The sequence below is a fragment of the Leuciscus leuciscus genome (genome assembly GCF_965113295.1).
Source record: "Leuciscus leuciscus genome assembly, chromosome: 21".
Taxonomy (NCBI): domain Eukaryota; kingdom Metazoa; phylum Chordata; class Actinopteri; order Cypriniformes; family Leuciscidae; genus Leuciscus; species Leuciscus leuciscus.
Genome location: NC_138745.1, coordinates 25,158,728 through 25,219,675, shown reverse-complemented (window position 1 = coordinate 25,219,675; position 60,948 = coordinate 25,158,728). Strand labels below are relative to the sequence as shown.

General features: G+C 37.7%; 2 protein-coding genes across 10 annotated transcripts in view; both read right to left on the bottom strand.

Moving 5' to 3' along the window:
* Positions 1-1,970: 1,970 nt before the first annotated feature.
* uts2r (urotensin 2 receptor) lies at positions 1,971-33,699 on the bottom strand. 2 transcript variants are annotated; one of them, XM_082151261.1, is made up of 3 exons: positions 33,213-33,697; positions 31,485-32,576; positions 1,971-4,169 (listed from the first exon to the last, which is right to left on the bottom strand). In XM_082151261.1, the coding sequence occupies exons 1-2, from the start codon at positions 33,262-33,264 to the stop codon at positions 31,486-31,488; spliced, it is 1,143 nt and encodes a 380-aa protein (XP_082007387.1). In that variant the 5' UTR covers positions 33,265-33,697; the 3' UTR covers positions 1,971-4,169; position 31,485. The 2 variants fall into 2 exon arrangements, with proteins under 2 accessions (XP_082007387.1, XP_082007388.1); XM_082151262.1 differs by lacking the exon at positions 1,971-4,169 and having other exon boundaries at positions 31,365-32,576; positions 33,213-33,699.
* A 23,235-nt stretch (positions 33,700-56,934) lies between these two features.
* The window catches only part of cacna1g (calcium channel, voltage-dependent, T type, alpha 1G subunit), a 218,992-nt gene continuing 214,978 nt past the window's right edge, over positions 56,935-60,948 (bottom strand). For 7 of the 8 annotated variants that reach the window (XM_082151200.1, XM_082151199.1, XM_082151204.1 and 4 more), the window contains one exon: positions 56,935-59,050. In XM_082151200.1, coding sequence (XP_082007326.1) covers positions 58,184-59,050 — 867 coding nt within the window. In that variant the 3' untranslated portion in view covers positions 56,935-58,183. The other variant, XM_082151206.1, reaches the window with a different exon arrangement.

Sequence of the window (60,948 nt, the reverse complement as noted above, 5' to 3'; positions counted from 1 at the left end):
GTAACTATTCAACAATAATCAAACAGTAAATACATGGTATGTATATGCATATTTATGACATATTTACTGTATGTCGGTGACAGTGTAAGTGTCAATAAACATTTCAAGAAAACTGAATACTACTACATCTTCATATAACAGAAAGAAAAAGGGATCTCAAGCAAACAAATAGTGTCAATTACTACACGCATACTCTGGTAACATAGATATATGTAGATGCCTATTCAATGCATTTACAGAAAAATGAAAAATTCTAACTTATTTGTATGCAGGCTTCTTGCTTCTCTCTTTATTTTTTTCTTATTTAGTCACTCTGCAGCTACTGCAATTCTTTGGGTGGCTGGCCATAAGTGATGCTCCAAACCATTTTTGTGCATTTCACAGGTATCTTAATTGGAAAAAGATAGCTTGAAATTTGAAATATAAAGCTTCCACAGAGATTAGACTACTAACCACAAGGCTTTTGCTTCGAAGAAAATTAAATGACTAAATCCATACCACTGTCAGTGTTGGCTGATTATTACATTTAAAATCAAAATAGTTTATAATAAATACCTTATCTGGAAACATCTAACGGGTATTTCTTCAAAAATTCACACAGTATGATATAATTACATTTGTTATTGGACTACTTATGATGCACATTTCAGACCCATTATAAATATTCATTGTGTTTGCATGATTCATTGTTAGATATAATGTTACATTCAGTCTTCACTAGAATTTAGTTAAGTATTTAATTACTGTAGAATTTACTCTATATTGATCTTACGATATTGTTTGTTATAAACACTTTAAATAGATCAACTAAAGTTAGTCTAGAATGAATTTTAAAAAGTCTGGCAATCTGAATACATCAAAAAATGTAATAAACCACTAATTAGGTTCTTTTTTAACATGATTCTTAGCCATACATGTTTTCAATTTGAATCATCTGTGCAAAAATGAGGCTATAATACGAAGTTGGCACGGTTCTTCAGATTGACACAATAGTTAATTACAGTATTGCTTATATTACTGTAAATCACATCAGTGGATAAAACAGCAATATTTCCATTGTGCTGTCCATTGGCAGGCTCTCCAAGCTTCTCATGACAACATCTGCTGAAACATCTGTCTCCTGTGAAATCTGAATGGCAGTTCATTGCAACAATAACATTTCCAAATAAAAGCTTTTAATTCAGTTCTGCCATTTCAAGGCACGATATTTTTTCGTGATCTAATAAAACAAGAATGACAGCAAACTACTGATCCAACATTACTGAAATATACTTAATTTTGTGCTAAGACCTATATCATTACAGCCTTAATTAAACATCTCTTTTTAATTATGCTAATATGAAATGAGTAATAGTTCCCAAAAAATGAGGTAAAGTTTCAAGTACTGCTGCTGTTTACTGAACATATTTATTGAGTGCATGTAAGGTACATTGCTCAGAAAGCATCATTGGGTCTTGTAAAGAGAAGCTCTGCAATTGCACAGACTAAACAGTGACAAATAAGAAAAAACAGCATCACCACATCACAATACCAAAACAAAGACACATAGAGAAAATATACTGTAGAATTATCTGTGGAGCTCTGAACCAAACAGCTTAAAAAATAACATTGTTTTTGCATTCCTGCATTGCATTTGAACTCCCTCTGGTTGTTTGTATTTGCACACTAAATGCTCTTCCAAAAACATGTCCATTTAAAAGTTTATATTAGAAATAAATTAACTTGCTATACACAGTTGAAAAGCTTGCTGTTTTAGTCATTTGGAACCAACTCTTTCTCCCCTGAGGTACAAAATTCAGCCATGGAACTATGAATTTTCATACTCCATGGAAGGCTTCTCCCTCTGATTTACACACTGATTTTTGTTTTGTTTTCATTTTGCAATAGGTGCAAATTTTATATATATTTCACATACGCTTTATATATATATATATATATATATATATATATATATATATATATAATAATTTTTTTATTATAATTTATTTTATTTTATATATATAATACATATTTGTGTACTTCACCTGATCTGTGATTGCCATTAGCTTTTTTTTTGTAAACAAAGATGTATGCAAAAAATTAAATAACATAGCTATAATATTTACAAGTAATCTGCCCATATAAATTTAACATAAAATACAACACAGACATTAAGTATATGGTAACACTTTACAATAATTTGTGAACATTAGTGCATTAGGTATCATGAAATAACAATGAACGATATGTTTTACAGCATTTGTTAATAGGTGAATGTTAATTTTTATACATAATACCACATTTTAACATTTTAATTTCAACAATGACAACGCTGTATATCACTCCGTTCATCCTGTAACTTGTCTCTCAGTTATCAGTTGTAGTGAAAATTACCGACAAGTTTGTGTTGTCATATCAATATCTCAATCAGGGATGTCAATTTACATAAATTCCCATAATCGATTGTTGTTTAAATTAATGATCAATTAATCGTTAACCATAGCCTCTTAAATCCGTAGCAGGGGGCGCTACTAAGTTATCACGTTACCTAACACTTGCTCGACCAACACAAAATGGGTGTCGTTTTAAAACGTAGATGCTAGGCTTTACATTGAATATATGGAATATGCTGTAACTTAACAAGTGCTTTTAAATTAGCTGAAATATTAGAAGTGCTCTATTTTCATAGTGTGAAAAATAACTGCTTTTCATGAAAACGTGATCTGTAAAATCATTGTGCATAGATTTGTGTCATATATTGTTGAAAAGTTCACAACTAGCAGAATACAACAAGCATAAGCTTTACGATAATTCCAACTCAAATAAAAATGTCATGTCCATTTTGTGAACACACATGAATTAAAAGTGAACAATAGTACTTTTGAAATCCTTCAAAAAACTTTTTTAACTGCTTTAAAATGTTTATTATTAGTTTATGATAGTTAATGCATACTTAATGCAGTTTTATAAATATCGTTAAGGAATTAAACCTTATTGTAACGTGTTACCAAGTATATTTAAACTCTCTGTACAAAAACAAAACAGGCATTCCACCGATTCAACATACCAAAGCAACATACAAACTTTGGGCAGTACTTTCCTGTTTATCTTTTGTGTAAAACAAAGAGTCCAACAATAATAAGCGCCATTGTGCATTAAGATAAATAATCTATTCCTTTGGAGTCAGGAAACTAAAGTTGGCAAGTTGGTGAGTTTCATTTTGCAATGCTCATAGCATTGTGTGTATCCTATATGTGTACAGGCCTTCCATATGGATGGGTTCTGACTTGTCAGAATGGACAGTATAAATGTCCAACTCATTAGAAGTCAAAGCCAGGCATCCTTTGCATTGTAGTTTGGAGGAATAGCTCTCAGGTCAGTCTGAGGTCAACACAAACCCTCCAGTTTTGTCGGCCTCAAGGAAATAGGATGTAGGAGACAGAATCCTCAGTGATCAGAGAGAATCCATTTGACTGGCCCGAGGAATAGAATAAAGTACTCTGAAAAAATAAAAGGGTGCACAGAAGGGAAGGGTTCCAAAACTGCATTGCCATGGCTGCAATGTAGTACCCTACAATGAAGATAATCAAATCATCAAAGGTAAATCAAATAGAATAGGTTCATGTCAAACACAGCCAAAATGATCAAATAGAGCAAGAATATTTTCATAAATATGAGAGAAACAGATTTGTGTATTTGCCTCTTTTTTGATGTGAGTCATGTTAGGAAAGATAATGATGGCTACTAGTGCAGTTGTTTGAAGGAAATTATTGTCATCATAGTCACTAGGGAGAGGTGGAGATGAAAGTTCTCACGTGTTTCTCTTGGTTAATGACCTGCTTTGAAATTTGATCCTTGATGACAAAGTTTGACAGATGATCAAAAAATAAATATATAAAAATAACCCAGTTCACAGAGATAATAGCCCAAAGTTTGAGAAAACCGATGAACTGGGAATTGTTTCTTCCCTCTTAAAAGTCATCCAGGATTGAAACAAATCAACAGGTGAGGTGGCGGCAACTCCAACCCCACAATGGCCTCTTAATGTTGGGATACTCCTTGTGCCGTGACTTGTTTTTCTTCTCTTGCCCACTGTGCTCTTCCTTTACTCCCTCTTCTGTTTGGATGAGGGAGATACCAGCCGTCTTGGCTTCCTTTGCTCTGGTCTTGCCCCAGACAGTCATCTTTCCCTGTAACGGCAGCAGAACAACCAGTTAAATTATGTGGAGCTGATTTGGCACATAAATATGCTCTTAGTCTGTCGGTTCGTGCTAACCCAGACCGCTCTCCCATATGGTCAGGTTTTGAACAGAAGGGAGAAAGAACAAGAACAGTGTGTGACTGTGCAAACTCTTTGCTCTGTGTGGAATTGATTAAGCAGTGCATAGGGGCCAAGACTGCTTTATCTAGCTTACATTTTCCTATTACCTATTATGGTAGTGCTCGATTACTAGAATGCACTGCCTACAGGGTGTGATCCATAAAAATGGTGGTTTATAGATTCTGGCCTCTAATACAGCAAAACAGGTATCATTTGCTTCACTTTAAACTTGCTTCAGTATTATAGAGGTCTGGCTCTGCAATGGCATTTCCCAATCTGCAAACTGTTTGAGAACAATGGCATTGCAAACAACAAGATTTACTTGACATCTGAATTACAAAGGGCGATAAATGCCTCTTTTTATCCAATTATCCAGAGGCATTAAGATGATGTTCATAGTTGTCTGAGGTTTTCTCTGTTGCTAACTTTATAATGAAAGAAATCTGTTTCAATAAAAGAATTGTTCTGAAAAAGTACTGAAAAAGCATAATTATGAGAGTACTCCAGTTCTTTGGTGACCATATTGCCCTCTCACATGTCATAACCTACCATATTGAGTCCAGTCCCACAGCTTTGTTTGCATATAAACCTGAGAATAATGTGGAATCAAACACCTTCGTGTCACGATTGCGGGCCTGTCCCATTGCCCAGGAAGGTGCTGACACAGAGCAGCTGGTGTATGCTGTGTCTTGTCATGACATGAGTCAAAATCTTCCATAACCCTTGAAGCTATCAGAAGGTGAGATATAGGCCTGTGCTTAAAATAACACCGTAATAATAGAAAGATCTATTCAGCTGCTTCACAGATTTGTTGACCTAGTGAACTGAGAACCGGTTGCCTCTGTGTATTTGTGTAAGCACTGCTCACTCAAATACTTGACTGTGTTTAGTCTTGAAGGTCATTTTCAGTAGTATAATATTTAACATTAAACTTCATTACATTCTTCCCATGAATCTACACTTGAATATTTATTTTAACACTGCATAGCAATTTATTTATTTATAGCATCATTTGAATTATGTAAATAGAAGATTGTATCCACATGTACCTTATTATACAACAGTTAGTTCCGGTCCCCAAATTTTATTGGCAGAGTGAAGTTCCACTATGTTTGCAGGTTCCTGACGGGCCTTGACTCTTTCTCCATGCAGGTTACATCAATATTGACCTTTGTCAGGTTAGACGCCATATTGAATTTAACTAGATGAAAACAAGGCTGTGAGGGATAGATTTACAGTATTTACAATGGCAAGCACTGTACAAAATTCATAGATCATGTAATTTTCATGTAACTTGCAACTTTTAAAACTATTTTATGGAGTTTTTGTCTACTGGAATACATTTTTTCCTGAAAGATGTTTTGTCAGCTGAGCAATCAGTACAGTATGTTGTCAAACAGCAGTACAATCCATTGAACGCACTGTAATTCTATACCTCATAGCCTCATTTTCATTTGTGCCAAAAATTTAATATAGTGCTCCCCTAACTAAGGTCGATACCAGTAGGTGACTGTCTTTATGACTACGTCCTTGAGTCTCATTCAACCTATTTGTTAGTTTAACAACACTGATTCAGGAATTAAACACGTTAATGGCTTTTTGGATGTGATATTGATTTATTCTGTTAATCAATTAGTTCAAAAACTGATTCAGTCAGAAATGAAAGTGATTTGCTTAATGAGTGAGTCATTGAATCATTTAGTTAACCAATTTGTTAAAACAGGCACCCAGAGTTGCACAAACACTATATTGCACTGTTTGTATATTTGTAATTTACATGTTTTTTCTTCTTTTTTTAACGGCATTTCATGGTGGAAAAGCAAAGTAAGAATTTCATTGTACAGGGAACTGTGCATAATCATAATAAATCTTTTGAACTTTGAAAACACACCAATTTATTCAGAAAGGAAAAACAACAATTGATCATGCTTTAATAATACTACTACTGCTTAATGATAATTCATCACATTTTATAGCGCTTTTATGGGTCCTCAAAGGAAGGAAGGGGGGGGGATCTTCTCAACCACCACCAATGTGCAGCATCCACCTGGATGATGCAACGGCAGCTATATTGTGCCAGAAAGTATTTTCCATCATGGAGAAAAACTAGACGAAGTAAGTGGAAATACTATGTCTAAAAAGTCATTTTCTCATTGTTAACTTCTTGTTTATTTAATTGTTGTAGTATAATTAGCAGTATAACACTCTTGCTAGTGTGCTATTTCTTAAATAAAAACACCTAAATTAAGACGGCAACACAGCAAAAACAACATAAATCATAACTTACAAGTGAAGTAAATTATTCTAACCCTTAATCAGAGGGGTATGTTGCTATATGTGCAGCTGTCAGTGGCCATTTAGGCTATTACTTTGGGCAATAAAAGAATCACGAAGGTTCTCATCCGAGGAATTATCACAGTGGGATTTCAGCAAGGTGACATCTGCCGGACAGACCAGCTGCGCGCAGCCCTACCGATCACAGATTAGCAGACAGATTGTTTACACTGCAATCAATCTCCAACTGTTTGAATTCCATTAGCTGTGCAACAGGCTTCCCAAAAATCTCTGAGATCCTACCAACCAAAATCATGTAATGTCCAAAAATGTCCCTCCTAAATGTTTTCCTCTTAACTCCTACGATAAATTGCATATCTGCCACTAACCATTTTTTTGTATATATTCAGCAGACACATTCTCCATTAGTTCTTGTTTAGATTTTTTAAAATAGACTTCTCTCCTGATGTGCAATAAGCAAATTTTCTCCAGAAAAGGCAAGAACAGGAAGAATACATCATTAGACAGTGGTCATTAGAAATGAGCCCAAAATAAATGAAGCTTGTGCTCATTATAAACAGAATGACTTTGCATCAGGGCCAGAAGATCAGGGGCTGAGCAGCCAGGCAAAACAACCCACAATCTCCTTACTGTGATTACTAGGAAATAGAGAAGAAATGTCATCTCTGGGTGAAAGAAAGAGGGGGAAATCCAATAAATCAGATTTAGTCAGGCACCAAGCATCATCTGGCCTGTTAGCACCTACAGCAGCATTCTATGAGTGATGCCCTGAATTCTGAGTATATTCTGGTCGACCAAAATTGATTCCCTTTAGGGCGGTTGTAATTTTGTACGGCCCTTTCACGCTACTTTAAGTCAATCCAATCACTAGTGAAAATATAATACAAAAAGAAAATGTGGAAAAAAGCTTTTGACAATCCCCATTTCCAGAGGCACTGACGCACCACTTTGCTTCTTGGGCTTTGGTTAATACAGTGATTACTGTTTAGGAGCCTTTCCAATTGACATGAATTCTGTTGAGCTCACTCCAAGCTTTTGTTGTTTGAGTTCAAAACTGTTTGTATACACTGTACTACATAAATATAAAGCTTAGTACCCTTTGTTTTCTTACATAATATGCCTAATTATTTATTAGGCATGTTTTATCCTATGCAACTTAACATAGGCCTACATTTCCTATATATATGGACAGTCCCATCTCGCAATACCTTGCTTCAAAGCACAATGGAAATAATATATCCTTTTAATGTTCTAGATTATAGACCCCACTCTTTAGGGGGTTTGAATGCACTGCATTTGTAATTATTTGTGTTGTTGCTGGTGTTACCATCAAAATGTTGTGTTTATAAAGAAATGAATAGTACTTTTAATATGTTTAAATGTAAATTCAAATGAGATGTAGCCTCCAGTCATATCAGTAGCCTAATAAAAGCCATTTTATTTTCCATGCAAAAGGATTTAAAACAGCAAGAATGTTAAGACAACCTTTCATTACCATTTTTTGACTTCAAAGTCATCTATTTTCAAATGAACCAGAATGCTCTGCACTTGTATTATGCTATCTGTCCTACCTGTTCTTCTCTGTGCTATGTACTTATTTGTACACATTTATAGGTCACAAAATGTCTATTTCAATACCAGCCCGATATAAACCTGTTTAACTGCCAGCCTGATTAATTCACCGACAACAATGAAAAGCACTGGCTGGTTATAAAAAACTATGAAATGGTGAGAATATGTATGTTTTGGGGATAGTCTTTTTAAGGATATTTCCGGTGGTGTTAGTCACCAAGGTTTTCTGCTTTCTCTCTCATTGCCTGCAGGATGAGCCTGTTTGATTTACCTCTCATTTATCCGCTGAGAGTTTAAGGGAATTAAAATAGGAATCTGTGAAAAATATGGGGGAAAATACATAAAAAGCAGGTTGTTGTTCTGTGGTCTGATTGATGGTCTAAATTATTGGACTAGTAAATCTATTGTGCTGTTTCTGATTAAATCAAGCTGTTGGAATATAGTGTTTGGCTGGCAGTGGAAAACCATAATACAGTGCATTATGGTGCGGTCTGTGGAATGACCTGAAATGCTTTGTAAATCAGTGAGATGTGGATAGCGAGAGGCAGACTAGAAACTGAGGGCAGGGCAACCAGCCAGAGAGCACATAAGCAGCAATCGAATGCCAACAGGTGCCATGGTTCTCTCTCTCTCATTGTCCTTATCAGTTGTGCTCCATCTATCGTGTGCCGGCACAGTAATCCTGGCCAGTACACCCCTGAAGCATGCCATCTGAATAGTACAGTATTGCCAAAGCTTCCTCATCAGAGTGCTTTCATTTGCAGGTTAACAGTGAGGGACAGTGTATAATGCAAAAGCCCATTAAGAAGGATTTCTAAATTGCCGTTATGATATGTGTTACACATCCTCCTGATATAGAGATGGCAGGTGGGAGAAGTGTTTGTACCACTTCACTTTGTCATGAAGCCTGGCTTCCAGAATCACCTCCATCCCATTCTCATTTAAGTTAATCCCAGTGAGTTTCATCCCCTGTGCTTATCGGTGTACTGCAGGGCACTTCTCCTCCACACAGCTCTATGTCTTTGGTTAAGCGCTGAACAGAATTGGATACTGTGTGATGATGTGTGTTGAGACCCCTAGGTTGCTGGGTGACACGGTGTGATTCAGTCACATTTTATTTTCCAGTCACCATGAAAGAATGTCATCACAAAGGGTGCCTTTTCCCTGGCAGTTTTGTGCATGCGAGATGTTTGTTATAAATGCTATATTGGATCTGTTTGGGGCACCTGGTGTCCTCTGACTAAGTGATGTTTTGAGCCCAGTGTGAAATCTCTTTTTACAAGATATTTAAAAGGGAGAGAATATATTTTGACTGTTTTTTTGGTTAGTTTTTTTGTCCATACAATGAAAGTCTACAGTACATTGTTTGGACCCCATTTTTCAAAACATCTTAGTTCCACACAAGAAAGAAAGTCATATGGGTATGAAATGGCATCAGGAGGAGTCAATTAAGATATACTTTTAGTTTTTGAGTGAACTAACCCATAAAGTTTGCATTAGATAAAGGCAAACTTAATCTAAAATATAAAACTGTTCAAAAGCTTGAGGTTGGTAAAACTATTTTTTTTTTTTTTTATAAAACGTTTATGCTCAGCAAGGCTACATTTATTGATTGCATCAATACAATAAAAAAACGCAACATTGTCATATATCATTGCAATTTAAAATAACTGTTTTCTATTTCAATATTATAAAATGTAATTTATTCCTGTGATGGCAAAGCTAAATTTCCAGCAGCCATTACTCCAGTGTCACATGATCTTTCACAAATCTAATGTGCTGATTTGGCCCTCAAGAAACAACTTTTTATTGTTATTAATATTGAAAACAGTTGAGCTGCTTCATATATGTGACCCTGGATCACAAAACCAGTCTTATGTTGCATGGGTATATTTGTGGCAATAGCCAACAAAACATTGTATGGGTCAAAATTATAGATTTTTCTTTTATGCCCAAAATCATTAGGATATTAAGTAAAGATCATGTTCCATTAAGATATTTTGTAAATTTCCCACCTTAAATATATAAAACATTTATTTTTGCGAATGGATGCAGCACTATCACCAATAGAAATGGATGATGTATAAATCTCAATTTAAAAAAAATTACCCATAAGACTGGTTTTGTGGTCCAGGGTCACATATGTTTTGTGGAAACCATGACACTTTTATGATAAAAGCAGCATTTAATTAAATTATAAATCTTTAACAGAATACACAGCAGTATATATGACTTAAATGTCTCTTTTGATCTATTTAATGTGTCCTTGCCTGAGTATTAATTTGGAAACAATGGTTGATACTGAGAAAAAAAGAAAAGAAAAAAAAAAACTCACACTTGTCTGCCAATAACAGATATGATTGCAATACGCTGTGCATTTTAGTGACAGTGTAAGTTAAATTGTTTTGTGATTTGAGATTTGCCCTTTGAGGCAAGAAATTAAAATGTTACACTTGGTTTAAAATTATATTTGAATAATGTTTCATGAATAGGAGGAGTGGTATCATATAAATCAACTATTTATCTTGCTTAATTTGAAATGTAACATCCACTCATTTCACCTTCATGATAAAATAAAATATGTTCCAGTATGTTTGATCAATTATTTATTATAGAAATGAGATGCTTTTAAGGGCATTGACTGCTTTTTTTCATGGACAAATCCTGCAAGTGCAAGGTCCTTTTGGATGCATCCCATGAATGGATAATGTAAAGTTCTGGATCAGGTGTCTCTGCTGAAGTCCTGATGATGGCTAGTTCAGTGAACAGCAGCTAAAGCAGCGGGTGAATGGGCAGAAGTGTGTGCACACCAGTGCCACTGTGTTTTCTGTGTAAGTAAACCCTGCAGTGAAGTCCCTGTCGCAGAGATCAGAGGAAGATATTTTCCCCATGTTTCCATTTCCTTAGTTATTTTTGAGGCAAGGCATGGAAACACTACCTCTTTGTTCTTTAAAGGAAAAAAGAAATGCATTTCATGAATCTTGAAAAAGGGGGGGGGGGGGGGGGGTTGTGTTTTTCAAACTCCCCTATCATGTCTTGTACGGATGATGTGTGGAAGGTGAGGAAAAGGTGAGGAAAAATGCATCAAACGAGTGAACCCCAGGCACTAATGTATGATCTTTGTTACTTCCCCTTTGTGACTCATTCCCTCAATTAGCTCCATCTGTAGTGCTGTACAGTTCACACACATACAGACATGCTGACACTATACACAATCTATAAACACAAAAACACGCCCGACACACGCTCCTCTGTGTGCAGAATTGGACAAACCGATATTGTAAGAAATTTTTTATTATTATATATTTTTTTCTATTAAAGTGCTTGGACATTTCTGATCTATGGAGGCTTGTGTCCGCCACGGAATAAAACAATTTAAAAGAAATTATCTCACAATTCTGCCTTTTTTTCTCTCAGAATTGCGAGATATAAACTTTTTTATATCTGACTTTTGATTTGACTTTTTTCGCAATTGTGAGTTTATATCTCACAATTCTGACTTAATTTCTCATAATTGTGAGATATAAACTCGCAATTGCGAGTTATAAAATCCAGTTCTGAGGAAAAAAAGACTCAGAATGTTTCTAAGAATTGCAAGTTTGTCACAATTCTGATTTTATCTCACAATTGTGACTATATCTTACAATTCTGAGAAAAAAGTCAGAAATGTGAGATATAAAATCAGAATTTCGATTTTCTCGCGATCGTGAGAAAAAAGTCTGAATTGTGAGATAAAAAGTCGCAATTACCTTTTTTATTTTTTATTCAATGACGGAAACGAGCTTCCATACTGATCTTTATGCACTATATTTTCAAAATAAAATGCTGAGTTTAAAATACCAGAGGTATTTAGCATCAGCTCTGACATTTATCTGCAGTGTTTTCAATATGATGGACATCATCTTTAACAGACTTAAACATATTAAAGAAATGTTGAAGTGTCTGAGGAAAAACTGGTCACACACCATCCAGAGAGTCAGAGGTAGTTGAACTTGGACGGTTAAGTATCATTGTGAGGTTGAAATGACACCGGGGACACATTGCGTTCTCAATCACAACAGGACCCTTGAGCAAGGGTCTTCACCTCAGATTGCTCCAGTGAGACAGCCGTGGCAATTAGTCTGCTGTAGGTTGCCGCAGTTGAAAGGCAGGCCGCGGGTAACAAAGCACACAACGTATTCGTCAATGATAATTTACTTTGAATCCATGTCTGAGCAAAAATACCAGCTGACAGGGACAACCTTTAACTGCCCTATAACAGGGAAGCAATGCATCTTGAAGCAGGATTAGAGGTGCTTCAACAGAAATATGCCTTTTCTGTTTAACATAACTCTGCAACATCTTATACACTGTTGAGCGGATTTGAGAAGTGAACTTCAGGTGTCAATCACAACAACAACAAAAATCAAATAAATATTTTACATTAACTATTGTAATCACTTTGCGCTACTCTTCATTTATAACTGTCAGAACGGCTAAATGTCCGACCTCATTTAAACAGAACCTCTGGGTAGAATGCATCTAGACCCACTAAGCCCATTGTAGGCTTAGCTGAGCAAGCTATTGAGCCAAAAGCAGTTAGCTGTGATGGTAATGGCTATGTATGTGCTTTGTGCAAATTGTTTTGGTGAGGAAGTATCTGCTAAAAAACATAAATCTGTCAGTTATCTCATAATATATGGTAGGGTCCAAAAGTCTTCTAAATGAAGTAAAACTAATAAGAAATATTTGAGATTTTTTACAAATAAAATTCAATAGTTTTTCATTACATTGTTTTTATTTATTTTAAATAAATGCGGTTCTTTTGAACTGTCTGTTCATGAAAGGATCCTGAAAAAAATGTGTCAAGTTTTCAAGAAAAATATTAAAGGAGACATATCATGCTTTTAAATTGTTCCTTTTTACACATAAATCATACATTTGTAGTCTATATAAAACGGAACTGCAATGCTTGGGTCTGAATTCCTCATTATTATAGCTCCACAGGCCCCTTTTCTACCCCTTTTCTGATGTGCGTCTTAGAGCAACTCGTTTTGGTGCGGTCTCTTTAAATACAACTGAGACACTTCATACCCCGCCCCCTCTCCAGGTTGCAGAGGTTCAACTCCACCCCGTTCGGCCATTTTTGTAGTTTGATAGCAGAGATACGATTATCTAGTGGCACAGAAACTTTTTATTCACACGTTATTAACAAAATGTCAACAACGGAAGACTTGTCCAGCCAGCCTTACATGTTCGAGCCAGAGTCGGAGCAGGAGCGAGATGAAAATGAAGACGACGAACCTGCAGAACAACGGATGTATGTATCGCAATGGTGTGTTACTGTATTCACACATGAAACTTTGGTCTTCCGACCTTTTACCACCGTGTCGATTTATTTTGATTAATATGTGCGAGGGAGAGAGAGCAAGACAGCGTCTAGTTTGGAGACGGTGATGTCTTGTTTACACTTTCGCCTGGCTCTGAAGAGAGAGAGTGAGCGCGCGCGCGACCGGGGTCTCTCTCTCTCTCTCTGCTCGTTCTTTCAGTTAAACATGCGTCCTGTCACAAGCGCGGCAATTCATCTACATTAGACGGTGTAATGAAGCGTGTGGGTTACTACATCCAACAACCGAACATTTTAACTTACCCTCTCGTAACTTCTGCATCCTTTAGCTTGGACTACAAAATTGTAGCGAGAAATAACAATGGCGGATTGCTCGAAGTGTTGGGCCGGAAGTCAATGTCCTTATTTGGCAGTTCCGCTGCAAATACTGTGACGTAATAGTTCACAAAACGTCATAGATAACAGAAAAATCGGAACAGGTTGAAAAATATGACCAAAACAGAATATAAAGATATCAACGAAGCACTTGAATAGAATAATTTCATATTTTCTGTACTTCTAAACACTCCAAATATACAACAAAATGCATTTAAGGGCTAAAAAAGTGCATTTGGCATGATATGTCCCCTTTAAGCAACACAACTGTTATCAACATTGATGATAGTAAAAAAGGATCATTTGACAATGTAGTCAGTTATTTTAAGCTGTAATAATATTTCACTGTATTACTGGTTTTACTATATTTCTGATTAAATAAATACAGGCTTTGTGAGCTTAAGAGACTTCTTTCAAAAACATTTAAAAAATCTTACCGACCCCAAAAATGTGAACAGTATAGGTTCAATTTGTTCATTGCCATAAAAGGCACAAATACACACTGGTGGAAATTTGGGGTGTTCTTTCCATCTTCCTTCCTGTGAATTCCTTTGCTGTAAGTATTGAGAGCAGAAAATAGAGCATAAAACTTGCATCCAAATTTTTTACACCATTCTGGATCTGGAATAATATAATTATTTCTACTTAACTGCTGCATTAATAGATCTTACATCATTATGAAGGCAACAAAATACCCTAGCGAGAACCTTTCTGGGTCATACTTCACTAAAACACTCAATACTTACATAATAGTTGTCTACTTTTCAAAAGTTGTTTCTTTCACATTCCCATTGTTGTTTATTCCACAGTCGTATGTATTTTCATTTAGTATTTGTTGCCTTAAAATATACATAGTTATAGAGCATGATTGCATGTGCTGGCCTTCTGTATAAATTACCTGACTCTCATCAAAATTCAAGGTTGAAGGATTCGGCTGAGCTCTCAGGGTTCCGTATTTGTATTTGTTCCGGTTCTGCCCAACAGTTGCAGTAAAACTGGAAACACAGCTTGCACACAATTACTTACGTGCCACCCTTCAATAAGCAAGATGACGCCACATACTTTACCGTGCAAAACAAAGACCAGGGTTCAGTAACACAAGTGGAAAGTAATATATGACTATTTCAGAAAAAAAATACCCTTGGGAAAAAAGAACACATGATAAGACCAAATCGAATAATTAAATACTGTTTGTCTTTTCTCCAGGATATACGATTGAAACACAAGTGGAAATAATTAATCTCCAAGCAGCTTTACAGATGTCCTTCTAATTAATCTCAGGTTGTTACACGGTCACACACATGCGTTGGTGAAGAATAACATGTAATTACTGTTTTCTTTTAAATGAAACCATAATGTCATCACATGGTCATGTTCTCTGTGTCTTTTTAAACTAATGCTTGCCATAATTAGTCATTGCTCTGAAAACTTTTTTCATTAGTGATTTTTCCATGGCATAATGTCTCAAGGGCATGGATTGGATGGATGCTGATTGGAATACCTGATCTTAAAGACCACAGGTGATTTCTTCAGAGGTCAGGGCTTTTAATGCTCAGAGGAGATAACGGATTGGATGATAACTCCATCATTAGCGGTTTCTGGTAAACAGCTTTGCACAAATTATATGTTTGCAACCTAACCTACATCAAACAAAATCTTAACTAGTTCAAGAGGAAAAATAAACTATTATGTGTACCATTCAAATATTTCCAACTCAGGTTTATACTCACAACCCAAACGATTTATTCACACCACAGGTGCTCTGAATAATTACTAAGGATGCAGGAAATAAAAGGCAGTATCGCAGCATTCACAGAAAGAGCACATCTGTGATTAACATTGCAGAACCTGTAATGAAAAAGGCCGCCGCCTTCTTTTTTTTTTTTTGGCCAGTCCAAGTAAAGTTGGATGAGATAAATCATGTGTAACCCTTGGTGATCTGGCTATAACTGATCATGCTTTTCATTCAACTTTTTTACAGGATCAAGTGTGAATATTCCGCATGTGAATAATGTCTCTTTTGTGCAACCCACTAAATTGTTCACAACTGAAGATGTTAAAAGTCAGTAAAACAAGTGTGTTTCCATTTAGGTGTCATTATGACAAAACCAGACATTACTTTAAAGCAGGCTTTATTTTTTAAATTGAGCAAACTCACATTACATTGAAACTCTTTACAAACATTCTTTTTTAATTCACTTTGAATCATCCAGTGGTTAATCCAATCTAAATACTAAATTCTGAAAGTCATTTCTGATTACAAAATAGTAATTAGGAGTGCATGTAAAAAAAAAAAAATATATATAATTCCACTGATACTGAAGAAATAAAAAAAGCATTGGACCCCACTGACTTTCATTATGTCAAAATCCATCCATACTTCATAATATCTTCTTTTATGTTCCGCAGAAGACGGAAAGTCATACAGGTTTGGAACAATGTGTTGGTGAATAAAAGATGACAGAATTACATTTTTAAAGTCATTTTTAAAACTTTGTGCTAAATGCTACCATAAACCCTTTCAGCCCTTAAAGTCTACATGGTGCATAAACTGTCAAATAGTAATCTGAATGCATTGTCAGCATCACTGCATGCTCGGCTGAAGTGTGCATAAAGGGCGTATAGCAGTCGCAAGGGCAGCAGTCATGAGCACTCTTTTGAAACGTAAGATGACAAATGGGACACCCTACAGTTCCTGTGATAAACATCTCAAGACTGCAAGAACATGTCAAGTGTGTTATTTGGGACACAGCCACTGTCATGGCATGATTTTATCATCTTAAAGTTCCTCATTGAAATGCAGTTTTATCATATTACGAATAGGAACTTTAAAGCTAAAAGCGTAAGCCTAGGGATGTTATGTAATGCCACTTAGTTTGTTTCATTCAATAGAGGTGCACTGGCTGGCTGCCTTTTGCCATATAGGAATCCAGAGAAGATCTAATTAGCAAAATTCAGGCACCAGTTCAACCTTATGAACAGATTTTAATAAGCCTTGCATCAGCCAGGCCCCCACTGATACTCACACATGGTGTTTTTGTTCAGCCAGTAGCAGATCTTTAGTGTTTGTGCTTGCCTTTGTATGTTTTTAGTTTAGGGTTCACCTTCAATCATTATCTTTGTAGGATGTCTGCCAAGCTTCTTGAGCAATCTAACCTATTGCCTACATGCAGTCTAGTGTGTAACGGCTAGTCTGAAGCAGTCTGCGCCATCACTTTCTTTAGGCATTTATCCAAATCATTGGGAAAGATCATTTCAGATATTTCCTAGACGTCCCGTTTCTTATAAATCATTGTTGGGTAGCATACAAATCTATTTGCAAAACAATCATTATGGAACTAATATTCACATTATTAAAATATATATAAAGTGGGTTTTAAACATTGAACACACAAGACCACCCAAGAAAGAGTTAAAAAGCTGACGTTTTGTGAAAGATAACTGCTATTATGTACAAGTTACATCAAGTTAGTGCCAAACAAAGGCATTCCCACACAATTGATTGAAAAAAAGAGATCTCCTTGGACTGCTTGTGTCTAAAGCAAGAATAATAGCACTTTTTTTTTTTTTTCTATCATATATACTACAGTTAAAAAGTTTGGGGTCAGTAAGATTTTATATATATATATATATATATATATATATATATATATATATATATATATATATATATATATATATATATACTGTATAGTACTATTACAAGTGAGTTTCAGCATAGTACATTTAGCTTTTTTAGAAACATTTTATCATGCCATATTTTTTCATTAGAAGGTACACTCACCTCCAGAATCCCAATTTAACCCCTGCAAGTATGTAATTGAATAAATGAGGCGTGAGCAAATTAAGCGGAGCTCTTAACCGAGACAAATGTTCGGAATAATCCACTAATAATGTTCACTGGAATACTCTGGAAACCAAATTTAGTACAGATGTAATTGTTATAGCAAGTGTTATGTGGCTTTGTGATGTATTTTGTTAAGGGGTGAGTGATTATTGGGATGCCTCAGGACTTTGACCACCGAGGAGACAGTCAGCTGTGAATTGAAGAGCATATCTCAGGGGAACATGACATAAGCCTGCAATATGATCTGAGCCAGAGGGCACGAGAACCACATTCCTTTATAAAGCTGCTTGACACCTCTCTCTAGGTCACTTTCTCCTGCAAGGACACACTAACGAAATTCACAGGCCATACAGAAGCTCTCTCACTAAATATTTCAGTGTGAGAACCCACGAATCAGTGGCTTTCAAATCAGTGTCTTTATTTAGGAGATTATCACAGAGCCATATGGGTGTAATGAATTAATTACTTTCCCTTCTTCTACATTATGTATACCAGTGTAAGGTAGAGCATATATAAAATACAGAATAATAACATTCATTCATTCATTTATTTATTTATGTTTGTGCAGATGTTCATAAATACAGTTTTAATGGGTTGTTGAAAAATGACATCGACATTTTTTTAAACATCAAGTGTTTTGTTTTAAATTTAGAGTATAGATAGTTGACGCACAACATGTCCATGAACATCCTTTTAATCCCTATGAATATTTTAGATACATATTTAAATACGTTTATGAAAGGAGTGTATATATTAGGGGTTTTGACTAGTTTTTCACCACTTAAAATCCCTTTTTGTTCATTATTTCATTTCAAATAGTCCTGCAGTGTCACAAAACAATCTTTACAAGGTAATAAAAACCACATTCATAATAATTCTAAAATAATTGTCAAAATGCTGTTAAAATAGTTTTTATATGAAACTTAAAATCTGCAACATCCATCACAAAATTCGTATTATTATAAAAATGTGGTTTAAAATAATTGTACATAGGGTGTAGTATGTAGGACTGTCGCTGATTAGTGACTGGGTTTATCATTAGGGAAACCGCGTACAGTGGAAGAATACACATGTGATTACCAAAGAAAAATCGCAACATTGTGGGGCATCTTGCCCAGTACAAGGGCTGACCAACCGGGCATGCATCTCGAGTACTGAGCCTGGGGTTGGATGCGTCCGTCGCATCTGACTGCTGAAAGATGATCGGATGAAACTCAATCCAGGGTTCGCCAAGTGGGGAACTCACCTGGAAAACAAAGAAGGCATCCGTACCAAAATCGTCTGCCAAAACCCAGGAGGAGGCAACACTCCGAGTGGGGCACGGCACACCTTGGAATTGGTACTATCCACTATCCAGTGGGACAACCTATTACTTTTGCTGACCTTTAAAGCTGACAAAGAGCTGCTTAGAGCTTCTGAAGCTCTGTGTGCGGTCCACATTAATACACAGGGCGCAAACGGGACACAGTAATGCCTCGGAGGCATCCTCCGGAGGCAGCGCTTGCAAGTTCATCACCTGATCCCAAAAAGGAGTGGTGGAAACTTTGGGCACATATACGTGCTGGGGTCTCCAAGTGAGATCCACATTAGGAAGGGCCGGCCAAAACTCAAGGCATGATTCGCTGACTGAAAAGGCCTGGCAACATACACCTTCAAGGAGGAGGGGGACAGCCTCCTCTTCAACCTCTCTTGCAGGAAGGAAAGCACAGAGCTCATCGGGCATGCCGAGAAGAGTACTACTCAGCAAACAGACTCTACTCAGCTCTGGCTTGAGTGATGGTGTCTGCAACCGCTGGTCCTCCATGTCCCATCCAGTAGCCACACTTGGAGGTTCCAGATTTCCATCCCTGAGAAAGAAGGTCCTTCCTCAGGGGAATCTGCCACAGAGGGGCTGTCGAGAGGAGCATCGGGTCAGAGAATCAGGACCGGGTGGGACAGTAAGGTGTCGCGAGGTCAGTCGCCGTGCGCAGTTCCTACATTAACGGAACGCTCCGATTGTAACCCTCAGGTCTCCCAGTGTGTTAACCAGATTCACGGCTCTGCCTTGTGCAGTGGCAACGGGCTGGGCAACAGCAGAGGGGACTCTTGCCTTCACAAAGGAGAGTCGCGTCTGCAATGGCGACAAGGTCATGCTCTCGCAGTGTAGAGCATGAACAAACCACGAACGCCATCTCAGCATGTTCGAGGCTCAGACATGTAAGACAGCGATCGTGGCCATCAGATAATCACATCCAGAAACACATGGACTGAAAGGCATCTTTAAAAAGACGCTCACCACCCGTGCTTGCTCTTTTAGGAAAATCTACTCTTTTGCAGCAAAACGCTCCGGGGGGATCGTTGCACTTAATTGTGCAAATGCTCTTTTTTGAATGGCGAAACACAGCTGAATGCACCTTTTCACTGCCCTTTCCTCTGTTGCATGCTCTTTCTGAGAACGCTCTTCTTTACAGGTGACTGGAAAGAGTGATCGCTGCATCAGCTCCAAAGTAAAAATCTGAATGAGTGGATGCGTGCCACCATCTTATATCCCTGCATGTATGGTGGAGTGGCTTAGCATGCAAATTCCACTTGCCAATTGCATTGACCATTTTTCTAAAACTCAGAGATGATTGGGGCTCCCAAGTGAGACCCCATTTGTCAGTCGACATAACGTTGTAGTTACTGATAAAAAGGGAACTACTGATCAGTATCAGTATGAGGCAGTATTAAAGTTGTGACAATTCTAAGCCAGCCTGATATCTCATGGTCCTGTAAAGTGACATCTAACAGGAAGTGAGTTAAAGTGTGAACTGTGTGGTCAGACTTCCTCCATACATGATTATCCCTTTAGATTTATCATGCAAATCACATTCGGCAATACCACAGAAAACCACAGTCCCTCTGTGCAATGAATAATCTCTATTCCACTGTGATTATCAGTTTAGAGACCATGTGGCTTAGACAGTATACAGCTGTTATTCAGTGTCAGTGTAAAAATGCATTCGTTTTTCCCATTATCCTTTCAAGGCTGAAGTACAGGCACACAAATAAATGCACAGATAAACCAGCTCCATAAGCCATGATTCACCCTCAAGATCATTTACCATGAAGGTCTCCAATCTCTTGCAATTTCGACATTGGGGTCCAAAAAGATGGGAAATCTTAATATAGGCTACAATTACATAAACCACTGAGCCTGCAAAACCTTTTTCTTCCAGCTGAGATAAACTGAACTGATGTTCTTCCCGAACATAAACAAGCAGTCCAGAACAATTAAACAAGTGATTTGTTCTGTAACAACAGTCATTTTACAGAGGACAATGTGTTTATAAGTTAACTACAGAGAGCACGATTGCAGCACAATCATCATTGTCCAATCCAGATTCTTTTTTCCCCACTGAATCTCGAAGGCCAGAAGGCCACACAAAGGCTGTTTGCACAGACTTTATTTGTCTTTCTTGGATTGTGCATCAAGACCATATATCATATCTGAGTTCCTGCTGCCTTAATGGTTCTAACACCTGAGAGGATACCCGTTGCGGCAATGCCTTCCCTCTCCGAGCACTTACAAAAACAAAACCACTCAGCGCGCAGCACCTGGAATCAGTGTGGAGCTATAACTCTCCTAAGAGACACCCTGCCCTATCCTGTGTTCCCTGCCCCAAGCTTGCACTGCGGCATTGTCCCAGCTCACAGTTTTCCTCTTTCCGCTCCTCCCGGACACTCCACATAACTCTAATTATTGGCTCACCCTGCTGATCCCCATAAGTTCAGCTCCAACACCTCCAAGGACTTCCTCTCCGTTCAAAACAAGCCCGAAAGCTTCACCGCTCTGATCTTTTGGAAAAGAGAAACTCACAGCATGGGCCGCAGAGATAGGATTATGGTAAAATGATGAGGTGTGAGTGTGTGTATGGATGTGTTAATGTGTGTTACTGGAGCCATCAGCCAAATTTTCAACTTCCAGAAAGCCCTAAGAAGTTGCCAAGGGGAAATAGTAACTGTTAAGAAATAGCAGGAAGTGACTTTTGCCTCATGATACTGTTATATACGTCTTTATTTGTGCTGTAAGTGGCTTTTTGAAACACCATACATAAGATGTCCTTACTTCCTCACAGATAGCACATAAAAAGATGTCATGAGGAATCAACGTGTCTCGGTGACGACACCACACAGTGTCCTAACCAGATGCAAAGCAATGAAACTACAAGCAATAAAAGGTATGTAAATCTGAAAGTTTTGTCAGTTGCTCGTTTAGGTTCGCAGTCACGTCTATAGAAGTTTGGGAGAAAGGGCCTGTGGCTGAAGTTATGGGGGTGGCTAAGATGGAAAGAATAAGGAAAACTGAGAATCGCCTACAGCACCTTTAAGGTCAAACACAATCTAATTTCACGTTCCATTTCTGGGAAACAGAAGTGTCAAAATAGAGCAATTTCAAAGTTTGCTAGAGTTCTGAAGTACACTAAGGTGACTTTAAAAGTAGAAAAGAAAAAAGAAATCAGGTAAAACATGCATTTATAGAAGTTTTGCTTCATCATTGTCTTGGGTGTTTTGGATTCGTTCCTTCGTTTCTTCTGCAGAACACAAAAGAAGATAAACCATTTTTGTTAACACAGACTTATATTATATTGAAAAAACTGACATTTCTCAAAATATATTATTTTATGTTCCACAGAGGAAAGAAAGTTGAAACAGCTTGAGGGTTAGTTTTTGGTTGAACTATCGCTTTAAGGGAGTAAAACGACATTGCAACACAGAAATATCAGGGGGCATCAGCAGTATTGTTATGTGTTTCATAATGAACTGTACAGACATAGCCATGCACTTGCAGCAAAGACAAGACAAGATAGACAAACACAGGGTCAGCAGCACACAGTGTACCATATTTTTGCACAACATAGAATAATTTGATTCTGTATGTAAATACACCCTACTACTCTGAATCTTTGTTTTAATTGCCTTACACCTGTGGAATGCAGAATACAGAGGGACAGAGCTGCTGTGCTATTTCATTACTGATGCTTTGTGGATCAAATGACCCTGTTATCCAGTCCCTCATTGAGGGTTTCACATGGCATTGGGAAACTCACACATCTTGGCTAACAAAATATACTCCTCAGCTATTGCAGTAAGCAAATGTTATGCCAGGAAAAGGCACACACAGCTCTGAGAGAACATAAGGAGTAAAGTTTGCAAGCAAAAACAAACAAAAAAATATAAAATGTAATTAATTAAAAAAAGATCAGTATAGTATTGTGGCATTGTTTTATGTAACAGTTCCATAAACAAGTCATTTATGTCATAACTTAAATTTCAGACAAAAATTGGCCAATTAGTCATTCGTATATTTCATCTCTGCCAACTAAAACAGTTCTAGAACAAGCTTTGCATATCAAAAGCTTGCATTTCAAAGCAATGCACAGGCTAAAAATCCATTCTAGAACAGTATGAGTGGATTGACAGATATTTCTTCTCAAACCGCTCTGTAATCTGCAGATTATTTTGTTTGTTTTTAATTAGAAAAATGCAAATAAAAGCAATTTCCCCATTGCATCCACTGTGTATTTTATTTTCCTTGTACAAACACCCTTGCAATATGTAATCACACAGAACTATCCACAATGTCAATCACACTTGTTTAGTCTAAGTCATTCTTAAATGTTTTAAAGACTCTGCAAACTTAAAGTTGTTGTTAGACATGGGTATATGGAGTGAGGTGGGCTAAAAAGAGTGTTTTCATTATTAGTTACAATGGGAACAGAATTATTTTTACATATAAATATATGTTCACAAAAACTGTACATAATTAAGGTAAAACTGAACAAATTTTGAATATGAATGCCGCTACTCATCTTTAACAAGCTTATAATTTTATACTGTTTGTCTGGTCACCAGAAGTAAATATTTCGGAACTAAATCAACTTTCAAGGTCCGTTTTGCGTTTTCACTTATTTTCAGGGGTAGATCTGGTGGTGACATTATTGATTATCTTCTAATAAATAATTCCAGTACAGCATCAACACGATGTTGTGAATGCATGGAAACGGCACGATTCATGACAACAGTGCTGAACTTTTGCGGCTCAAATTTAGTGAATCACATCTGCTCATTATTCTTTTTTTTAAACATCTGCTTGTAATTACTACCAGCCCTGACTTTTCTCATCAATTGTAGGCTTTTTCAACCAAAAGGTTGGCTTTAAGTAATTCGGATAGATACAACAAACATTAGGGGTATGTTTGTATATCATTAACAGGACTGCATAACAACAACTGATTTCTGAGGGAAATATAATAAAATGCATGTTTTTAACATGAGAATGAATACCTGTTAATGAATATTAGTTTAAAGTCTGTGATGGTTAATATCTTTGCTGCATTCACATTCTGTGTCTGTGCTCAATGTCAGTAAAGATAATGCTTAATGGATCTATCTGACCTCTAATGCCTCAATTTGTTGATCTTTTTAATCCCTGTTCTTTCATCTGTCTCTTGCCGTTGTAACGCCCTTGTCTCAAAGGCTTAGTCATGCTCTGAAGAACATTCCTTAGTTATCCAAGTGGCCGAGAGTGCAAAACCTCAGTGTGACAAAATGCTTTTTATATGATATCTGCCATTATCAGCCCATGCAATAAAAACCCCAGCACACATCCTTAAGGCACTGAAGGGCTTCTTCTTCGACTTCTTTGTCGAACATTATGCTGGGAATTTACTCAGAATGAATTATGCTTACTGTTTTTAAATTATGAATACGTTTTTTTTTGCTTTAACTTGTATACACTGCCTATGTTGTTTAGCACATAATTTACCAAAATAAGTATACAAATCAGCACTGTGCATGATGCAGTTCTCTTGCATTTAATATAATATAATATAATATAATATAATATAATATAATATAATATAATATAATATAATATAATATAATATAATATAATATAATATAATTACTGTGTAATGTATACTAATATTATTTTAAAATTGTGACAGGAAAATGGTGCTTAGTTATGGGAAAATGGTTAAGGTTTTTGCAGATAATACCTGCCTTTGTAACCTTAATCATTTTCCTTTTTGTACAACATATTTTTTGTTTGATAAATGAAAAAAAAGGGGGGGGGGGGGAAACACACAGACAGAGTAGTACACTCTGTAATCTCTCACCCTAGAGTCACATTTATCATTCATCATCTTAAAACATCAGGAAAAAACAGGCACAAGGAAGTACTATTAAAACATCAATCATTCAAGCGTTTGTTTTTTACATCGCCAAAGCCTTGACAAAGCACTATAAAACCAAAGCTTTCATGTAAACTTCTCAGCGTACCATGGCAAACCTCCAGTGGATATCAGAATAATCAAGAGAATAAAAAAAAACTCATAGTTTCTTTTCATCTAAAATGGGGACATATTTATAGATGCAAAGTTAAGAAGTCTGTAATGTTTCTTAAGTTGCATAACAAAAATGCTTCCCAGTGTTTGCGAAAAGAAAAGGCTTATGGGAAGGAGCTGGTCATTTTGGCACAGCATGCCGAGTTTCCTGTACATTTTGACAGGATAAAGACGAAAGAGATCTGAGCCGCACTGATTACTTCACAAAAAGTCATTAGCACAGATGTGTGCATTAAAACTAGCAAGGTGCCGAGTGAGTGATGGCGGTGTCAACTGTCTGTAATGGCCTGACCTTGTAGAAGCTCATTCACCTCACCTCGTAAGACGGATACTGCGGTAGCCTGCTGGGTGATGGAACTCTGTGACCCTCTAATATCAGAGAAAACCACATTTACCACTGTCCTCTTCAAGGGGAAACCCTGACACATTTACAGTGCTCGGATCAATGGTGGAACAGAAGGAATCCGTGGGCCTGTAAATAGTGATCGATATCCCAGTATCCCACCTAGAGGCACAGATCATAATAATGCAGAACAATGGATTTTTCACGAGCGTTCATACATACATTATGTGCGAGATAAGATGCCCAGACCGGTGTCACTGGATAGGTATTTACAAGTATGAACACAAGAGCAACAGGGCCTCATAAACTCAGCCAGCTGTCCTAGGTCCGTCAGTAAGCTGCTGCCGTTAAAAGGTCTTCAGTGAACCTGTTTCTTGATTCATTTCCATTACAACCTATACACCCACACCTATTGACTCGGAATACAAAACGATGCAACCGCGTTGTGTATATATAGCAAACAAATGCATACCTTTCAGATCTCCTGACGTACCCAGAATTGTGCAATGTTTGCGCTTGCAGTCGTTTTTAATTAGTTAATGCAAGCAGCTCTGTGGCGTATGTATAATGCATTATGTATTTGTAGCTGGGGCATAATCTGACTTTGCAGTATCAAAACTGTATAAGACATATTCAGTAGTCAGGGCATATGTTGATGCACTACCTGCTGATTCTCATTTTCTTTAACCTGTTTACCTAGTTTTTTTTATATTTATATATATTTTTTTTTTATTACAGCCCACGGCAGAAGAATCTCACTCACTCTTTACCAAAGAACGTTAAACATTGAAATCTCTCTGCAGCCACTGCATTTGTATTTCACTCGCCCAGCTCTACTCACAGCTCTGTTATCATTAGCCCTGCAAGGAAAGCTCAGCATATTTCTGCAGAATCTGTCAAGTTCTGCACATCCTTCCCCCATCCTTTGAGCTTTTATTTACAAAATTCTTTGGATAATATAATAATGCTTTCAGCTACCAATAGTGCTCTCAGCAAGAATGCAACGAATTACCCTGTTTTTCTCTCATGACCGGGGTAGAAAAGTGTGCAGGTTTGTGGTATCAATGTGAATTATAAATCAATTATGATTGCAGAGGTTGGTAGAGTATTCAAAAACTATACTCAAGTAAAAGTACAAGTGCTTATAGAAATATTTACTCAAAGTAAAAGTAATAATCTTAATAGTTACTTGAGTAAGAGTAAAAAAGTCTCCAGTGTAAAAACTACTCAAGTAGCTAGTTACTTCGGACCATATACGTGTGTGTGTGTGTGTGTGTGTGTGTGTGTGTGTGTGTGTGTGTGTGTATGTGTATTTATAAAATATGTTATTTAGATATTTTTCATTTAAATCTGGCTTCTGAAGCCCGAAAATCATTGCCTGTCCTCTGGTTTAAACTGGTTAACTGTGTCTAAGGCAAACAAAGGCATTCGTTTTCAAGACGAGTTCCCACGCCACTACGCAATACACACAAATTACAGCGGGATGGTGGGTGTTCATTTCATAAACTGTGAACAAGGGATTATTAATGTATAAATTTAGGTATATGTCCAAGAAACTGGTAATGGCAAACTTTGTATCGTAGTAGGCTAAGTGGGATCGTGGCGTAGGCTAATAATCTGTTTGGTTATAAAATAATTACCTGAATGAAATTAAATCGAATGTATCGTCCTGTGGAATCATTCATTCACAGACAGCATACGAAGATATTAAACTAATAAAGATTTTCATCGCTGGCAAACAAAATAATGCATTTGCAGATGTGCTTGACTGTAGCCTGTCCACGGCCACTTCATCCAACGCTTGATGTTCTTAAATCTTCCTGTTTAACGAGTTCGAGTGTGAAACCGCTTCAGACGATTCAGTGCGTGCAGGAAACCGAACAAATCATTCAAATTGATTCGCGAACTGAATTAGACAGTTCTGTCAACTCAAAAGAGTGCTTCAGTTGTGAATTGAGCATCGCGCATGCCCAGAAAAAAATACAGCGCGCTTGGAATAAACTACGCATTTAACAACTTATTTTAGCCTTATATTTAAATAAAGTAACGAGAGGAACGTCGCCCAACATAACTTTTTTTAAAGTACAGAGAGACGGCTATCAGCGCCACACGCGAGTGCGAGTCCCGCGGATAAAGGAATAAGGACATTTCATTATACCGAACTACACGCAAGTGCTGTACTACTCATACAGGTCAGTTTATTAGACGAATGAAACTAGTGAGGTAACGCAGCGCTGTTTCACTTGGTCTACACTATTATTACACTAAACTGCATTTGAGTGTGTTGAAAATTATAATGTTATTCTATATGTTAGCTTGTTGGCTGTATGAGACTAGCAGTAAGCTAGATCAACATTAGAATAACATATAGCCTAGATCATATTCTAACATTGCATCATGTTGAGTTGAGCTATATAACATTGATTAGTTTTATGTACATTTCCTCACCTGTCTAATAAAGTGCATGCAGGAGCCTCTGTCCTAGACTCTGTCAAGTCGAAGTTAGTCGCGGACGCGAAGCTCTCGGCATCTCGAAAACGCCACGCTGATATTGATACTCGATTTAGTTCTCCTTTTGTCCCAAAGTCTGCTTGAACGCAGTGCTTTAAGTGGGCCGGTACGCCACTTCCAAAATTCAAGTTTCAAGTTGAACGAAACATCAACAGCGTGAGCCTGCCGCTAGACGTAACGCAGTTGTGATATACAGGAAATATATCACACTGTGCAAGTGATTTTTGGATTTTTTATTACAAAATTCGTACATATTGTACCGTTAAATCTACTCTTAAAAGTGACATTTTTTCCAAAGAAATACTAAAGTAAATGTAATGAAGTAAATGTACTTCGTTACTACCCACCTCTGTATGATTGCTTGCTTTTGTAGGGCAGGCACAACATTGATTACTGAACAGAACCAGGGTTATTTTTTTTAGAGTATGATAGAAATATGTGCCATTCTTCTTACTTTTGGATTTCAAAGATCATAACAGTTCATCATCACGCAATTGTTCTGCCAGGAGTATCTCATGCTAGGCTCAAGATGGTCTGGAAGAGCTCCTGGAATATATGAGATGTATTGATTTGGATCCTTATTGGATCAGTACCAGATGAATCAGCCCACCGTCTAGACAAATAAGGCCTCTCACTCGGTGACAGAAAAAGATTGGTGTCCAGATTGAAACAACTAAGGGGGTCCTTTTTATTTAACTTGTATTTACCTATATAATAACTTTGTCAAGGTGAGTTTAGTTAGCAAATTAGGGCTTTGCTGGGGACACTTTGACTTTGTGCTTCCTTTTGATTTGAATGCTAAATGTGACTTTTGTTAAGTTATTATCTAGGCCTTAAGTAAAAGATTATGGATGCAAATTCAGGTAATTGCATTCTACTGTCACAGGCTATTCATGTAGCTAAATATACTATGCAAAAAATAGATAAGCAGCAGGTAGCAATTCTTAATGTAAATGTTGACCTTCACGTTTTGGTTGTTTGGCAGAATGCCATGGGAACGTTATGTATTCATTTAATAATTAAATTAAAATTGTTGACAAAAAGACAAGGTGTTCATATAAAATTATATATTATATGATGAACATAAATAAATACAAATATATATGAAATAGCTCATAGTGAATTCAGAATTATATTTCATGTTTTGACATTGGTTTGACTGGTTTCACAGGCAGGGCTTATATTAGGTCAGGATTAGGCCTTAGTTAAATTAGGAAATTTAAGTAGCTTTTTTAAAATGTGCCTTAGAAAAAAACATTACTGGAGTGCATATTGAGACAAAACAATGGCACTGACATATTTTAATATAATTGCTTTCTGTTAAGACTGCTCAAACATGCATTTTAGTCTGGGACTAGGCTTAAGTCCTGTCTGTGAAACCAGGCATACAAGTAATATTTGTCACCCTCCTAATTATAGCTATACACCCTCAGTGTTGGTGAATCAATATTTAAACCCAAGGGAAGAGCAATCAGTATGTGTAATGTTGATTTAGTGTCTGCACCAAATGGAGACATTGCAGGAGAGGCTGTTGTAGAGGACAGGTTATTTTTAGAGCCACAGGGACACACAGGTCTTCCTTCTGGCAATGTCTATCACTTCCTAAATGTGGGTCATATGGCCCACCAAAAACAGATTATCAAAATCCACCCAAGAGGCAAGACCTCAGAAAAATATTTTCATTGCTCTGCTAAATGATTTCCTCTCTCAGTAGTGCACTAAAGTTAGACAATGCAAGCAAAATACGCGTAAAAAAAAAAGAAAGAAAAAAAAAAAGAAAAAGAAGAAACTCAACAAACTATATAGACCTGGGAAGTGATGAAATTGTAATCATGGCAGTGATTCAATCGACTGTTTGATACCTTGTTCACCTCTCAAGTTTTGTCTCCCTCTTTTTCTTTTTCTCTGTGAAAAATAACTATACGCACTTTTTCTTCAAAATATAATTCCAGTACTTTTTGTTTATGTTTTTAGATTTTATTTATTTATTTATGTATTTATTTTTTGCTTTTACAGTGCTTGTAAAAATAATGAAATTATTGTTATGACAATTTCAGGCTGCAATTTATGTGAAGTGGAGTTCTAATGCTCTCAGTAAATAGTTATATTATCTGAGATTATTTAGTCTATTTATGATTATTTTTAATAAAGACTATGTAGTTCTTTAACAGATTCTTTAAATTAAATAAACTATAAACATACTGTGATCTTTTATTTTATTTTATTTTATTTATTTTTTTCAGTTGCCTACATTATAATAACTAGTACAATCCATTTGGAGACTGAACTCTTTTCAAAATGAATGACTACAGATTTTGAATTTATGAAACAAAAAAAGATTCTGATAACCTAATGAAGAATATTAAAATGATGTTACCTGTTGTATCTTTAGTAGACATTAAAGAAAACCTAATGTCAAAAATGTACTATGCTGAAGCATAGTGTAAAGCTGAATAATACACAATGAAACACAAATTGGATCTGAGAGAGCTTGATGAATAGCCTATAATAGAAAAGAGCTTTTGTATGTTTTTCCCTCTCTCATTTCTCTGCTATGTTTTTAATTTTGTCATTTGGTGGGAAATTAAAATAAATATTAGGATTAGATAAAAGTTCTAATCTGGGGGGAGTTTTATTGTTTTTTCCCTGAGTGATTCCAGACAGAATTATTGCAGAAAGACAATTTTTCTTCCTAACTCAAACTCATAGCCCATTCCAGCCTTGTTAGAGCTTTATTCTTTCAGTCTACAGTCATTCATAAGATGCAGGCATTCAGTATCATGTAGATCATCTTGAGGGTAGCAAGTCTGCTGATTGGAGAGTAATTTAGTGATGTGATCCAATCAGTGGAACCTAATTATCATGTAGCCTATTTTACTCAGACCTGCAGTTGCACTATGATCAATTTTCTGTGAACCAATTACTGTCTTGAGACAAAAGTGACATCATAGTTCTGTTTTATATATATATGTATGTATGTATGTATATATATATATATATATATATATATATATATATATATATATATTTGATCTACTTAAATCTGTTGTAAATTGCAAACATAACATCTTTTTATAGGCATGGAATAAATGAAATATTTTCATACAGTTTAACAGAATGGTGACGCATCAAATGATAAATTGTCTCCTACTCAAAGCATTTTTTTCTGAATGTCTCTCCAGTCCTTCACCTGCATTTTCTAGTCATATGTGTACTCTTGAACTTTTTGAACAAGGCAATTTAAAAAAATTATAATAAGCAAGCAAAAAAGATTAATCAAGCATTTGAAGTTCTCATATATCATCTGTAGCCCTTTGCAGGGACACGTGCCAACCAGAAAATCAGATCTATGACCACAAAACTAAAACAGTCTGGCCCTGGCTTGATTCAAAACGGACCTGCTGGACTGAGCAAAGATGAAGCTAAACTAGAGAAAATTTGGTTTTATTCAGACAGGATCTTTATCTTTCACATCAACTTACAGTAGATTGTCTGGAAAACAGCGTGTAGATAGACAGAAGGCCAACAAGACAAGGTCATGGACCTACCTCAGAGACTGCTGTTGTTGGTGCGAGAAGAATGTGCGAGAACAAAGCTCTCAGTACACTGCTGACTGCTGGAGGACAAGGAGCGACGGGGCGACCTCTGGAAGCGGTTCCGTCGGTTGAGGTAGCTGCCAGCCGTCCAAGTCCTCTGTCTCTTGCGAAGGTACTCCTTGTAGTTCTTGGTGAGCAGGGTGTAGAGGAACGGATTGATGCAGCTGTTGCTGTAGGTAAGACATGTGGTCAGATAGTTAATGTTGCGCTTGGCCTTGGTGGAGAGATCCAGCGTGGGCTGGAACTGACCAAGAAGCTGCCAAATCCAGAAAGGTAGGAAGCAGGCCCAGAACAGGAGCACAATGGTGAAGATAAGATACAGGACCTTCTGGTTCGGGAGCTTCTTGGTCTGCTTGAAAGTCTCAGTCTGGGAGATCCAGTAGGTTCGTGCCAGGCGTATGTATAGGTACCCGATTATCACCCCTGGAGCCACAATGCTCGTGCCAAAGAGAAAGGAGATGTAGATTTTATATGAGAGAGGGCTCAGTGTGGGTTGACACATTGGCTTGGAGCTCTCCGTCATCAGCTGGACGCTAATGATCATGGGTAAGGTGAGAATCAGCGAAGCCGTCCACACCAGAAGGGCGATTGCTTTTCGGTAGCTCTTAGAGCGTTTGACTGTATCCAGAGGCTTGAGTACGGCGAAGTAACGTTCTGTGCTCATAACAGTCAGGGTGAAAATGCTGGCATGCATGGTAAGGAAGTCCATGCTGATGAGGATCCGACACCCAGCGTCTCCAAAGTACCATCCCTTCAGGAAATGTGTGCATACTACAAATGGAATCGTAAGTAAGTAAAGCAGATCAGCTAGTGCCAGGTTGATGATGTAGATGTACATAGAGGCAGCAGAGCGCATGGACTGGCACATGACCACGAGCGTGTAGATATTTCCAGACACACCCACCAGACACATTAGGGACAGGATGGTGCCAATGGTGAAGGTGGCAACCAGGTCTTCAGTAGAAGCTTCTACTGGACGCTCGGTGACATTGGAAATCTTTTCCACCATCGCCACTATGGGCTCCATTGACGCAGTGGTCATCTCTACAGAGGAATTAATGGTCAAAAGTGGTTAAAAAGTTTAAATAAAATAACTAAAAACGACATTAAAATCTTATTTGAATTGGTTGTGTACATTCAATTCCTATCGATGTATAAGGTCAAACATTTTAATATGACTTTAATTCCAATTACAGGCTTGTTTCTTAAGTTATAAATAAAATAGTTATTTAAAATGAGTATAAAACAATATTTTAACCTATAGTACAAACTTAGACATGTTTAATGTGCCTTAAATTCCTTTTAAAGGCTTGTTTAAAAAAAGTTAATATAAAAAAAATACAATTATTGTAAGTTAGGTTGTATATCATTTAGTGTGCCTTAAATTCTATTTTTTTTTTTAAACACACACACAACACACCACTCCTATCAATGACAAATTAAGTTGAGAGGTGGATTAACTTTCCCACTTCTTGATAGAATTGCTTTAAAGTCTGCGGATTTTAATGAACTATTTCTATCAAATGATTAATAACTAAGCATCAAATTAAATATTTAATATATGAAACGAGTCATTGCACCCTCAAATTAATGAAATATGCTTATCTACCATAACAGCTAGGGCATTTCGGACAAATGACCTCCAGAGTCAAATGTAATGAAGAAAAAATAATGCTTTACCTTGATTTAATTCCACAGATGGCGTAGCTCCAAGCAGACAGACGTTTAGCATTTACAATGAGTCCAACTCATGATTTCTCTGACGAGTTTACTCAGGGACTCCTACCAAGTTGTCAGCAAGAAATCCTTGAATGGCAAAATAAAAAAATTCCAGTGAACCAAAAAGAAATGACTTAAGTTCTGTCATGTGTGTTAGGACACACAGATCACGTCAATAAAAAAGCACAAATGAGATAGGCAGGTGCTTCAGCCATGTAAGAAAAACTTCTGTTATTCTTCAGCAGAACACTCACTATATCACAAACCTGAGTGACAGATAAAAGAAAAAGAAAATCCTACAGGTTCAGAACAGCCAAAGAAAGTGGTACTAGGGAAAATAGGGCAGAATCCTCTTAGATGGATATGCCCAAGGAGGCGATCACTTTGAGCTACAGCTGGATTTCGAAACGCTCTCCTCCACTGACAGAGTGCATGCCTACAAGGGGTAGAGAGAGAGAGAGAGAGAGAGAGAGAGAGAGAGAGAGAGAGAGAGAGAGAGAAAGCTACGCACTAGCATAGAGTGGGAGGGGAGATGAGGGAGAGAGGAAAGGAGAGGGAGAGAGAGCGAGCGAGAAAGATTGGTTGGGGGGAAAGCATTGCGAGGAGGCATTCTGGAAATGTATGTGTGCGTGTTATTTGTGAATGACTAATGAGCTACTACCTGAATTCATTCATTCATCTAGCAGATAGGAGATTGACACACATAGGGATTCGTATTACACGTTTGTGTTTCTGTCTCCAAATAAAGAGAAATAATAATGGCACAGAACATAATGTACCATAAAAAGCTGCCCTCGCAAAACAAAATCAGCAGGCATCTGAAGCAAACAGGTTTAAGGAAAATGTTTTTTGACTGAGGCAATTTACCCTTCCATTCTGTCAAGTTCCTGTTAGTGATGCAATCAAAATTTTCTCCACTTTGGTGTTCCAAGGTAAACATTTTGCAAAGTTGATTTCACATAATAAGCACTGACCAAGTCATGACTGGCAGAAAGGGGGTGTAGTGCTAACTTTTTCTTTAAAGATGGCGTTTTATCCCAAAGGTCATCCCTCTAAAAATGGCTTAAAAGACTATTCTCAGCAGGTACTTAATAAATACCTGGGAGTTTTTGGCACTTTTATGAAAGAAATCCAGCCAGCCGGGGTTTTTTTTTTTTTTTTTTTCACAAAGATATGTTACCCTTAAAGAGAGGAATCCACATTAAGAGCTTGTTTACGACTCTACTGAAGGATGTCGAGATGGCATAAATTTAGAATGAACTTTATACAGAATACTCCCACATTTTTACTGGTTCTTCTGTGTTATGAAACAAACAAATTTTCTCCCTTTTTTTTTTTTTTTTTCTCAAATATTGAAGGGTTTTTCCTATAACAAACATCTCTCATGGGGGAGGGGGAGCAAAAACAATTATTAACACTTTGCAATAAGGTTTAGATTATTAACAAGAGTTAATTCATTAAGAATCATGAAATATCAGTGAACATTAGTCTACAGCATTTAATAATCTTGGTTAATGTTAATTCAGAAATATACTATTGTTCATTGTTAATTCATGTTTGTTCAAAATACATTAATTATAATATTATATCCATCAGTTGTTGATCGGATGGTGGTAGATCCTTCCAAGTCTGTTGCTCCACCAAAAATGCGTATAGAAAATAGATAGGGAATTTCCATTTCATGTCGACTCAAACTAATGTTAATGAACTAAACTTCATTGTAATGTTTTACCATAATGTTTTTGGTAATGGGGGGGGGGGGGGGGTGCATATGCATATCATTTCTGTCATTATAAAGGAGCAAAAACTCTCCACTCCAATTTGCATACAACATTTGTATTCATGAGCAGTCTGTGTGATCCAAAGTTGAGTTAACACATGACCAAAATTAATGCCAGTCTCCATCATGAGATAAGTCTGTGCAAATTTGCCACAGCACCATCTCAATTAATGGGAAACCATGAAGTGGTGAGAGGTCAGAGCAAATGCCAGAACACTCATTCAAAAAGTACGTCAATGCCACCACTGGGCTTATGAAAGAACACATTAGGATTTGACCATCAATGGGGGAAAAACCAACCGAATTTGAATGCACCATTTTGGCTGAAATATTCAAGTCTCCTGGAGTCAACAATATGAATCTGATCTGGAATCCTCAGGAAGTCATATCTCTGACTTTAATATAGCCAGGTTCATCCGATGGCACACTGCCTCGGTTGGTAAAAAGTTCAAAGGGCTGGAAATGAGTTTTAGAGAATTTTTGCCCTTTCAGATGGGCAATGCAAGTCGATAATATGCTCTGGTGCACACAGCAAACACCATCCACAGCTCTAGCATTTTGGAGTAGCTTATCATTTGATACAGAGAATATTTTTTGTAGGTCAACCATTTTGCTCGAGCAAATTAGCTGTTCTCGTCTCTAAGGGCCAGAGTAAAGATCACCATAACCTCATGTCAAAAGCAGCTAATATTTTAGGTCTGTTCTTCTTGGACTCCAAGACCACTATCAGATTAATAGATGTTGTGCCGGTCTCATGTGGCTTCCGTGAAAGTCACATCTGGAGGACATCAGGAAAGGATACATGAGAAAGGTAGGAGGAATAGAAGGAGAAAATGACAGCTGAGTCATAAACTGAACAACACAATTCAAAGTTGAGTCTGTTCGTCTGGCTGGAAAGTAGAGCACATAATCATAATAACAGTGTACAGCCTGATCAACAGAGATGTGGGAGTGGGGGCAGGAGAAGGGCTGGTTTCTTGTCTGATTCTCAAGTTTGTCCTGTAACTGATGGTGCAGACTGATGAGTCCATTTGCAAGGTTTGTCAGCCTTTGATGTGGTGTCAGCCATTGAAAACTATAATGGCTCTGACAATCTGAGTCAACTGACTATTATAGGCTACTTGTTCTCACCATAGTTGTAGCAATACCACAGTTATAGACACTTGTTCCATTCCTGAATGTGCGTTCTAGACAGATTGTCAGATTGGTGAGGATTCTGAGTCTTTCTGTATGTTACACAGTTAACATACACAGGGTTACACAGGGTTGTAGTGGTATACTGATAAGAAAACCCTATAAAATACGCTATAAAATGCATTTCATAGGACTCTATTATTATTATTTTTACGTTTTTATAAATTATTAATGATAAACATAAGTTGTTAATTGAATACATAATCAATTTAATACATAATGAATTTAACGAATTTGACATGTTTTTGATTATTGTATATTGAATAAACAAAACAATAAAATGGTTTCAAGTTTGTTATAATGAAGCATCCGTTCAACCAAAAAACTGTTTTCATTCATTTAATGCTCATTGTAAATAAAGATAATAATATTAATAATTGATTGTTTAATGCCATACACATTGAAAGTGTGATATTTACTAAGACGGTTATCATACCAGGAAAAAAAATTATACCGTTACAACCCTAATGGTGGCAAATGACTGTCAATGAATCATTAATTTAATCAATTCAAACAAGCAAGTGGCTGTATTTATGAATGAGTCATTGAAACATTCATTCAACCAATTTGTTAAAAAGAACCTCTTCATTCAGGAACTGAAACACCATTACTGTAGCTTTGTCCGAAATCAAGTAGGTGATCCGTACTTTTTTATATTATGAATACTTTGAATTTGGACACGTCTTAATTCACATACTGTTATAGTTTGCAACACTTGAAGCGTCAAAGCTGCACGTCATCTCATAATGTTCACTCAACTCTACTATGCAGTATAGACCTATCTATCAAAGTATGAGTGAACCCTCTGAGATGATGTTAAGACTTGATGGTTTAAGTGTATACAGACTGAGTAAAGATATGTGTTAGTCAAAGATACGTTAGTTTGTAAGTCACTTTGGATAAATGCGTCTGCTAAATGATTAAATGCAAATGTTATTTCACACAATGCTTCAAACTCAGGCACACTCTCAAAATCAAACCTGACAGTCTGTAAGAGTGTAGGAGACTTTAATCTTTCGATGGAAAAAGTAGCAGAAATAGGAACACTTTTGTGTATAGAAACCCAGATAATGTCTGTAAAACTGTGCCAAACGTTCGACATCTGAATGATCAGCAAACCCTTCACTCACTACATAAATACATGACATCCATCTCTTGAGCAGGATTTACTGTCCGTGCTGACGTCCGCCTGGTAAAGAAGTGCTTGGCCTGCTGCCGCCTCTGCTGGGGTTGATGGACAGCAGGAAATCACCTCATGAACACAGTGTTCTCAGGTACATGGAATGTCAAAGGGAGTCACGTGTGCTATGACTTTGACGGAGTGATTCACTCTGCCTTGTGTCAGGACAACGCGTGTGCTGACATAAACTTTTCCCTTGCAACCCTAGAGTGTCTGGAGACACCATCAACCCTGCACTTCTTCAGTGATTGAATCAGCAAAGACGTGGTTAAAGTTACGATGTGGCTTGAGAGGTTTTTGTGCCTGTTTAGTGCCCTTACTAATTAGTTTGAGCCATGGTGTCATATTCCTGCGTTGTCTGCCGCTTTGCTTCCACATTCACCTAGAGGAAAACTGAATTGCTCATACATTTCTCTGGCATAGTTTACTGTAGCATATAGTGGAGATCTCATTTATGCAGCTTTTATGCAGCTTGAAGGTAAAGCATGTAATTTATGCAGCACAACAACCAAATGGAATTTTAAATCATTTTTCGAGTGAACGTAACAACATTGGTTCAACCAAAGGCGTGAGTTTGGAGCTGGACAAACTCTTTCTCCAAACAACAGATGGTTGGGGAGTGTTTGCAACTTATACACACTTATATGTTATTATTTCACAATTATATTGTAAGAAATGTACACTGCTACCCTAACCCCCAAACCTAACAATCTGTAGGCTGTGAGCAGACCATACGAAAATGAACAAATGAGTTTGAACAAATGTATACAAATTAGGCACCTATTTGCCAAAATGTAAAATGTTTATTTTTATTTTTATTTTTATGAATTGCCATGAGTAGCACAAATATTACACACTCCACATTTAAGTTTAATATGTTTCTTATTAAATTCTCCTAAAAATAAAAATAAAAACCAGTGCATGACATACAAAAAGAATATAGAACTACAAAATCAGTATGCATTTGGTCTTTTATAAGAAATGTCCATTTTAAGAAATGTCTCACTGCCAATTGCAGACATTAGTATCTTGGCAAATCTGAGCACAGTTTGTGACAATGCAGAGAACTCTGGAGGAGACACACAAGAGATTATCAGCTTGTCTTTCTCAAGGGGATAATTCTGAGAAACAAAAGTCTTAATTTGCACTTTATCTTTAGGGACTCTTTTTTTTTTTTTTTTTTTTTACCTTTAAAGGCACTTCTTGATCAGCACTCACGTATATGAAAGCATACCTCCCAGGGGGTGGGCTGCACCTCTGCCTTCGTCTTCAGGCAGGAAATGCAGATTCCGTTACCCTCGGAATGTGAGCTACGGACGGGGCCTACGCCAAATAACTTTATAAATGCTTGCTGGGCTGGTAATAAATATGCTTTGTTATGTTATTTTGCCTCCCGAGTCTTTCTGGTAGAACAACTTAATCTGTAGCAAAACCCCACTGGAATACTGACTGTGAACACGTCTCCTTGCAATTTTAAGCCTTTATGTGTGTCTCTGTTTGTTTGTTTACTGAAACAGGTTCTTCAAAGGTTCACAAAAACATGAAAAGGAAAAGCTTGAAAGAAAAAGGAACACTTATTCCTGCATTATAGGCTTAAATGACAAGGAGAGCAATGAAAGAGAGAGCCCAAGTGAAACAGAGAGAGAGAGATACTTGATTTTAGGATTAGCCTATGGCTGAGTGATATGCACAAACTAACACCATACTGCCCTCTAGCACAATTTAAAAGTTTAATACGGTTTATTTTTTATGCATCCCTGTGAGCCAATCACAACCTTTAGTAGAGCTCTAATATTTATTCCGGCCACAAATGAATATGTCCATAATAAATCTACAATTATTATAACCAAGTCAGAGCTGTTGCCCTGTGGACATGTTTGATCACCTTGGAAGGCCTCTCTTCACAGAACAGCTTTGATGCCCACATTTGTGTGTGTGTGTGTGTGTGTGTGTGTGTGTGTGTGTGTGTGTGTGTGTGTGTGTGTGTGTGTGTGTGTGTGTGTGTATGTGCATGCGTGAGTGAGTGTGTGCGTGCGTGCGTGCGTGCATGTGTGTGTGTGAGTTTGTGTGTGCGTGTGTGTGTAGAAATGAAAAAATTATAAAAACACCTGATTGAAACAAATAATAGTTGAGGCTTAAGTTATATAGGATATAGCAAAAGCTATATGGGGACAACATAGCCTGCTACTCTTAAATTTTGCATACTTCTGCCTGCTGCAATTTTTAAAGGCAGAATACACTGTGATTTGGCCCAAACTGAACCTAAAATATAGTAATTTAAAATGGATCCATAAATGAAAGCTTTAGCGTAAGTTCTGCCAGGAAGACTAAATTGTTACGTCACTTATTACCTTCACATTTAACCAATCGTGTTCTAATACTTGTAGTATAAAAGATCGGTACTTACACATGTCTGAGTTCGCAGATGCTGACGCCATCAATTACCTCCATCCTCCCCCACCACCACCAGGATGGTCCCTGTCCATACCTCCCAGGGGGTCGGCTGCGCCCCTGCCTTCGTCTTCAGGCAGGAAATGCAGATTCCGTTACCCTCGGATTGCGAGCTACGGACGGGGCCTACGCCAAAGAACTTTTTAAACTTGCTTGTTGGGCTTTTAATAAATGTATGCTTTGTTACGTCATTTTGCCTCCCGAATCTTTCTGGTAGAAATGATCTCACTAAGCCTATAATATTGTCAGGTACTTTTCATTCCCTGTGTATCTAAAAAACAAGTGCATACACTTTTTCAAAAGTAAAAAGGAAGGAGGCTGAAGTAGAAGGTCAAAAGCTGCATACTTTTTCACATTGATCTGTGATATCCGAAAAGGATTCACATCTAAAGTATACCCATTGAAGCATTACTTCCCAGGCTTCAAAACGTCCAGTCTCCCAACGCACACTTCTTTTATTTCTTTCTTTTTAAAGAAATAAAAGCTGCTTATATATTTTAGTGATGACCTTGGCCCCATTACCCTGCTTGACCCTGCACAAACAACAAATAATCAAATAACTATTAAATCTCAGGTTATGCCTTGATGATCTACCTTTAGCGCTGTTTGTTTTTATAAGGATGAATCAGGATTGATGACCAGGAAGCTTGACTTATTTCAGGACATTCATATATTAGTTACAGCCATTTCATTTGATGATTTGCATAATCGTCTATATGAGCATTGCGACCAGGGGCGTAGCAATGATTACAACTTTTATAAATTGCCAAATTGGTCTACCTGCACTTTCATTTCATTACACTGAGCTTGACTGCGGTGTGAATAAAACAAAATTGTAGCTGGTCATGAACAACAATAACTTCAATATCAAGTAAAAAGTCTCTGCTGCTCGACTAATTGAGCAATTTGCTGAATGAATGGGCTAATGCTCACCTGCCAACGTCTTTCAGCAAATCAGTTATGGTGAACATAATTCATATTCATAAGCCAAAACACGTCTGGCACACTTTGCCTCTGTAGTTCCTGTGGAGAGACGCATGCATGTAATTCTTGGTGAAAATATGAGCTATAGCTTCCTCAACAATGTTTATACCTAATTATTATGCAAAAATGCTGATTTAAGGCTTTCAAATAGCACCTCATATAAGCAAATCCATGACAAGTAGACATTTTAAACTGTCATACTTGTGCAGGCAGTTATGCCGGTGAAAACCATTATAAATGGATGGATTTTTTTACCCTTTGCAATACTCTTCGAAGCACTTCAGACCTCACTTTTAATCTACTAAAAGGTCTGCCATAATCCCTCCCCAACCATCCACGAAGCATCTGGTTCTATCAAGCCATTGTTACTGCAACAACAGCAGTACAGAGTTCAAGACAGGCTTGATCCTGGAAATGCGTTGCCCGATGAGTCACAGCCTCTTTTTCCTTCAGCATCTGGGTTCTGTATGCTTTTGCTGTTGTGTTTCGGAAATGGCTTTTCCTCGGCCACCTCTCCTTTCCTGCACACAAGTGAGCATGCTCAGAAACCATAACCTAGAGAGGCAAGAGATTAATAGAATCACTGTGGTGTAAAAAGCCAGTGGCTCGTATTATAAATTAGCTCGCTTTTTTTTTAATTCGTTTACGCAGACCTAGGATGACCCCAAGTGGATTCACAAGGGATAGTATGTGAAAAAGCATGCAGAGAGTGGGAATTGGCCGGGACACACCACTAATCAAGCAGCGGTCATGCTAGCAGCCCAGCTTTTACAGTTGGACCTCTGATTTATATTGCCAGTATTGCCCACTAATTGCCTCTAGTGACACTTCTCCTCTCCTCTGACCATTCTAGTGTCATGTCAGCGTGTTTGCGCTTGTATTGTTGTTCTCTCATTACTCTCACCACTTGGTGAAATCTCCTGTGTATGCCTGCACCATGCCAAATCAAATACCCAGAAAAGCCTCCAGTTATTTCGCTGCAGGCCAAACGAATGTGTGTTTATCACAGAGCGGACGTGCCGTAGTGTTCTGAATGTCGAAATTGCAGTTGAAAGAAATTGGCTCAGAGCCTGGTATACAGAGCACAGGGTGTCTTTGAGTTGTGCTGCCAATTTTGTTTAGCTGTTGTGTTTGTCTCTGTTTACGGTTTAGGAAATTGAATGACCTTGTATGCGGTCAATTGAGTTTACATGTATCAGCTGGACTTCCTTATATAAAAAGTGATATGCACAATTATACAAATGTCAATCAATCCCAGCCGTGCACACATTCTAAACCAAGAAAGACATTTTTTGGGGATCTCGTTTGAGATTTTCTTTTTTCCCCATCTTAAACTATGGTACTATAGTCTTACTGTATCTGTTTCTAATACAAGCATGCTGTATTTGCTATTCTAAAGATATGGAAGGATATAGAGGGATATTGAGACTGTTCACTCGACCCCTTAAGCGAAGATTATATGTCTGGATTATTGTTGCTAAAGCCATACATTTTCAAGCTAGGTCAGCTTTTTCCCATGGCTTTTTTGACATTGACAGGATATAGTTCATCCATAGGTTATCATTTACTCAACCTACTGTTGTTTCAAACCAAGTCAACTGAATGTCTAAAGTGGACTATCAAAATAAAGTGTTACCAGAAATACTATTTAACTCAATGGCTACCGTCAAATGTCTGGTTACCAACATTCTTTAAAATATCTTCTTTTGTGTTCAACAGAAGAAATAAACTCATACAGGTTTGAAACAATATGAGGGTGATGACAACATTTTTATTTTGGGGGTGAACTATCCCATTAAGAGACACAAATAGCTTGATGAGAGAAAACTAAAAATCGAGGGAAATCTTACTTTATAGCTAAAAGTGTTGGCTAACTAGTCCATAGAGAAAGTAACCTAGATTGCAGATAATAAATTAATATTATCATATTTATGTTGCAGTGTTTTCTGTTTCAATGAACTATTTTCTTATATAGGCCCTATAGTCACAAAAACATAAAATAAACTCACATCAATATATGATGTCTTTATTTATTTAGTAGTCATGTAATAAGAAATACAGTATACACAGACAGCCAGTCAGTATGACAAAATACAGAACTCTCTGTTGGGTTTATTTGCCAATAACCAGCTGACTGTACATTATTCCTTAATGATTTACCTGCTGCTTAAGTAGATGAGAGAGTTCTGAAAGATGATGCGGGGAATAAAATGGTAATGCGATTCAGCAGCCAATCACAGTAAATACTAATTATTGTTCTTCTTTTTTTTTTGCTTTCAAACACCTGCGCTATTGTCACACATCTTGTTGTGATTGTCTAAAACATTTCATTTGCTTTTATAGGTTTCATCAAAAACTTCCTCTGTACAGACAGAGCCTGTTTCAAATCTAAGGAAACGTCAAAGTCAAAGTTGTACAAAATGTGTACAAGTGACCAAGTACAATGAAAACTTATTTGGATGCTACTCCACATAGACAGACAAAATACAGTAAACCTCACTGCTATATAGAATATATACAGAAATTACAAAATAATTGTGGTAATATGAGACTAAATTTGTGATGAAAAAAATGGGCTAAAGTTAAACACATATAGAAAGTCCTGGATTTGCAATTATAAATGAGGATTTAAGAGGAAAGTGTTGTCCTCAGCTCATCCCAATTTACCAAATGGAACCTGTTAAGAGATAAGTTGACTTACATAAAGGGTGAGTTTCTTGACTTCCAAGAGGTGGTAGAATATCACCCTGTAAATATTGTAATGTAGGTTGGTTTGATAACAGAAAAGAGGAGAAATCGCTCACCCTTTGATATCAATGCTTTAAAATACACTCCACTCCAGTCCAATCTGTTGTTAATAATATTTGTCTCTATCTTTGGCTCTCTGTGCTCAGTTTTGCTGGATACTTGATAAAAGTAACCTGAGATGAATCAACTGAAAACTGGAGAATTGACTAAATGGTCTCTGATGGGGTGATGATACAAATGATTCCCAAAAGGACTGATTTATGATCCAAATAATTAAAGGTTCACTACATAACTTTTTTTGTTCAAAATGAACAAAATTTAAATGAGTCAGTAAATCATCAATTCTTCTTCCATAACATGTTTTTGTTAAAAAAATGGAGTATTTCGCTTTACGGCACAGTTTGAGAGGGTCTCTTTTCACCGTTGCACTGTGGTGATGCACAGCTGAGTGTGTTAAGTGTGACGGTGAACATTGATAGGTTAAACTATTGATAGCTGTCAAATCATATTACAGTGTTTCCCATACATTGGTTCACACAGCCAATATCAACACAACCTTTTGGAAAATCTATTTGTGGTTGGTATTGACATCGTTGAATAAACATGAGCACTGCACGTTTCAAAGTCAAAACGCGGCACGGGTGTTTTTATATGAATGTATCTGAAGTGAACTGACGGTTTTTAGAAAAGTTTCGATGTTACTTCAGTTGAATCTTTCTTTATCTTTCCTGATAAAGCAGCATTTATGAGCGCTGTTTGTGTACAGCCGTTACCGGGGAAACCGCTGTTTCTGCTGCCCCTAATGCGCCTCCCGCTGGCACCTCTCTGTAAACAGCCTTTATTAATACTAGTGTGTAATACAGCTCCACCAGGCTCCCTCTGACCATCGGCTCCACCTGGGTCAGATGTCGCCCATTCTACGCCACGGACATACTGAGACTGCACACAAAGACACACATCGTCTGCACTCCTATGGCTCCATCTGGCTCTGCACTCCCTCCAGTTCTGCCTCAGCCCTCAGGTTCCACCTCTGGGGGTTGTCGCCTTCGGGGTTGTTTGGTTTTTGGTTTTGCCTTTCCTGAGGGGGGCAAACTGTCAGGACTATGCCTTGTTTCAATGTGTTTGTTCCTATCTTGACCTAGTTTCTAGTTTCTACTTCGTGAGTTTATTAAAGACTTTTATTCTGAATTCTCGTTTGTCTTTGTGTGCTTTGTACAGCCAAACGTGACATCAGTAGGATAAGAAAAATAAACTTAATACAATGTATATTCTCTGAAAACAAGTCTTACTGTATTATCTTATGCTTCGCAAGTAAATTAATCTTGTTTTGAGAATGCTTAGACTGGAAACATGATGACAATCCTCATTAAGAAAATGATTATTATTATAATTTTTGCCATGCAGCAGGGGTAAATTGAAAGGTTAGAGGGCTCTGGCCACTTGAGCTAGAATCTAAATTAAACGATCACAAACAGAATTAGTCAATAAGGACCAATGCAAAGAGAAAAACACATTACTCATCTCTGAAGAGGAACAGCAAATCCCTGAAATGTCTCTGTGTTTATTCTCCCCAAAGTAATTATTCAAAGCCACAAATGTGATGCAAAGATCCTTTTTTGAAAGCCTGACCTAAACTATATTGCACACACCGTGCTCACATGAATTGTGAAGCTCATCACGATTGCACTGAAACAACAGGAATGCTTAACACATGAAATCAAAGTGTGGCAGCTGGTTGTATGTGAATTATTGAAACAAGTCAGTGACATGGAGTGTGCAGAAGCAAGTGACACCACTGGTGCAGAAGGTGATTGAAAGGAAAATCATTACTGGAACAGACACTGACAGAAACCTGATCGCCCAGGTTTATTTACATGTAGTTTATGAAGATCTGCAACCTATTTTGTCTTGTTCCTAAAGATAATTTACTGACATAACATAAAGGGACATTTCACCCGAAACTTACATAAATATGGCACACAAAAAAATCTATAATTATTTAAAATATTTTGTGACTCAAATCTCAGTAGCATTATGTATCTATTCAAATATGCAGATGAGTTGAGCTAGGGTTGATATTATTGGCTCACTACGATTATATTTTCAGTACTTAGGTTTGAAATCAGCCTTTTTCTCACACAAATCGTATGACTTCATAATACTTGAAATATTGTGTTCAATTTGTATGAACTACACTTTTTCTGGAACTTAATAGCTCATAGTCAGTGTATAAAGCACTGTTAACCTTTCTTTTGTGCTCTATAGAAAAAAAACTCACATGAGCTTAAAATTGAGGAAATATTTACAGGATTAAAATTTCTGGGAGCACAATTTCTTTAGATTATCTAATCAAGCAACAATAATCATAACAAAAACATTTGTATAGTACATTTGTATAGTAATATTTCCTCAATCAACTCATTTCATGGACAAACCTTTATTTACTTAAGTAAGACACACTGAAGGTTTCAAACAAAATGGTGGGACCAAAATGTCAGAATGTTGAAGGGTACAGCTGAACAGCCCCTTTGCGCTAATACATGAGGAACAAAATCGAAACTGGGTCATTTTATGCTTGTGTAAGAGGAGCCTAAAGGATGATTGATCTTACAATAGTTTCATTCCACCCACTGTGAGACAAGACTGTTTAGATCAGTGTTACATCAGGTTAGAGAACAGAATTTTGAAACGGAGCACCTCCAGATTTAGCAAAGCTCGATTTCTCACCGACTGAAATGTTTTATTGTATACAAATCCTTTGAGTCTATATCCAAAGTCACTATTGGTTTTAACAGACATGTGGATGTGGAAATGGACGTGCTGCTGTGCCTTTTGACATTATAAAGCTAAGCAGGGCATTAATGCGATCAACGTCAGAGTGTCACAGCAATCTCAATAAATTGGTATGAAGGTCCCAGCAGGACTGCCGAATCAGTGAGCCGTGGCACATTATACTTTTCACATTGCCTCATGGACACTATGAAGAAGAAAATTTATATTTTGTTTAAGTGACATTCATTGCTGCGCAGTCATGGAATAACACACTGCACGGAGCCCAAAGATCTTTGCTAATTTTATGTGACCAAATAGAGTCAAATTAGCTGTATTTGAACAATGCAGTTATAATGCATGCCAGGCTCTTTATTATTCAGGTGCAGTACACTGTGCATGTCTTGCTGTCTCTAGATCTAAAATGTCAAAGAAAATGTCAAGGTTTTCCCACAACACCATTGTTTTAACCTCTTAAGATCTAGAGGGGTATAGAAATTCCATCAAGTGGAATTCATGATGCTTTCACACTTGTCCTGTATCAGCCATTAATAATTCCTGAGGTGTCACACTATCTGAATGAATCATTAGGGGCAATGTGAAGAAAGTCTTTTATGCCAAGGGAGCTGCTGGAGCTCCAGGGAACTCGTGAGCATCTATCTTTAGCACTTATCATACAAGGTGAGACAGGGATGCTACATTCAGAGAAAAGTGCTGGGTGTATTCAACTTCATCAGTCACAAAGATTGGGTATGAAGTGTCATGTCAGATTCTGCAATCTGACATGACACTTCATACCCAATCTTTGTGACTGATGAAGTTGAGTACACCCAGCACCCACCAGTGATGAACCTTTATTATCTGAACATTCCAACCCACAGTATAGAAAAATGTAGAGGAGACATTATTATCTTTAAAAAAAAAAAAGTATATCATGTAAATATCGGCATCCAAAATACATTTACTTGCAAAATATTAAGACATAAGAATAGTAAGAACAATAACCAGAATTCAAGATTGATTCTCTGAAAACAAGTCTTAATGTTTTTAAAATATATATTTTTTAAAGAAAATATGGATGTTCATGTTACATTGTAAATAATAATAAGATTTAAAATTTTAAAAATAAAGTAATACTCTCATTCAGCAATGATGCATTAAACTGATTGAAAAGTGACATTAAAAACTATTTTAATTATATTCCCAATTAAATGCTGTTGCTTTGAATTTTCTATTCATCAAATAACTCTGAAAACAACGCGGCATAACTGTTTTTAATGTTAATAAATGTACACCAAATCACATTAGAAGGAAGGGACATGTGGCATTGAAGACTGGAGTAATGGCTGCTGAAAATTTATTATATAGAAAATTTATTTTGAATTGTAGTAAATTTGACAATATTACAGGTTTACTGTATTTTGAACAAGCTAATATTTCTTTCAGAAAAATCTGTCTGACTCCAAAGTGCCAAAACACTAATAAAAAAATTGCAGTGCAACATCCATTTATAACTGCTCAGATTCAAAAGATATTGTGAATTAACAGATTCTGCAGTTACATTCTTAATCTAAAATAAGTCTGCAGCAATCCCTGAACAAGAAGAGGGCAGTTCACACTGCCATTCCGCTTATCATCTCAATCTATTACATTCACAGAGTTCTACAAAGTTTGGCCAGGTTCCCAATATGTGTGGTCACTGATAGAGACGTGAAGAACATGGCATAGACCTTAACGACAGGAAGTAGAAGAGATAGCATCAGCAGATGCTGTTACCCAGGCCCCCTATTGCATTAATGCATGCCACACACAATGCTCTGCACACAGAACTAACAAATGACTTAAACAGGCTACACTAGTGTGTTTGCCACAAAACTGTATAGTGGAGAAACCAGACCACACTTTTTCTTAACTCTAGTGCAGGCAAATTGATGGCAGTGACCAAATGTGTTGAATAACGTGAACTTTGGCTTGGGAGAGTTACATTTCTGTGAACTTTTTTCTTTAATAATATGAGGGGCTGACGTGCAGGATTCCTCCTCTTGTGATTATCTTGGGCGGATCAAGATATTCTTTTTGGAACAGGAGATGCAGCCTATTAGTCAGCCAGTGTTTAGCTTCTTCAGCCATTGGGTAGGTTTAAGGATACAGGATGGCGGGGTTATAGGTTTTTAATGGCTTGTGAAGCATGTTTTCTTCAGGAAAAGGGGGTATCCTATGAGTTTTCTGAAATCTCAATGTTCAGTGATCTCCTTAAATGGATTTCTACTGCAGAGTGCTGATGATTTGTTTAAGGCAGAGGTACAGCATGTGCATTTTTTAAGGGGTCATGTCGTAAGGAATACAAATTTTCCTTAACTTCCTTGATATTTCAGAATTCAAAACATCCTCCCTATTGCAAAAATAGCATTTATAGAAACCAAGCCTCAAAAAACAACAACACTTGTTTAGATTTAGAATAGTATGTGGCCAAATAAATCCAAAGATTTCAGGACAGATCTGCCCATAGAGATGCAACTGACTAGATCTCATATCAGATTTTGACCGAAAGAGTTTCTGCACAGATGTTGCTTTTACTTAATCATATATCTCTCCCTGCTTTTTTGTTTTGATTTTGTTTTTAATTTGAATGTGTAATAATATCTGACTTTGCATTTTGTTGGCTAAGCAAGTGATATAAAACAATGCTGTTCTCTCTGTTCTTAATTCAATTTTGCATTCTCAAAATAACATTTCAGTTGTTGAGCTTCTTTACTTCAATGCACATTTAGGAATTCACCATGTTTGTAAATTTCTGAAAGGCAGTTTTATTGTTAACTTAATATAATACTGTCCAGATAAAAATAAAACTAGCTTGCTGTTTTTCTTTGACAGTGCAATACATTTTTTTAATATTTTTTTTGTATGAACAGTACATTTAATATCAGGTATTGGGCATACTATTGATTGCTTCACCTTACTCCACAGAATAATAAAACTTGTTTTATTATTAAAATATTAAAATGTTGGGATCTGAGATCAATCTTTATGAATTTCTGTGCACTAATTTATTGTGCACATGAGAATGAATGAGAAATGAGAACATACTGAACGGGAGACCTTGGAACTGACAGGCAGATACAATTAATATAAAACAATAGACAAGAAAAACTTGACTATCACGCGCTAAAGTCTTTACGCTCATCTTTCAACATGAGAGTGAAATCCTATAAAAATCCATACATAAGTCCAACAACAACTGCTGTTACTCTATGAGACCCGACTGAACTACCAGCCCCAGGGAACCTGAGACAACAGGATAAAGACTTTACCAGGCTCAAACTGGGTCCCCTGGGACCTCTACTGCTCTGTCAGACCTAAGCTCCATATTCAAGAAAAGTGGCATTAAAGATGCAGTAAGCAATTTCTAAAAAACACTGTTGATATTTGAAATCGACACCTAAACAAACATTTCCCTCCATTTATTGCTCCACCCCCAAAATAACGAACACGCGATGCAACACAGGCAACCACTAATAGCTACCGCATCAGACATATCACGCAATTATGGATGAATCAGCTAAAAAAAAAAAACGATTATGCAGTTTAGCCGTTTCAGTGTAATTTTTTTAAGTTGGCACAACTTAAAAGTGTCTAAACTTGTTCATTTAACATTACATGTTCAGTATTCATGGTCTCAACTAGTTAGTAAGTTGAATTAATGAGAGTATGTATTTGCCACCTCAACTTAAAACATATGTTGAATCACGTTCACAACATTTATTGCAAGATCTCGTGAAGCGCGTACATATTTGTTTACACTGGTGTAATAAAAATTATACTATTATCTATTGTTTACAGCTTCATCATTTCTGCAACGAACTTGACATTTGCTAATCCACGCAAAGTTTTGGCCCTAATCATATTATATAGTTGATAGTCATCAAACTAAACAACTAACAACATTTCTCGAAAATAGTTCATGAACACATCGGCACGGGTTTTAATTTTCACTGGGTCCTAGACTGTTATTATTAGGTGGGTGGACAGACTGACAAACTAAATTTATAAGAAATGATACAGAAATCTAACCTATTGGAAAATGGGCGGTAATAATCATCATTTATAATTTTTTTCTCACCATTATATGCTGAAAGATATCTTCTAATTGTATGTAATTATAGCCAAGCCAAACTAACGAATTAACGCGTAATTATGTGTTAACGCATTTACGATGTTAGTTTCAATCGCTTTGACTCTCTTGGCCTTCCACATCTGCCTATAGTGTCAGCCCTTTACATTTGTTTGCTTCTCTCCTACTCACTGTACTCACATATTGTATTTTAATACAGCCACTGACTGAAACGCAGCTTATTAAGACTACATAAACCAGCTCTCCCTTCCAAACTGTTAATCTGCACTATAAATCCTGAGTCGAAACGTCATCTGACAACATCACCATACACATAAGATAAAGACAATATCTGTGCTGTGATTTCGGCTAGGCCTATATCCAGGTTAGAAGCAACAATATCTATTTTACCCGAAGGCGGGCATTCACTGTGCGATGTCTGTGTGATTTCAGCAGGGTTACCTACTCATACTGAACGAGTAGATCGCATACGATGCAAAGCCAAAGCTCGCGTTTTATGTGCTCAGTCCGATCATCGAACTGCGACTTGACTGCTCACACTATACGTGTGAAATATGCGCACGAATAGACCATGATATCATCAAAACAAGCATCAATATCAAGAGTATTTAGCATTTCCAATGTATGTATTAGATTATTATTAGTAATTTGTATTATTATTAGGGAAGGCCTACTTTTATTATTAAATTTACAGGCTATTATAATTCATTTGCAACACAATGATTTTATAGTGCATTCCCGCATAACCAAGATGCTGCGAGGATAATACAAGATTACATAGAAGCTTACTCCTCCTCATTGAAAATGGTCTAAAAACATTTAGGTCGATTACAATGAATCATATTAATAATCAGTCATCAATGAAAATTAAAAACAGCTTTATTTCAAAAACAGCTTGTTTAACATGAGCATTTAACAAATTAATAAAAGAGGCACGGTAGCTACATCACAGGTGGCTTGGAAGACGTAGTAATATGGTTTAGGGCAGGCCTATACATTTTGTAACACGAATTGGAGGTAAGCAATTTGTAATTTGAACTCTACAGAACTTAAAGATCTCCCTCTTTTCGTTTTCTTTCTTGCTGCATTAAATATTAAATGGTTAAACCTCTAAACTAAACTGGGCAATAGGGGTTATGCGCAACATTCTTCCGGGTTCTACAAAACAGGCTTAACAACTTCCGGCCGTCAGCTACTGATAGACCGTATATAAACTGGACACAGCGACCCCATTGGATTCAACGGAGACAAGTGAAGTCAATTAGAAGCTCTTACTTCCTGGGGGTCGAGCGTACTGCGCAGACTCAAACTGAACTTGACGACGTAGATGTGACGTGAGCAACCCGTCTGTCTTCTAGTAGCTGTGGCAAGAGAAATCTAAATCATTCCCTTCCGAAACTTGGAGAGACGGAGAGTGTGAGTAAGAGGTGTCCATAAGCTAGGAGCAGGAGCAACTTTTGCTATGTATTCTGATGAATTATTTTGTCACTTTGCCTCCACGTCCCCCCGATTGCCCGCGAGCTTCTCCTCCTGTCCATACGGTAATTCTCTGTGCGACAGAGAGTCGCGTGGTTATGACACAATCGTTTGCCAATTTTTACAAATATTGCTTCTACGGGGCCATAACGGAAGCTACAAGGTAATGGAGCCTTTTATACATTTTCGTGTTTCTTTAGAAAGAAATAATGGACAAATGGAGTCTTTAAACACCTCAGATGTAAAGTTATTCGCTGTCAAAGTGACGCAAAAATGAGTGAATGGGATGCTAACAGCAGGTGGGGGTCCGCTAGCCAATGGCGGCGCCCGGGGAAACTTTGTAAACGAAAGTTTAATGCGTTTTTTGGAAGGATTGTTCCAGTGCCCATATGCAGCCATTGTGGAGGTGGGGGGGTGGGTGAAGCAAAAGAAACCTAAAATTCTCGGGACAGCAGCATGTGTCCAAATTTTAATCTTAACCGTTCTATTTCATCAGAAACGATCTGTAAACAGGGCTTTAAGTGTAAAATACCGAACTTGTCCATTAAGTTTTACTCATTTATCCATAATTATGAAGGTATGTAGTATATGTAGCTTTTGCTGATGGCACCCGATATAGCGTTAGCTAACTATCAGTAAACAGTTAGTTAGTTTAGACTTGTATGCTATCAGTAGTTTAGCCTTTTATTTTTGCTCGCAGACGATTAAAACAATCAAATGAAGACTGCATTTTAGCGATGAGGTTATAGTACCAACAGTATAATAATTACTACGATGTCCTGTGTGTTTATGCTGGTCAACCTTCAATTATGTATTATTGACCCGCGTCGCCCCTTCCCGTTCCCGTCCCCGTCCGAGGTCTCGGTGTGCTCGGACCCTCTCCCCCGCCGTCCGGGGGCTCTCCGGGGACCAGGGGAATCCGCCTGTTTAATTAAAACAAAGCATCGCGAAGGCCCGCGGCGGGTGTCGACGCAATGTGATTTCTGCCCAGTGCTCTGAATGTCAAAAGTGAAGAAATTCAATGAAGCGCGTGTAAACGCCAGGAGTAACTATGACTCAATTTTTCCCCGACACAGAGCAGATCGGCACACAACAAAAACTGCTGTTCGGATGTTCCCGTTTCTGAAATTTCAACATTTGTGACATTTTAATTAAAACAAATACACTAAAGTTTGATCAGAAATAAGAATTGTATTATAATAAGCGAACATTAACAGTTACCTCAGAGATCACCTACCTGCAGATGTGTACGGAAGTGAAAAGCGGAAATGCTTAGACCTGTTTTCCAGTTCGAACGCTGGGCGCTCTGCATAACCCCTATTGGTTCGTAGCTCTGCTTCAACTGTGCGATATAGTCACGAGGAGTGACCAAGATTTCTGACAATGCCGCACACATGCCGGCAATTCATCCGACCATCCGATTGCCTGTCGGGAGAGGTTAATCGCCTCTCGTTTCCCCCTGTACACTTCACGAACACTGCACGACAAATGACGCACGACAAAGCTAAAAAATCGCCACGGCCAGACCCTAAAAAGAGTCGCACGAGTCAGAATTCGGCTCAAAATTGGACGAAAATCGCACAGTGTATGCCCGCCTTGAAGCGCTGCTCCTCTCAGCCACTTGCTGAACAGAGCAGATGCAGAGAGAGGTGTGTGTGGGGCAGGAAAGCAAGACCCCGAGTACCCGGCGATACTCGGACACTAGATAAGGTTTGTCCAAGAAGTTATGTGTGGCCGAATTAGCCACCTCGTAAAATTCGTACGAATTGCCGTGAGATCGAGTTGTACAGTCACTATTTGTTGCTTGCCGCTTTATTGGGGGGAAAAAAATCACTAAAGGGGTCTGGGAAGTAGGCCTAGCTAAATCTAGCGCTGCAGAATAATTTAGGTCTTGATAGTGTTGCCATAAAAAGGCATAAATCCCAGTCAGAGGACTTGAAGCTTCGAATAGAACGTCACGTGTTTTCATCTCGAGGTTATAGTAATTACGACATTTGTGAACAGCATATTAAGCTTCACAGTGGTCAACCCAAAATTATACGGACCAACCATTCTAAGTAGATAACAAAAACGTGGAAAATAATCTTCAGCAGATTTCAACCATTTAAAAATATATAGCCATCCTAGATTTCAGACAGCTGTTTGATATCAAATCATCTTAGGTTACATCAGGAGAAGAAGCCTTACCAGGGTGTGCAAAATGTTTCTGTTGGCCTCTTTCAAAAGCTCTTTCTGTATAAAATTACCCAAAATAAAACAAAATTATTAAGGATTTCTTAAAGTGAATGACATGAAGGCTACCTTAATCCCAAAGGTGATTACTTTGTCTTCATGAAATATTTTAAAGTGCTTTTTGAGTGAGCATAATGTGCTCTTAGATTTTTTTTTTTCCTGTAATGAATCGTTTCAGATGACCTGATCCCCTACAGGTTCAAGATCTCAAAGACAAGAAAATGCTTAATGAATATGGTGTACTTTTATCATTTGCATGTGGGAAAGCAAGACTCAAGTGGTGTGTGGCTGTACATAGTTAACAAGTTCTGTTATCTAACCTCCCACTCACTTACCTGAAACACGAAATGAACAAAGAAAAAGATTTTCTCTCACAGTCACAGATAATAATGTAAACAATGAAACAAACTCATGGGTTGGATAATGAACCATCAAGTAGGGAATGCCATATCGCAGCTCAAACTGATCCACCCCTGTGCTTCACTCTGGGCAGAAACAGTCCGGGTGTTGAGCCTCTTTGTGACTTTTGGGACCCTACAATTCAGGTTAGGACCTGGACATCCCTTTCAGACAACTTCCTCTTGCATTGACAGTTACTCCTGTTGGATGTGGTCCGTCATACCTGGTGGTAAGCCAACATCATTACCATATATGATACCATAGCTCTTGATACACCACAAAGGTCACAGATCAGCCAGCGAGACGAGCACCAATAATAGGTCCTCTTTTTAACTCTGATATGTCTCCCATTATGTTGTGTGGATTGCAAAAATGTATGTCCAGCTGTGCAATTGCTCTGCTAATTCAACCTTTAGCTCGGCTCTTACTGATGGAATGTAAAATCAGTGAAGATTGATATTAGGTCGCGCATATATAGGTGTGAATCCTCCAACACTATATTGGCCAGTGTTTCAGTTTCATTGTCCAACCCCTGTATGTAAAAAAAAACACTGCTATCATTAAGTCATATGATATGCAGCCCCTTCCCATGAGGAGGTCATGAATGGATTTCTTCGGACTTTCTGAAACACATGCTCTCGCTCAGCGGAGCGCCAGAGCAACATTGATGAGCACACACTCGCTAAAGCAACTCGGCCAATCACTGAGTACCTCCCAAAGTGTCTTGATGACTTTTTGGCTGGTAAACAAGGCCTTTGAGCTTTTAACCCATCTCAAAATCTCCGTCGAGGTGTTGTTTTCCCAAATGTTAAATTTTCAGCCAGGCCATCTTATCACAGTCTTCAATGGGAACTGCGTCATGTTTTGTAAGTCAAATTGATTCAGCCTGTTGAGTAAATGAAGTTATCATAGATTTTCCAATACTCATTTTCTGCAAGGAGGGATGGAAAGCTCAAATATCGAAGGGTCCTCAGCTCTGAGGCTTTATTTCAGGAGTGGGAACCTAGGGAGAGGCCAAACTGCTAAAATGATCTGCACACCTAGAAGAACAGCGGAGGTTAATTGTCATTTCCTCGTGAGGATGTTTACCAATAGCTTCATGTTTTCCTTTTCCATCTGGTCACTCAAGCTGTTTTCCAGGATTTTGCAGTTTAATAGAAAAGCTGAGTGGGAACGTCATCATCTTCTTTCAGTGTCAAATAAGATTTTTTACTGTGATATGTGCCAAATGTTTGAAGTAACAAAGTTTTAAATATTATAGCAAACACATGACAATCTCCATTTGCATTCTTTTGTTTTAGCATCACCTTGATCAAAATGATCCACGCTGAAGATATCCTAGAGGTAGAATTAAACGCCACTAATAAATAGTTTATATGGTAACCAGATGTCTGGTGCAATGGAGAGCTGTACAGAACATCATTAGGTGCTTTGCACATTCTACAATTATTATAAACTCCATTCTGATGCATCCCTCTCTCACACACACACACACACACACACAAAAAATAAAAATAAAAAAATAATTCCATTTGGTACATGCATAATTCAAGTGAGATTATATCTTATGTAGATTGCTAAACTGGTAAATCGTTCTAAAATTGGTCCAATGAGAAAAACAAGTTCAAACACATCGAAGCCATGTATAAACTGCAGCCACAGATTTGGACTGCAACCAGGGCTTTGAAGCAAAATAGAGGTATATTACTGAACTGGACTTTGAAGCACAAGCTTTCCTGAGTTTGAAAGGAGGCCTGCAAATGTGTCGAAAGGCAATCGCTTCAGTGAGTCTCCCACAGTGCACTTGACAACAGCTTCAATCAACATGCTTTTTGATTCTGAGAGAGGCTTGAATGGAAGATCTAAATATACCTTAACAAGCACACGTGTGTAGTGTAAAGAATAAGGGTACAATGTGTACATAACTGCTTATAATATAGTCACTTAGGTAGTGGTTCTCAAAGAAGCCACAGGGCTTCGGCAAACTTTCAATGGGGCTGCAGGATGAACTAAAAAAATTGTCAAAGCTATTTTAAAATGACCGTAATATAATTTTAAAATAACAATGTGTCATTAAGAGCAGACAAATGAAAGCTGTATTTCTTACTGATTATTAATAAATGAACAAAACATTGTTTTAACAAAACTGCCCATTTTCTCATAGATTACTTTTTGTCCACTCTCGTCCTCAATGTAGCAATTTGGTCCTGCATTTCTTTCTGCTGATCCTACTGTGCAGAGTAAAAAAATTACATATCTGTCCAACAAAATGGGACATTATTTGTCCTCTCAACAACTGTTGTTTTTATTAAAGAACATACAGTTCTTGAGACCTATATAATCACAAAATAAATCAATTTATTTTAATCTATTAACACTACAAAATATATATGCAATATTGACAATGGGCGAGTCTTGGAGTCAAAGGTTGAAAACCACTACCATACAGCTTTTAGAACCTCAAGATCAAATATTTTCATGTTACAATTTCACACAAATTTTGCATGCACTGTACTGATAATATAGCATTTAATTAACAACCTGGTGTCCAAAAACATAATCCGAATTTAAACCAGATTTCCAATGAAACGCCCCAAAACACTTATTTGAAGACTGATAAGTGTTTTGGGGCGTTTCATTGGAAATCTGGTTTAAATTCTGATGATGTTTTTGGACACCAGGTTTTGCAGTGATTTTCTGCTTCATGAGTTCAATTAGTGTAAGTATTTGTTCTCTTCTGTTTGAAAGTCACAAGTTTGAAGTAGCACACAATCTGTTCCGCAGACAGTGTCACTAGACTTGTTCTTTAGTCAAGGCACACCAGTCTAATACTTGTGTTTAAAAATCAAAGAGCTGTTTAATGCTTTATTTTTTAAAGAGATATATTATATCATTATTATTATTATTAATAATAATAATAATAATATTCCTACAAATACATGGATCCTGGCACTTTGAAAAAAATTTTCTTTCTTTTTGTCTTTGTTAAAACAGGAAAGCTAAAAATATCCTATGGTGAAAAAATAAAGCAAACAACAAACGATTTAAACATTGAGAAAAAGAGAAAAATCACAAAAAGACAAATAAAACTATAACGAAATTGAAAAAAAAGAAAAGAAATTCTACATCCTTTACAAACACTATGGCCCAATAATTTAAGAAAATAGTGTCTCTAAAACGTTCATATTGCTTTGTACCTTCATCAGTGCCCTTTAGGGATTTCAGCAATACAGTGCTGTGAAGTCTTCACAACGGCCAGAAGGGGACGCTCTCCCCCGGGCTCTGCACAGACCTCCACGAGGAGGTCATGAGGTTGCCAACGGATCCGCTGGCATCTTTGAGGAGAGAGAGTCCCGTTATTAGCTTGTTTAATCCTCAGCGCAACTTCCTTTTGTGTTCTTTTGGCAGTAGAGAAAAAAAATACAAGGTATAGTAACTATTCCTCATGATCTTGAAGTATTCACCATTGTTGTATTTAGCATTATTACTCTCTAAGATATTATTACTATTACTATCACCATCACGGATACACGGAGTGTATCGTGTGTCGTGTGCGCATGTGTGTGCGTGATCGTGCGAGTCAGTGTTCAGTGCTCGGAGCTTGTTTTCTCAAAAGAGAAACTAGGCAGAGTCAATAGCTTGGAGTTTGGGATGCCCTCTTGAGGCAGCCCATCTCCTCCTCCACCCAAATCAAATGAGTCTTTGGAGTCACTGGAGGGAGCGCGCCTCCTCAGGAAAGTGTCCCGGCTTGGCAAGGGGGGCGGTACCATCACCAGAGCAGGGTGAAAGCCTCCCGGAAGCTCTGGACCCTCGGGCGGATCCTCGGAGATGCACGGGGGACTCATCTTCTTCTTGCGGGGGCGTGGAGAGGACTGCTGCTGGAGGCTGTCAGCTCGCGAGACGAAGCCGGAGGAGATCGAACTGCGCTGGGGACTGCTTTCCACGGACGAGCACACCTCGATGGAGTGCCGGCGTGGGTCGTCGAGCCAGGACAAGGGCCTTGGTAACAGCAGAGCTCGCTGGCCCTGTGTGTCAACGCTGTGGTACTTTTTAAGCTGACGTCTTGCACCTTGATCTCCCGTCCCTCCTCCGACTCCATCATCGCTCCTCCCTACGAGCCCCGCACGGATAATTCGGGATACTTCCTGATCCACAGAGTCTGTTTCCTCCTGCTTCCCGGCAGCCGGTGGTGGCGGCGGCGGTAGGGTCGGCGAGTGGGAACGACTGGAGAACACGTACTGGACGTAGGGGTTGTGCTGTGTGTGGACGCTAGGTCGGGATGGTTTCGGGGAGGCGCCTGGTGTGGCAGGGACCAGAAGGAGCGAAGGCTGGAGCTGCTGCTGCTGAGGTGGAAGGTTGACAGGGGTGGTCGACAGTTCCCTAAGTCCCAGGGGACCCTTGTTTTCCCCTCCCTCTGTGTATAGAGTCTCCTGAGAGTCAGCACTCACTGCAACCTGAGGAGAGCAGGGACGGGAGGAGGTGAGGGGAAGGTAGGGGGTAACATTAGGGATTAGGACATGAACAGGTGAGAGGGAGACTGGTTAGTATGAGATGTCAGGGGTGTAAAAGCCAGTGGAAGGGGAGGGGAGCCGTGGAATTAGAGTGGAGTTCACCATTAGCATTGCACTCCACAAGCGCTCTGTTTCAAAGGATTGGAGCTGAAATTAGAAAAATAGAAAAATCGCCTCAAGGCGTCCATTTTGAATGCGTTTGTAGCCCCAATCAGAGGTAGCCAACTTCTTTTTTAAAAGTCTGTATCAAACTTGAAAGTATCAAATGAAGTAACTCACCACAAAACATACTAAATCATCCCGCCCACACACTGAACCTTTAACCGACAAAAATAGTGTTTAAATTGTGCTAAAAGTTCAATAAAACTTGCTCAATAGTAGTTACACATTCTGAAGTAACATTCTTAGTTCAACAACATTCTTAGTACTTTCTGTCTCATGGGCAGTCCTAGGGATGGGCTTCCAGGGTGATTTTTTTTTTATTACTTTGAGTTTTAATGTCAGGTCATTCTCATCTGCTCTATAAATCAGACATTATGAATAAACTACAGGATCTATTGACTTTTTGGTCAGAGTTGCACTCCATCCAGATGCAATAAGCACCAACTATTTCACAGACAAACGTAATATACATTTGTGCTTGAGCCTGAAACTTGCAGCTCTTAGAAACTGTTTTATAAAGACCAGAAACTAGGCCATAAACTTCACAAACTTTGGTAAATCAACTATTTTCCCCTCAAAGCGCTCTTTTAAACAGTAGGCTATCTTATAAACACAGTTGAAACAGTTGCAATGACAAGTGACAATCATGACACAACTGTCAACCTATACACAGAGCTACAGAAAGCCTGAAGGTAAAAAGACGTATGCATGCATGCAGATGAGACCTTTTTATTTTTATCTCCAGTAATATTTAAAAATGTACTTCATAACATTTCAACATATAGTTTAAAGTTTAAAATTTTAATATTTAATCATATGATGACTCATGCATCCAAAGAGGTTTGGGATAAGCCCCAAATACCTTCCCTAGAACCGCCCCTGGTTCTTTTTATTGCATTCATGAAATGTGTACTGTGTACTTTCAACCAAATCAGAAAGTCTTCAGTATACTAGAGAAATGGGTAAATCAATATATTTCTCTCTTTTGCTTTGTATCTTCATGTCTAATCTTTGACATGAACTAAGTAGCTACTCCCCATGTACTAAACTGACACACTGCCTGAGTAGCAGTACTGTACATGCTACTGCTCTGGGTGAAGTCACATAGGTGAAAACTTACAATATCAATTGCACTTTCAGAGAAAAGTTAGCAATAGGTGTATTGTTTTAACTAGGGCAGAGCAACATTTACCCTAGGGCAAAACTACAGGCACTGTTTGGCAGACTGCACTCTGAGCCACTGGGCAACTGCAACAGACCACAAGACCCATGTCTCTTCCTGGGGTCACTCTCTCTCAGAACTCCCCATAATCTGTCTATTTCTCCTAATCGAGGAAGCCCGAGAGAGACACCGGCCCAGTAGGAGAGAGATAGGTGGGCTTTTTGGGAGGGGCAAAAGATCAAGAGGAACCATGTCAAATTTGGAAAGTAAGCCAACATGGAGTAAGAGACCAAGCCATGAGTGTCCTTGTTCTGTGTTGAAACTTGTATGACACTATGCTGCCACCTAGTGGCAGGAAATTGTTTTTACATTAGCATGACATGATTGACTAAATAGCATGTCTAGTAAACAAAACAAGCTAAATAATTACTAATTTAATAAATTATTAATGGCAATGTTTAAGGTTCCTTTAAAAATCAATTGATATGACTAAAATACTGCAAATAATTGCTTTAGA

Excerpts from the sequence above, each read along its gene's own strand:
- uts2r (XM_082151262.1), bottom strand. The coding sequence starts at position 33,264 with ATGCTAAACGTCTGTCTGCTTGGAGCTACGCCATCTGTGGAATTAAAT. Across the intron at positions 32,577-33,212 it reads ATCTGTGGAATTAAATCAAG|AGATGACCACTGCGTCAATG; the intron begins GTAAAGCATTAT and ends ATTCCTCTGTAG.